The sequence below is a fragment of the Marmota flaviventris genome, chromosome 11 (genome assembly GCF_047511675.1).
Source record: "Marmota flaviventris isolate mMarFla1 chromosome 11, mMarFla1.hap1, whole genome shotgun sequence".
Taxonomy (NCBI): Eukaryota; Metazoa; Chordata; class Mammalia; order Rodentia; family Sciuridae; genus Marmota; species Marmota flaviventris.
In genome coordinates this window covers 93,758,432-93,830,520 of record NC_092508.1, presented here as the reverse complement: position 1 = coordinate 93,830,520, position 72,089 = coordinate 93,758,432, and the positions used below count along the sequence as shown (strand labels likewise).

Sequence of the window (72,089 nt, the reverse complement as noted above, 5' to 3'; positions counted from 1 at the left end):
TCAGTTTTTAAAAATGAACTCTGATAAAAGGAGTGAAAACAAAAAGGCTTCCTGAAGATTATATTCTTAGAGATTTTATTCAAATTATAATATAAAACTCAGATGTCATATACACTGAATTTTTTTAATACTTGGTTTATTTCTTTTTTATGTATATATTTCTTTTTTATGTATATATGACAGCGGAATGCATTATTACACATATAGAGCACAATTTTTCACATCTCTGGTTGTATACAAAGTATATTCACAGCAATTCATGTCTTCATTACCTGTACTTTGGATAATAATGATCATCACATTCCACCATCATTAATAACTCCATGCCCCTTTCCTTCCCCCTCCAACTCCTCTGCCCTATCTAGAGTTCGTCTATTCCTCCCATGTTCCCGCTCCCTATCCCACTATGAATCAGCCTCCTTATATCAAAGAAAACATTCAGCATTTGGATTTTTGGCATTGGCTAACTTCACTTAGCATTATCTTCTCTAACTCCATCCATTTACCTTTTTTTTTTACACACACACACATACACATGAAACCATGTAAGAAAAAATAACATTGATATTACAATTGTGGCTGCTTTTCATTTTCTACAGATATCTCCTAAATTAAAGTTATAGGTCTTTAATATACTTAATATACTTTACTATCTCACATATAAAAACCTGTGGATAATTCTATATTTCCTCATGAATAGATAGATATCTTTAAATTCTTTTATAGTTTTGTTTGCATTTAATAGTATTAATACTTCTAAATTTTTTAATAGCATTGGATAAGTATGAAATCACAGTGAAATGTTTTGCTTTTTCATTGTCCTTCCCACAGAATCAGGTGGTTATTTTTGTGGAAAGATACCTGATTGCTAAAGTTGGCTAGTCATGGAAATTTGGTGTATTGTAGAAAAATATAAAAAATTTTTGAGAACATAGAACCAAGTGACCAGTACAATAAGAACATTCCCATTTTTAAATAGCAAAGCCCCTGAAAAGTCAGATAGTATTTATATGAATTATAAAAAATCAACAAAATGGGAAATATGGTCTCATGTAATTATATCCCCTCCTTCCCCTGGCCCCAGTTCTTATTTCCAGATGCTGCTTCTGAAAAAACATTAGATGGAACTACTTCAATAGACAACAGTAATCTTCCATCAGAGAGTGAAGACTATGTAAGTTGGAGTTCAATATTAAAACATTTTAACTGCATTGAATTAACTGGGGTTGGATATATTTCTAGTTTGATAGCCTAAGTATCTTTTTATTTTAAAAATCATCTTTGGGAAATTGAATGGAGAGCAGAGTTTCCTGTAGAACATTGGCATAGATACATATTTGGAGTAGCAAGAATTTCAGGAAATATTGTGAAAAAAAGCATAAACATACTGTGCCTAACTGTAGGATTTCCCTCATTTTAGAGTTTTTGTGAAATTGTTAAATTTGTTTTACAACAGATTCTTGTATATATTTCAAAACTGGACAGTGAGATGGAAACTAATGAAGTAAAATTTTCATATTCTCCTTATCTGAGAAATTGAGAAATGAGAACATTTAAATGACAGTTTGATCTATCTCTACATCTATTTAAATAGTTATTGTTGAAAAGTAGATTTCATAGAGTGGAAAAACAGAGCCTTTTATATTTTCAGTTTATACAGTTCTACTTTGTGTTTTTGTTTTGACAGGTATGTACTCATTTTATAATTAAAAGATTTTTTGAACAGCACATGAAATTTGAAATGCATCTTAAAGATTCCAAAGCAGAAAATGAAAGCTGTAATTTTAACTTCACTTAAACTATAGCTTTACTTTTGGATCTTAGTAGAAATCTTGTAAATATCTATCTGCTTAAGAACAGTGTAGGCAGTAATGTATGAGACATATTGATAAAACTAGTTTTTGTAAAGTTAATTTTAATATTAAAATCTCTTAACTTTTTGATTATGCACATAAGTATGTTGTTAATAAGTTTTGCTTTGTTTCCATTTTGTTAAATTTAGAATCTCTACAATCAGTTCAAATCTGCACCATCTGACAGTTTAACCTATAAACTGGCTTTGTGTCTTTGTATGATCAATTTCTACCATGGAGGGTTAAAAGGAGTGGCACACCTCTGGCAGGAATTTGTTCTTGAAATGCGCTTCAGATGGGAAAACAACTTTTTGATTCCAGGGTAATAATTTCAGTTTCTAGTTGTTTGGTACATTTTTTGCTTGTTAGCCAACACTTGACTTTTGACTGTTAAGTTTTCTCCTTTTAGGAAATCTGCCCAGAAAAAATGGTAAGAGACTTGGACATGACTTATGTTCATAGGTGTTTACTGCAGCACATTTATAATAGGTAAAAAGCAAAACAACATAAATGTCCACATATAAAAGAATAAATAATCCTCTATCTCTACAACAGAAAAATAGAAAGTTATTGATCCATTACAAATTTTGCTTTAAGAATCTTTGCCGGGCTCACACTTGTAATCCCAGCAACTTGAGGCTGAGACAGGAGGATCACAAGTTCAAAGCAGTGGCAAGGCACTAAGTGACTCAGTGAGACCATGTCTCTAAATAAAATAAAAAATAGGTCTGGGAATGTGACTCAGTGGTTAAGTTCCTTTGAGTTCAATCCCCAGTACCTGCCCCCCCCAAAAAAAAACCCCAAAGAATCTTTAATAAAGTATTATAATATTTGTAATCAGGTATAGTATTAAATATACAGAATGCATTTGATTATGCCGATATGTGTTTATAAAAAAAGGATTGGAAAGAAATACTTCCAAATGTTATTAGTAGTTTTCCCAGGTATGAAATTGTTTTTAATTTATTTTTCATACTTCTTTTGTATTTCCTAAGTTTTCTATAATGAACATATTTATTACTGAATAGAAAACATCTTTAAAGTTCATTATAAGTTCAGACATCAAACATTACCTATAATTTAAATTGACATTTAATCAAATTAATTTTAGTTAGTATGTGTGTGAGTTAGTGCTCAGATATCCATGCTAGGGAAGAGGAATAGTGATGTGATATGTAATGGTGATTGATCCAAAAATGTTAATTATTAAGTCATCTGTCATTCTCTATTTAGCTGGATTCTCTCTTGCTTCTGTTTCACTCTGGAACTCATTACAGATCCAGAGGCATACTGAATATAAGGGAGTATCTCTGGCTGATTGCCAAGAACCTAGTGGTTTAGAGCTAGAGGGAATCTAGAATCGCATTGGCAAAATGGAGATCTTTTATAGTGAGAATTCACCATAGTATTTGAGAACTGACTACACAGATTGATTTACTTTATGTGGTGCAAAACCCTGTATGCTAATTACTTCAAGGGGTGGATTTAGAGACTTTCTCATTTTAAGTTTCTAATTAACCTGAAAGCTATTAGTAGTTTGCTGTTGGTGATTTGTGAATTAAGAGTATAAAATAAATTTGATCTTTTACTCATATGTGCTCGCCTTCTGGAACTTAGTTTCCTTACCTGTAGAAATTTAGTTTTGACTTCTTATCAATATAGCTAAAAATTATGGTAATATAAAAATAGGCAGATCTGAAGCAATTTTACTGAAATTAAACTTTCTTTTCTCACTGTTTGGTAGGTTAACAGGTGGACCCCCAGATCTAAGATGTTGTTTACTGCATCAGAAACTACAGGTAAAGATTTCCCAATAGCAGTATATAAATGTGGTCTTGGTATAGTTGGAGTTTATTCTAATACTTGATAAAATAGTGGGTCATAGGCTGTTTTCATCATGTTGCTATAGGTTGCTTATAGTCAGTGCAGTTCACAAAAAGGTCCTGAGAAGTAGAGAATGAAAAAGGAAATATACAAGCAGTGGTTAGATTTTAATTTTTCTGTAACTGATTCAACTATAAATGTTATTTCTGTTTTCTTAAGATGTTAAATTGTTGTATTGAAAGAAAGAAGGCACGTGATGAGGGGAAAAAGACCTCTGATAATATAACTAATACATATCCAGGGGATGTTGGAAAAGCTGCAGACCTGTTGGGGCCAGACCATCGTAAAGATACAGATAAGGAAAAGGGAGAGGTGGGGAAATCTTGGGATTCCTGGAGTGATAGTGATGAAGAATTTTTTGAGTGCCTAAGTGATACTGAAGAACTTAAGGGAAATGGACAAGAGAGTGGCAAGAAAGGAGGACCTAAGGAAATGGTAAATTTAAAGCCAGAAGGACGTCTCCATCAGCATGGCAGGCTTACACTGCTACATAATGGAGAACCTCTCTACATTCCAGTCACTCAGGTAGGATGTGCTGGCTCTGCCAGTTTCTCTTTGTTGTTATTTTTTAACTTCATTCTAGAAGGGAATGATTGCTTTGGGTAGGAGAATTTTTTTTAAAAGTCTGTTAAAAGATTAAGGTTTGAAATCTAAATTATCTTCTGGAGGCTTTTAGGTCTACCATTTCTAAAAATGAAAAATGTTTTGAAGTTTAAATAGATAGTAGCTTATCATGCATAAGGCAGTATGTTAAATTGAATATTGGGTATTCACGTGTTTAAAGACAAAACCCCAAAACATGAAAAAATAAAAGTAACAGTTCTTCAATTATACAACTAGTTTTTATTGTTCAAACATGCAATTTGAAGCCATTTTATACCATTAGGATGTAGAATAGCAACATCTAAGAAAGAAGAATAGTTTCTCTTGGTTTGTTTTTGTATAAGTAATATGTGAAATAAATTTTGTGAAACATTCAGTCTAGAAAAAGTGGAAGCCACCACCAATTCAACTTCCAACCATAAAAGTAACTGCTATTATTGATTTTTATATATATTCATGTACATATATGTTTACATATTGATGTGTAGTTTTATGGATTGTTTTTAAACATGTTCATTAGTGTGCACATTTTTATTTAACATGTCTTGAAGATTTTTCCATATAGATCTATTTCATTACTTTATAATTGCCACATAATATTCCATGACATAGAAGAGTGATAGTTTATTTAATGATTTCATTCTTGATCACGGTGTGTTATTTGAAAATGTTACTGTGTAGTTTTTGTATGTTGTGTATATTTTTGTATATTTTCACATATAAATTCCACTGAGAAATAGAATAGCTAGTTAAATAGATATGCAAATTACCAAGTTCTTTAAAAAGATATACCCATTGTGTACTTGAGTAATGTAGCACCTGTTCCCTTCCCAACTTTCCTTCCTCACTTTTTTCCCTTCATAAATATGTATACCAACCATGATTCTAGACCTTGAGAATTTAGTAGCAAATTAGGTAATGAGATTCTTAGACTCATATTTTTTAAAAAAAATAAGTTTGGGCCAATATTGATGATCAAAAGTAGTATACTAAGGTTTTAAATTTTATTTCTCTGATTTTTAATAAAACTAAATATCTTTCACTGTATTTTTTGGCCATCCTTTCTTCTGAATTACCTATTATGTTTTAGCTTTAGTAAATATTTCTAAACGGCCTCTTAAAGCGACTGAATTAATTTATATCCCCACCAACAATGTGTAGTAGTGTGGTTATTCTATATCCTTCCTGCTTGATGTGTCAGGGTGTAAGAACAATCCCAAGTTGCTAGTTAAATAGATACATATGTTACCAAATTCTTTAAAAAGGCGTACCCATGGTGCAATTTGCTGGGGGGACTCATAGGGCTCAGCATGTAGTCATGGCTATCATTGACTACAACAAAAGGATGCAAAGCACAATTAGCAAAGGGAAAAGGCACATGAGATGAAAATTGGAGGAAATCCAAGCACAAGCTTCCAAGAATCTTTTGGCCATGTAGTCACATAGATGTGCTTATTTCCTCCAGCAATGAGCTGTGACTATGTATATGAGATGTTGTCTACCAGAGAAGCTTTTAGAGATACAGTGGACAGGAGCTGGTCACTTAAGGACCTTTTGGTTAGTACATACCAAAATTCAAGACTCTAGGAAGAAAGACATGAACCATCTTGTTTGCACAAATCATGTAGGTATAGTAAGCCACTTTTATAAGTTCTGAGAATGGTGGGGACCCTCCCAAAATCCAAGTTCCCAGATGGTAGTGAAGGGCCAACTTTGCAAAAAGCCCTTTCCGAGGATAGCGGTCTCAGGCTTGCTGTTAACTCTTTTCTGCACACTTGATATTTAAAATCTTTTTAATCTTGTATTTCTGGTGGGAATGAGATAGTATTTCATGTTTTTACATTTCACTGATGAATATTACTATGGAACACATTTTTTCATGTTCTTATTTCCTATTTAGATGTCTTCTTGATATAGTACCCACTCAAGGCTTTTGTGTAGTCGTTTATTGATTTTTTTTCCCCCTTATTCCTTTGTAGGAATTCTTCATATGTTCTGGGTCCTTAGATATTTATATTACAAATATTTCTTCATAGTCTGTTACTTTTCACTTTTTTGATGCTTTTTGTTGGAATAGGTGTTCTTAATTTTAATGAAGTCTGGTCTGCCAGTGTTTTTCATGTGTGTAGAGTACTTTTGGGGTTCCATTTAAATCTTTACCTACCCCAAGACCCTAAAAATATTCTCTCATGTTTTCTTCTGGAAACTTTATAGTTTTCCCTATTTCATTTATGTTTGATTCACTTCAAGTTACTTCTCTCTATTGGTATGAGGAAGAGGTTAAGATTGTTTTAAATTATTCCATCACCATTATTGAAAAGATCTGTCTTTTCCCAATGAGTGGCTACTGGTGTTTTTGTTTAAGTCAAGTGACTGTATGTGTTCATCTGTTTCTTGACTATTATATTTCGTTAGTATATTATCAGCACAAGCACAGAAAAACTATCATTATCATTGCAGCTTGATAATAGGCCTTTCTATCTGATAGTATCAGTCTCCTTTGTTCTTCAAGACTATATTGGCTATTAAAGATTTTGTATTTTTATGTCAGTTTCCCTGTACAGGTACATTTCAAAATCCCAGCATAAATTTTCTTATTGCATTGAGTTTATGGATCCATTTATAGAGAGTTGACATCTTAGCAATATTAAGGCCTTGAAATACTCTTTGATCTTACTAAAGTATGTTTTATTTCCACTGTAAAGGTCTTAAATTCTTTTCATTAGATGTACTGCAAGCATTTAATTTCTTAAATGTTATAAGTAGTAAAAAATTTTCATTTTCTAATTTTGTTCCTTGATATACATATAGATATACATGGACACAGAGAGTGACACACAGAGACAGTGAGAGAGACAGCGAAGACGCACAGAGACAAACGTAGGCAGAGAGAGAGACAGATATCTATCTACCAAGTTTTCTACATTTCCTTATTATTTCTAGTAGTTTCAGCAGCATATGGGATTTTCTGCATATAAAATCGTGTTTGAAGACAGTTCAATTCTGATTTGCTAGTCTTTGTACTTTTTACACTGGCTAGCACTTCCAGTATTAGGGTTGAATACTAGATATCTTTTTCTTACTTCCAACCTTAGAAGGAAAGTGTATGATAATTCATATTATAGAAGTTATATTCCTAGTTTGCTTAGAGTTCATGAATAAGTATTTCATTTTATCTAATACTTTTTCTGTATATTGAGGTACTCATATTCTGTTCTCCTTTATGCTGTTAATGCAAATTGCAGTAATTGGTTTTTGATGATTAAAACATCCTTACATCCCTGGAAGAAGTCCCACTTGGGCATTGCCCATTTTTATATAGCTGGACTTTTTTTTTTTTTTTTTTTTAAGTTGCTTGGGGCCTCTCTGAGTTGCTGAGGCTGACCTTGAGATCTTCCTGACTCACTGGGATTACAGGTGTGTCCCACCATGCCAAGCTCAATTTTATTTTTTTAAAAGGATTTTTATACCCATATATGAGAGATACTAGCCTTTAAATTTTCTTTCTTATAATGTCCTTGTCATTTTGTATTTCCTCTTTTTCTGTTTTCTAGACAAACATGACTATTAGTTGCCCACTGCCCAAGATAATACTAGACTTCATATAGGTCCTTGCTTTATTTAAAAAAAAAAAATATTTTACTGTGTTCCATTTATGTAGACTTAGATCAACCTAAAATGTATGGCTGGGAAAGTAAAGATTTTACCTAATATTCTAGAGACAGAGCTAAAAGAGGAGTCTTTAGTAGTTCTTAAAGTCATTGTCACATGAATGAGTCTCTCTTCAATTTGCAACTTGAGCAAGGCCTTTTTCACTACACTCAGTCTGATCCCCTCATTGATCACATTCAATCATGTATATGAGAAAACTTTGAACATATTCACAAGTAGTATATGAAAATGTGTAGTCCCCATGCTGCGTGCTGCTAATTCTCTTTATCCCTTCTGGTTGTAGATAGGGCTATTAAAAGTAGCCCCTTCTTAATAGAAGGAATGACTGTTTCTGTTCTTAAGTTCACAAATTACATGGATTTCTGATTAAGCACTACACTTAACTAAGTATTTTTCCTTTAAAAAAGATTAGGTATTTTAATAAGCATACTTCTCCTTTGTCAAAGAGAAAGTATTTTAATTGGTAGTGTTTGAGCATGTGCCAGGATTTTATTATTCACAGCCCAGTCTCCAAAAAGTTGAGGATTACCCAAGGTCACAGAGCTAGAATTTGGGGATGGGCATGTTATCTCTGAAGCCCAGGCTTCTAACACTGTGCCACATGTCCTTACTGATTATCCATTACCCTGAGTATCAGTGTGATATTCTTGCTTGGTACTTGATATTTTCTTTGCTGTATAGTGAATATAAGAATTCACATTCCATAACCAGAGATGAATCACTGTAGAGCAATTTATTCCCATTTTTCTATTACTTAAAAACATTGTTGCAACTAGTTGATGACATATATAATATCAATAGAACTTCATTTCTGTATCATAGTCATGAAAATATGCAATAGACCCAGATTTCTCTTTTAGCTCTCAATACTTGTCTTGGGAAACCTGGTGATCTTGGGTGGGGGCATGAAAGTCATATTTATCCTTTTTACCTTTTTTATGTAGGTTCTGAAAAATGTTGTGCGTTTCTCTGAATTCTTTCAAATACATGTCTTGTGACTACTAGGGCAGAAGTAATTGTCTTTATTCTATTTTTATAGTTCTTCTTTGTCTAAATAGGGCTGTTCATGAGCTTTGTCCTTTTATACTTCACAGGAAACAGCACCTATGACAGAAGATCTGCTAGAAGAGCAATCTGAGGTCTTAGCTAAATTAGGTACATCGGCAGAAGGGGCTCACCTCAGAGCACGCATGCAGAGTGCCTGTCTGCTCTCGGATATGGAGTCTTTTAAGGTGAGGCAGACTTTCAAAGCTCTAGGGTCTATTTTGAGCTATTCTGGGCTGAAACTGTGAAAGTCACTCTACAAAGTGGTGTGAAGGCCTAATGTTTTTTTTTTTTAATGTTTGGATTTCATTAATAGTTATAACACCCTACCTCCATTCCCCCAAGGACATAGTCAAACTTGTCTCTTAAGTTTAAAAAAAAGAACCAACCTGTTATTAATAGTTGAAAGTTGAGAATTGAATCATTTCTGTGTATATTGAGATGCTTTCTTCCTCTGTGTATATTCAGCCAATTTAATTCAAGGCTTTTAAGAAGCCCTTAGGATTCAGTGTAGGTCACTGCACTCAACACATCTTTGAGTGCTTACTGTGTGCCTCAAACTATGATTAGATAAGAAAATAGTGTTTACCCTCAGTTATAGTCTGAGGTTGTGGGAGAAGATGTGTAAATGATTATATGATGAGTTTTCAAAGGAGGCAAGGGCAAAAAGGTGACTGCTGAGTGGGTAAGGAAAGGTTTCTCAGAGAAATCCACATTTTAGATGAGTATGTATTTGCTACCTGGAAAAGAATATTTTAAGCTGAGGTCTGTATATAGAACACATAGGATTCAGGTCATAGTGACATTTAGCTTACTAATATAAAAATCCAGGAATAAAGGACTTTTTGAGTTGTTATTTGAAAGCAAGTCCACCACAAGTGAAAAATTTTACACAATGGAATGCAGTTATTTAAAATACATAGAGGCTGGAATTGTGTGGTAAAGTACTTGCTTTCCATGCATGGGGTACTGGGTTCAATCCTCAGCACCACATAAAGGAATAAAATAAAGGTATTGTCCATCTTAAAAAAAAAAAAAAACCAAAACACTTCTGGTGTTTCAGATAAGAGATACTGAATCTATATTTTATAAAAAGGCCACAAATGGGTAGCCCACTGGGCTATTACTTGTATTCTAAACTGTACCCCAGGTCCGGACTTTGCTTCTTAACGTGTAATGGCCTGTGTCTCACCTTGTTCAGTCCTATATCTGTGCAGACCAGCTCAAATTTGATTTTTGTCTGAAATACTTTTTCTTTTAAAACAGACACACCATGAATAGCTGTGCCACTTTTATTCTTCTCTGGTAGCAGATTTAAGTAAAAATAAAAGGGAGCCTTTTACTTCTGCATCTTTACTAAAAGGAAAAAAAAATACTTCAATAAACATCTCTTAAGAGCTGTATGTGTTCCTTGGAGACTAAAATGATTCAGAAAATCTTTTATTCTGCCAAGAGGGGAAAAAAAAAAAAGGTTGATACAATGGATAAAGAGAAGCCAGCTGGCTATCAGGGCAGATAGAAAACCAGAAAGGTAAAAGAAGGTAATTGACCAGGCATGATGGCACACACCTGCAATCCTAGCTACTTGGGAGACTGAAGCAGGAGGATCTCAAGGCCAGCCTGGGCAACTTAGCATGATCCTATGTCAAAAAGGTCTAGGGTTAGCTCAGTGGTAGAATGCTTGGCTTGTCTAGCATGTTGGAGGCCCTGGGTTCAATCCTCAGTACAGGATTTCAAAAGGGGGTGGGTGGAACTGGCTGAGGGTTTGTGCACAGAGCAGGAAATACTAACCTACACAGCAGTTGTTTTCCGTCTGTCCTTGCAGAGGCAAGTATAGGAAGGGATTCTACATTGGAACCATAAGAGTTTTTGCCCCCTCGAAACACACTAGTTCTTCATGGTAAGATTCTGTACAGATCCTTTAGCACCATTTATGACCAAAACTGTGGTTCATTAAACTATTTTGGACTAACTGGGCACCAGCAAATCTGTTATAACATTGAAATATAATCTATTTTCTGATAAAAACAAATAGCCAACCTATCAATGTGCCCCATGTGGAAAGCACATAATATATTTAAGGAAAAATTTTCATATAGGAATGACTTAGTATTAGGGTTCTTGGGAGAGTCTTCAGAGTGTTAGATGAATACTGACATGTGCCTAAGGCACCTCATAGTTCCAGAAGGCCAGGGCCTATTTTGGAGCCTGGCCCTTTTAGAACATATCTAAGTCATAGCTAAAGTGAGCCTTCACCCTCTTTTAGTAGCTATGTAGTAAGTCAGCTTGACATAATAAGGACATGCAGAAAGAAGCATTCTGGGGTAAAATATCTTAATCTTTAATGGAGGAATTGAATATCATTTTCTTATTAATCTTGTTCTCTCCATTCAATCAAATGGGTACAGTGTTGCCTGGTTAAGATCCAAGTCTTTGTACAGGAATCCTAAGTCACTATTATGAAATAATCTTGACTCACTACAGCTCCCGGCAATTCTTTGCTGCTGTGGACCGTGATATAGCCCTTAGGAGTTTTTGTTGAGTTAGGTGACCTTCCTCTGATTTTCAGGGGCATCCCCTGAGGTAGTAGGAATTGTCAGACTGGTAGCCATTGAGCCCAATGAGAAAAATCAACAGTTTTGTTCTACATATTTAGCTCAGACCATTCTCATGTTGGTTTTCATGCACATCCTTAGTGTTCTACTAGTACATGACAGTAATTTGTTATATAAGTCACAGGAATTTGATGTCTGAATAGAATGTGTTTGAGGTTAGGTGATATTTATTGCAGCACTAGTATTAATTTATTGAGGAAAAGAGCAGAATTTTTATATTTTTATTTTGATCACATTGTGTATTACAAAATTTACTTAGGTAACAGAATATGATTAATAAAATTTTCACTTCACATGAAGATTTTTCAATAAAATCAAGATAGTAAAAAATGCCTTTGGCACTTTAACATCTAATCTCTTAAAAGTGACAGTTTAAAGCTTAGCAGTGTGTATGTACATGAAAGTATGATTTTGCACACTAGCTTATCAGTAAATGTTGATTTTGCTGAATTTGTTGCCTCATTTTAGGCAGCCAATCCAGGATGTATTCTGGAAGATTTTGTGAGATGGTATTCACCCCGGGACTATGTTGAAGAGGAGGTGATTGATGAAAAAGGTGATGTGATTCTAAAAGGAGAGCTGAGTGCCCGAATGAAAATTCCAAGCAATATGTGGGTAGAAGCCTGGGAAACAGCTAAACCAATTCCTGCTAGAAGGCAAAGAAGGCTCTTTGATGATACACGTGAAGCAGAAAAGGTAATTTAGTATTGGGTCTCCAATACTAGCATGCTCATTATTATTCTTAAACCTTAGAAACTATCATAGAAGAGCTTTGGGCACATGTGACAAGCAAAGCATTGAAATTTAATGAGCCTTTTTATATACCTAGTATTCACATTTAAGTTTAAAACTAGTTGCAAGTAGGACAGTGAAAAGACATTCATAGTATATATGAAATGCTTACCATTATACTGCATTAAAATATATATATCAGATATTAAAAATGGGCATGTCATTTATTAATGAGAAATAAACTTTGTCAAACAGCATTTATAGACAGATCTTTTAATGAAACAACTGAAGTTTCTAAAAATAGGGGTTTCAATAAATTATGTTATATATAATCTTATGGTTCCATAAGATTATAATGGGGCCAAAAAACATCTATTACTTAGTGTTATAACCATCAGAACATTTTAGTGCAGGGCATCTATTACTCACATGTGTGGTGTTAATACCAAACCAATTGTGCTGCCCATGTATACAATGTATAGCACCTAAATTATAAGCAGTATGTAATACTTTATAAATAGATCACTGTGTTGGAGATGTATGTACTTTACAACTATACTATTTTTTTAAAAAAAAAGTTACTGCAAACAGCCATATTACACAGGTAGCAACCTCATGTATATCATGTTTACTGTGTCTCTTGATTGCAATAACATTGAGGTTTGTGGAATGTTCGTACACAATGAGAGACTAATGATGCATTTCTCCTAACATCCCTGTCATTAAGGGACGCATGACTGTATACAGAGAAGGAATGATGTCCATTGAAAATAAGAGGGGAAAATTAAGGATAGTGCAGAAATTAAAGAAAAAGAGGACTAGCTTCTCCTACCTAATCCCTTTCCATTAAAGAAGCCATGCCAAAGAGGGCACTTTCAAAATGTGACATTACCAGGAATATAAAAAGACCCTATTCATACAAAATATGCAAAGCAGATCATTTTAGCAGCCACAAAGCAAAAGAAAATTGTAACATACTCCAAACAAATATGGAGGATGTTTAATACTAAATCCAAGAGTAGAAATGGACCCAGTGAAACAAACTAATTTAACTCATGGTTGTCTTTTTTCTTCTACCCTATCAAAAATGACTAAATTACAGGAGATTCTAGAGAATAGATTCATATTTAATCAAAGGCATTGAGGAAAAGCTAGAAAATAGCCCAAGTGAATCGGAGTGAAAGAAGTGGAATGAAAGGCAAGAAAATAACAATTTTTATTAGTTTCCTTGAAGGAAAAAATCACAACCCTAAGAACTAATATTTATAACTGCTTTCCCAGAAAATCTGTATTTACATATTAAAAGGGTTCACTAGGAACAGGGAGAAATAAACCAGAAGCAATAAACTCAAAGATAAAATCTTCAGGACCTCCAGGCAAAAAAATTTTAAAAGGGCATTAGATTTCTCAAAAAGAGCATACAAAGAAAGGTAATATGGAGCAACATTTCCAAGAAATATAAGGAAAAATGTGAAATAAGGATTTTATATCCAGCCAAAATATCTAGCTATTACCAAAATTATAAAAAACATACTACATACATGTGCCCTTCCTAAGGAATCCCCTAGTGTTGTACAGTCATAGAATTTCTATATTAGAAATGTTCTATATATCTATGCTGTCCAAAATGGTAGCCACTAGCCATATGGCTTCCATGAGTACTCAAAATCTGTCTAGCAAAATACAACAACTTTTAAATGGCTGTATGTGTCCACTGACAACCTTATTGAGTAATATAGTATAGAAGGATGAACCTTGTTCAATTAAGAGATGTCTGGGAATTAAAAGAGAATAAAATCATGGCATTGCAGGTAAATGGATGGAGTTAGAGAAGATAATGCTAAGTGAAGTAAGCCAGTCTCAAAAAACCAAAGGCCAAATGTCTTCTCTGATATGGAGATGGGGGATGGGGCAGAACATGGAGGAATAGATGGACTTTATTATCTTAAGTACATGTATAAAAACAGGAATGGTCTGACCATTCCTGTTTGTGTTCAACCAGAGACATGAAAAATTATGCTCTATTTGTGTAATATGAATTGAATTACATTCTGCTGTCATATATAACTAATTAGAATAAATTTTTAAAAGATGGCTGGGAAAACTTTGGCAAAGGACTGATGGTGAACATGTCATTTATTTAATTTAGAGCTAAGACTTAAGGTGAGGATGTAGAGTATAACTTAAAAAATTGGTAGTAAGAGCTGGGGCTGTAGCTCAGTGGGAGAGTGCTTGCCTTCCATGTGGGAGGCACTGGGTTCAATCTTCTGCACCACATAAAAAAATACACAAATAAAATAAAGGCATGCTGTCCATCTACAAAAAAAAAAAAAATTAAATTGGTACTAAAGGAGGGGGTAAATAGAAAAATCATTGAGTCTTACACAGAAAGTAGATTACAGGATACCATTTAAAATTGTTAGACACGGGCTGGGGTCATGGCTCAGCGGTAGAGTGCTCGCCTAGCACATGCAAGGCCCTGGGTTCAATCCTCAGCACCACATAAAAACAAATAAACAAAATAAAGATTGTGTACAAGTAAAAAATAAAATTGTTAGACTATATTACAAAGGGGTTAAAGATACAAAGGAATTAATAGCACCACAAAAGGTATTAAGGCAAGGATATTCTTTAGAATAAAAATGTAAACCTTTCTAAATATCCAAATTTTTTTTCAGAAAGCAAAGAGAAATAAGTCTTTACCAATAAAAATAAAAGAAAGAGGGCTGGTATATAGCTCAGAGGTGCAACACTTGCTTAACATGTGCAAGGCCAAGTTTTATTCCCCCTGCACCATGTAGCAAATAACTAAAAAGAATGAAAATAAATGAATTCCTAACTCAAAAGTCTAGGAAAAGAACAAAGTAAAACCTAAAGAAAACAAAACAGAAAAGCAGATTTAACAAACCTAGTTCTTTAAGAGAAAAAAAAAAGAACCATTAGCTTTTGAAACAAGAAAAGCACATGCACAAAATGAATGACAAAAAGGACAAATAACTGAAAGAACATTTTTTAAAGCTACTTTGTAATATCTGTGTATATAAATTTGAAAACCAAGTCAAACTGGGTGATTTCCTAGGAAAATATAGTATACCGGAACTAACCCCAGCAAAGACGGCATGTAAAGAGACCAGTTTCCGTAGAAGAAATAGAGAACAGTTATCAACTACCACATAAAATAGAAGCAACATGGGGCTAGTGCTAAGAGAAACTGAACTAAATATTGAAAATCCACATGTAGTCCCAACGCTCCATAAATTGTTTAAACATAGCAAGTGGAAGAAAAATTCCCAATTTTTTTTTTTTTTAAATCAACTTCTAACACTGGTAGCTAACCAACCTGATTCAGGATAGCATATTAAAAGAATAGACTAGTAATACTTAAGAAATTTAATTCAAAAATCTCAAGTGGACAGATTCTCAATAGAACTTTTAGAAGATAATACATGTTGGCTGAATGTAAGGATGATCATTTGGAAGTCTATTTACATAATTTATTTCACTAATAGGTCTTTATATCATTATCTTCATATGTGCCAAAAAAGCCTTTGATAAAATACATATGAATTTTAGTCCTTAATCCAGATCTGATATAGGGGAGGCCCCAGAGATCACTAAGGAATGAAACAAAGATGCCTATTATCTCCACTGCCATTAAACATTATTCTAAAGGTAATGGCCAATGTAATTAGATAGGAGAAGGCAAAGATAGAATTACAAAGAAGAATGCTATAGATGATGTTGACAGTGTGTGTACCTAAAAAAATATATAACATCAATAATTCAAACAAAAGAATTTGGCAAGATATAAAATTAATATACAGCACTCACTAGATTGACAGGCATAAATAATCATTTGGAAAATTTCATTATAAGAGGGGATAAAGGGTTTGAAATCTGAAGGAAAATAAAACAGTACTCAAATACATCTGAACAAATAGATACCTGTTGATTTTAGGAAGCCTCAACATCATTAAGGTCAGTTCTCCCTAAGTTATAAATTTAGTGCACTCTTAATTAAAAAAATGCCAAGAGACTTTATTATGGAGCCAGGCAAGTTTATAATAATGTTCATTTGGAAAAATAGATAATAGTGACTGCTAATGAGTTTCTTTTTGGAGTAATGAAAATATCCTAAAGTTAATTATGGTTGTGGTTGTATAACTCTAAATATACCTTAAACCATTTAATTATATGCTTTAGATGAATTATTAGTTTTAGAAAACATGCAAGAATATCTGAGAATAGATTGCAAAGGAAGAACTATGTGGGGGTGGGGGAGATACTAGTCCTACCAGATATTAAAGCATACTTTATGTTTAAATTATGTGATAGTGGTATATAAATAGCCCACTAAAACAGACTAGAAGGTCTAAAAATACATATGGAAATCTAGTACATGATAAAGATGGCATCTCAAGTCACTGGGGCAAAAGTCACCTTCATAATAAATGGTGTTGATAAAGGTAAAATTCAATCTCTTATACCACACACAAGAATGGACTGAAGATAAAACCATGTGAGTACTAGAAGAAAACATGGATGGAATCTAATCTGAGTCCAGGGAAAGGTTTTCTAATTAGAACTTAAAATCCATACTGCAGTTTAAAATTTGGGTAAAAATAAACTCTTGATGACAAAGAAAAACAAGTCAAATAGCAAATGATAAACAGATTTGTGAACTGGGAGAAATTTGCATATCACATAGAGCCAAAATAAATTAAAACTAGGAGGTTTTAATGCAGACTTATAGGTTTCTAAAATATGGATATGTGGGTATGCAAATATATAAGTAGGTATATGTAGAAGTAGAAGTATTGGCACCACATTAATAGTGGACACATATGTTGTTGTCTAAAACACTCTTTATAAAGTAGCCATGCTTTTCCTCAAATAACTGGCCAAGCCAGGTACAGTGGCATAAACCTGTAATTCCAGCTACTCAGGCTGAAGCAGGAAGATTACAAGTCTGAGACCAGCCTGGACAATTTAGCAAGACCCTGTCTCAAGATAAATATAAAAACCAGGGGTATTGTTCAATGGTGGAGTGCTTGCCTAGCCTGCAAGAGGCCATGGGTTCAATCCCCAGTAATGAAGAGGTCAGGGGGTTTTGTGGAGAAAGACCGCTGGTTTTATGGCTGGAGCAAGGAAGGTATAAGATGAGCCTGGAACATAATATTGCTAGAAAGTAAGGAAGTACTTTAAAAATGAGAGAGGAAGGTATTTCATGAGGACCTAGATTGAAGGGACTCTGGCTCATCTGGGGCAGTTTGCCAAATAAAAAAATGAATTGGATATATTAAAAAATGAGGAAGAAGGGAGGGCATTTCTTATAGAACAAAGATAACTGGTAAAGGTGGAGGATATGTTGGAGTTGGAAACTCTTCATTTTACAACTATATACATAATGAAGATTGGTTTAGGCAAGAGTCATGGCAAGAGTCATTGCCGCAGTCTGGCTGGGCACAAAATCACGAGCCACTCAAGCAGGAACAAACTTTATTTTTGAAACTGCCGCCAATGCCGCTTACTCTCCCGGGAGGATTGCCGACCGACCCACGCAGCGTTCTCCCAGACCCCAACAGGAAGTCCCTCCTCTGGAATTCCCTCCTACTGCACTTCCAACAAATGGGAACTCTCCAGGAGTCCTGTAGCAGGCCAAGGTGGACAGCAGGAGTCCAATATCCATATGAATGCAGATCCTAACATAATCATATCATCTCAATGGCTTGCTGGCGTCACCTTTCAACCAAAAATGCCATGCATCATATTACTTGGCTGTGGCTCTTAGCAGGTCATCATTAGCTTTTAATCTAAGTGAAAGTTTGGGTGAAGAGCACCATACTTGCATGGTTTTAAAGTGTTTTCCTAAAGATTGTTTCTTCATTGCAAGGCAATAGTGACTATATCATGGCAAAATGGAATGATATTTTCAAAGGATGGATCACACTTAACATCAACAGTAAAGACCAGATGGAGATTACTTACATGAGAGGTGTGATACTCTGAAAGACACAATACTACTTAGTGTACTGTTTGATCCATGAATGTGTATCATAAATCTAGTTATGAGGAAACATTAGATAAACCCAAAATGAGAAACATTCTATTTTTAAAAGAGCTTTTTAAAAAAAAAAAAAAAGACTCCATGTAATTTTGAGGGTATGTTAAAGGGACACAGGAGCCAACTGACAGAGCTCCCAGTGGCCATCACAGAAGCAATGTGAGCAACAAATACAGTGGTAATTACATTATAACTTGAAGTAAAAAAATAAATATTCTTGAGTTCATACTGATATAAATAATTGAATAAGCCTGGCACAGTGGTGTACTCCTATAATCCCAGAGGCTGAGGCAGGAGAATTGGATTCAAAGCCAGCCTCAGCAAGAGTGAGACACTAAGCAACTCAGTGAGACCCTGTCTCTAAAACACAAAATAGGTCTGAGGATGTGGCCCAGTGGTTTGAGTGTCCGTGAGTTCAATCCCCAGTACTTCCCCCGCCAAAAAAAAAATAATGAATAAATAAATGGGTCAGAAGATACAGACCTCTGTGCAGAGTTAACTACTTCAAGTATGAGCTTTACAAAGTAACTTCTAAGGAATTCAGGTATAAAGAAGAAAATTTCAGTGCAGAAACCTGTCAGAACATTATCTTAGCCAGGTAATGAAGGCTGTTAACAACAAGGATAAATCACATTGACTTGCATTCTTGATGCGATGTGAAGAGAATGGTACTTTCTGGTCTTCCTCCCCAGAATACATAACTCATCATGAGAGAAGCAGATAAAACCCAACTGAGGGACTTTTTACAAAGTAGCCAACTTGAACTCCTCAAAATGGTCAGGGTCAATAACAATAAGGAAAGTCTAAGAAACTGTCACAGCCAAGAGGAGCCCAGGAAAATGACTATTAAATGTAACATGATACCCTAGATGGGATCCTAGAATAGGAAAAGTACAGATAAAGTTGAATATATGAATGTTGGCAATATTATTTATAATGGCTAAAAGATGAAACAAATGCAAGTGTCTATCAGCTGATAAATGGAGAAGGAAAATGTAGTCTCTCTAAACAATGGAATCTTCAACCTCAAACATGAAGTATTGATATATGTTGCAACAATGGAAGAACCTCAAACATTATGCTAAGTGAAGGAAGCCAAGAAAAAAGTCAGATACCACATGATTCCATTTGTATGCTATCAGAGAGGCAGAAAGTTAGATTTAAGTAGTTGCCAGGGAATGGGGATAGGGATTGAGCATAGGATGGGCAGAAGGGAATGGCTACTGCTTCCAGAATGAACTTAGATAATGAAATTATCTAATGGAACTATCTGGATTTAGATAATAGTGATAATTAATCAATCATAAATATGCTGAAAACCTACATACATGCTATATGCATAGCATATAAACCTATAAGTATGCTAAATCCCATGTGCATCTATATTTCTGTATTTAAATTGGCATAGAAACATACCTGAAGAAAAACACAAAAGATGTGTTGGTCTTTGGGAAGGAGAATGTCTGCATTATACTTCCCTATATTTGTTTATTTTTGAAATCTTTGCTTTTACTGTTGAATAAGGTAGAGTACATGTGTTGAACATACTTCTCTGTATTTTTATAATAAAAAGAATTAAAGCGGGCTGGGGATGTGGCTCTGTGGTAGAGCCCTTGCCTAGCATGTCTGAGGCACTGGGTTTGATTCTCAGCACCACATAAGAATTAAAGAAAAAAATAAAGGTATTATGTCCATCTACTACTTTTTTTTTTTTTTAATATAGCAGTTTGCATCTTGGGAAAAAACTCAGTACCAAAACAATTAAAACACTTTGTAGAAGGTCACTACTAATGTTTAGAGATATTGAGAAAAGCAGTTTACAAAACAGTATTGTACATATTTAATGCTAGTGTCCTTTATATATTCTATGTCTTTAAAAAAATCCTAAAATGAAAATGCTGTGTCATTTTCTTTGTATTTTCCTAATTTACATGTATGACATGGAAACAGGAAAAATGAAAATATTTTGGTTTTATTAAAGTTGAAGTTCTTTACTGTTTTCAGTGATAACATGCTTACCTTTGGGAGTGGTAGCTACTTACCTGGGTGAGTAGGGATAGGTAGCAAGAGAAGAGATCCATTCTCTCCTGCCAGGATGTGGTTGAGGTAGAAGATTCTGTACTTTGATAGGTGGCTGCTTCATGCTTTGGCACCTCTAGTGATCATTATGTAATGTTGGGTCTCCTGCAGGTGCTACACTATCTAGCATTCCAGAAACCTGCAGACCTTGCTCGGCACCTGTTACCTTGTGTGATTCATGCAGCTGTACTCAAGGTAAAGGAAGAAGGTAAATGTCTTATTTGATTAGTTATTAATTCATTTCTAAAATGGAAGTGTATAAGGCTTAATTTATTTAACAATGGATTTGATCTTTTTAAAAACCAGAAAGTCTGGAAAATATTTCTTCTGTTAAGAAGATTATAAAGCAGATCATATCTCATTCCAGTAAAGTTTTGCACTTCCCCAATCCAGAAGACAAGAAATTGGAAGTAAGTTTGGTATAGTTTCAGAATCTTGCCAAATGTTCATCCCACTTGGCAATAATTTTTTTAAAGAAATGTTTTTAAATGGCTTTGCTTTTTGCCATTTTTCAGTGTACTTCTCCCTTTTCCTGTTTTAGGAGATCATCCATCAAATTACTAATGTTGAAGCTATAATTGCTAGAGCCCGGTCCCTGAAAGCCAAGTTTGGAACTGAGAAATGTGAACAAGAGGAGGAAAAGGAAGATCTTGAAAGGTAATCACAATTTAATTATCTCAGGTTTGTCCTTTTAACCACCATTCTCTTTAGAAAATTTAGAATACTGAAATTATTTTGTGGTATTCATACATTATTTGAAACAAGCATTCACTAGAGAATTAATTATCCTAGGATTTGACCTCTGCTCTTAACTTTTACTGGGTGTTTCCTTTTCTTCCATTTTCAGAAACTGTCTAGCAGAGCCTCTTTCTAGGGTCCTTTGCTCCTGGAGATGTGGTGCCTGAGGTTTCCTGTAGCAGAACTGTTTGCTAACTCCATTATTTGTAGTGTCCCATATGTGGCTCTCAGCAGTCCCTGTTCCTTGACCATAGCACAGTGTTCTGGAACTATACATCTACTCACTATTCCTAGTTATTTTATACAATGTTTGTCATAGCAAAGGCACGTATCTTACAAATATGTTTTGGAAGAGTGACCATATGGCTTGTCCCAAATAAGGCAAATGATTGGGGCAGTCTCTCCCTCTTTGAGACAACATTTTTACCAGTAGAGTCTGTCACTGTGAGCTTCTGTCCATTTTTACCCGTGTTACTTGAAAGTACAGTGTTTTGATGTGACACAGGTTTCCCAGTTTTTCATAAGAAATCATTGATGTTAAATAAAAGCTATTGCAAATGCTTTGTCATATATTATCAAGTTCTTGTTTGAACTTGTATCTTTTGTTGAGTGAAAATTTCTCTCAGCCTACTTTACTCTTGAAAATGTCTTCCTTTTAAATGAGCAGAACAAGCTCTAATCAAGGGAATCATTCCTGAAATAGCAGTATGAATTAGTGAGCAGGTGGTGTTGCTTGGTGGCTGTGTGCCTTCGACTGTTAGTTCCACTGTACACTGTGACACGCTTTGAAATTCAGTGTTTCTAGCACATCATGGCACAGCTTACAACTGCAGCTATGCCCAGTAAAAACATAGATTTTTAAGCACACACACACACACTTTAAAAAAAAAAAAGAAAAAAGAAATATGGATCATTGCTTTGCTAGATAAATAAAATTTGGTTTCTATGGTCTAAAAATCCTTATTCTGATCTTCAATATAGCATTTCCCAAATTTCTAGTATGAAACAAATAGACTGAATATTTCTTACATTGACAGAGATAGGCTTTTTAGAACTTGTAGGAAAACAGAAAAGCAGTAAGATTGTCAATTAATTTTAATTCTAAATGTCCTGTCTAGCCTATGAAATTTCCACTCCGGCATTAGTAAGTTTAACCAATATTAAATTTTATTGATAAGTCCTCAAATTATCTGAGACAATGCAAACAGTGTCCTGAGCAGCTGCTCCCCATCCATTCATCACTTTTCTCTCCTAGGTTTGTGAGTTGCCTGTTGGAGCAGCCCGAAGTGTTAGTCACCGGGGCAGGAAGAGGACATGCTGGAAGGATCATTCACAAGTTGTTTGTGAATGCTCAGAGGGTATGTGAGACTCCTTACTGACTATGGTGATCTCACCAGACCTCTGTTTGGGAAGATGTCATTTTGAGCTGCTAAGCGACGGGCATTGGGTTTGGATGAAGAGACAATGACTCTGACTTCTGAGTCTGAACTCAGAAGTTTCCTACATATTTAAGTAAGATAAGTACATCTTAGGAACTAAATTTCAGAAAATAGAAGTATGAAATCCATTGTTATAAAAACTGAACATAACTATGCTGTGGAAAACAAAAGCCTCCTACTTTCAAATTACAGTTCAGTTTTAGACTGATGGAACTTTAGAGTTCCATCTTTAAACCCTACATACTTCAAAACAAATTCATAATTCAGTCTGAATTGTAACTCTAGTCTAATAACAGTGAAGAGATCTAAATTTAGAGATTTCCTAGAAGATTTCCTTTCTGGAAAGAGATTTCCTTTCTGGAAGACAATGATTTCAAGTTTTTTTAGTACTATGGAAATTTAAGCTTCAGCACGGAAAGAAAGCCCAATTGAAAAATTGTCATCATTACCTACTAGTGAAAGAAAGTTTTTATTCTTACGTAGTACCTTGGTTACTGTTAACCAGGTACTGGCTTCCCACAAATAATAATAGGGCGCATTACTATTAAAGTATTATGATGTGCACTAAATACAGGTTCCCCTGACCTGGGAATGTGATGACACTGGAAACCAAACCGGTTCAGTGTTGAGAGTGTAATTCTTGTAAGCAAAGATTTTCATTGGTCTACACATGGAACAATCCCTGCTGAGTCGGTCTGGAGTACTTCTAGTTAGAATATTCAAAATTATGGTCAAATATTTTGATCCAAATTGTTTGTAAGTGCTAACAACAGATTATTAAATTTAGGGAGCTACTCCATAAATAATTTCAAGTTAAAAACCAAATATTTTGTTTCCTTTTAAAAGTCTCGAAAACAATAGATGCTTGCTTTGTTTTGTTTTCTGGCATGAAAATGAGTGGATTTGGTTTTCACATCCTTCACCAGCTTCCTATGCAGAATTTTACAGGCCTGTGTCCTTATTAATCATTACTATGAATTTTCCTCAACAAAACTCTTCTTTGATATTTTTTTTAATTTTGTGTTAAGAATTACTTGTTTTGTATACTAAAGCAAAATTATTTTCATGTTAATCTCCAACTATGCATAGGCTGCATTTTTATTAAATTTTTGACAATGCAGAAAATTAAAAAGAAAAAAATGACAAACATCATTGGGTAGGAAAACTTATCAACATTTAACAGTCTTGTTTTCAACTTGATATGGCTTTCAAAATTAGTAAACAAAGCAATGTGTTTTCAGTGTCTGATTATATAGCTAATGCCCTTTAATAGACACTGAAATTATAAATTCAGCCCACATTGTGTAATTTTTTTAAAAAGATTTCAATTTTTCAGACCCTGCAGTGAATATGTTTAAAGAATTTGTAGACTTGTATAATTCGTATAACAAGCATCTGGTTGGTACATTTTTAAACTTGGCTCTTAAATATCTGGCTAAACTGTTGAAGTTTATTCATGTGAATTCTTCATAATTGACGCTTCATATCAATTTTACAAATAAATCAAGATTTTAACATTTTTAAAAAGTTGTGATGACATCTGAGAATTCTACAGCCTATAAGATGTATTTAAAACTTTTCTTTAAAATTACAATTTTTATAAACTTAATTATAGGTATGTACATCTTTAAATGGAATTCAGCACAAAATGATTTTTGCTTCAGTTTTGCCAAGTCCTAGACATTTATTCACATTCACTGGAACATCTATTTTTCAAGCAGTACAAACCTTAGGCAATAAATTCAGAAAGAGCTAGGCTTTTGTTAAGATCATTTACTCATTAAATGACACCCTATCTGTCACCTGTTGAGCCATCAGATGCATGAGTAGTGGGATGTGTCTGTTCTTATTTGACAGCTAGGTGTGTTGTATGTGGTGTGACTTTATTCATCTTAAAATATTCTTTTGATAGGATCATGTTTCTTAATGTAGTGCATGCCGTCTTGGAAATAATCTTGAAAGCTCTTGTCTAGCTCTTTTTAAACCATCTTGCTTGTTCCCTTTCATCACTGTTTCTTTTCTCACTCTTTCTCAAGCTGACTGAATCTTCTGATGAGGTAACAAAATAGTTTTTGTCCCTCATAGTTCCTTGTTCCTTCCCATCCCTCTAACTTCATAAGGTCATTTAAACTAACCACCTAACAGTCTGGATTTGGCATAACTTTCTTGCTGGTGTTTAGCTTAACATGATTCATGTTTCCATTGACAAACCAATTACTCTTTTTTCCAAAGCAATGGTACCATGAAAGTATAGTGACCAGAGTTTTTAAAAAGGCTCTTATTTTGTGCAATGATAATGAAAAAATTGATGCCTTTGAGATCATCTACTCTTTTGTGGCCATTGCTATATGGACCTCTGTCACTTCTGTAGTGCATTAACTGCCCAGCAAACAAGACCAATGTCCCCGGTTTTCATTTGGTAAGTTAACCTTACAAAGAATTGATTGAAAGGGTAGAGATAAAAATCTTTCCAGACTCTGGAGAGAAGATAGCTCCTTACCAACTTGGAACTCTGACTTGGACTTGGGTCATTGCTTGAAGAAACAGAAACCGGCACAGCTCCATGATTCCTTTTCATAAGATGTCTGAGCATAGCCCTCACTTTTCAAAGCAGATTGCCTGGCGGTCGTTTCCTTTCTGCCTATTACCAGTCTACTGGCTCATGCAGTGTTTCAAGCTTCTGGCATTTTCTGTGTTATTTATTTTGAGCAATCATAACATAGCTAACTGCATTACTGAGTAATGTAGGACATTTTTATGTATATATCACATTCATCTGTCCTCAAAAGTACCTGAGTCTAGCATTCGACTTGTTCTTGAGTTTAGCCTTTGATTCTATTCAAGGCTGCAGCCATGGCTCCACCAGAGGAGGAACTGAAGAGAGTGGGCTGCCCAGAGGAAAGAAGGCACAACCCAGTATCTGACTTCCCTGCTCCTGCTGGCCGGGAACTCATCTTACGCACCACCGTGCCGCGCCCTGCACCCTACTCCAAAGCACTGCCTCAGCGGATGTACAGCGTTCTCACCAAAGAGGACTTTAGACTTGCAGGTGCCTTCTCGTCGGATACCACCTTCTTCTGAGTCTCCTAAGCATTACCTCAGTGGGGCTTCAGAGGCACTGCCACCTGCTTCCACAGGAACAAGTGCCAGAAAAACCTGAGAGGCCCCACACAGGTGGCCCTGCACAGCTGAGCGATCAAGAGTCACACCAGCATCCGAAGGACTTTGCAGCACCAAGCTTAGGCTCTCTTGTACCTTGATGGGGGCAGAGGGAATGGGCTTGAGTTGTTGAAAAGATTTCTGACTCAAAGAAATGGACTTTGAGTATGGGGGAAAACCAAAAATCGGGAGAAGCTCTTTGTCCTCACTCATCTGGGATACTTTTTATCTCATTCTTCTCTGTGACTGTCCTCTGGGCCACTACCTTGCACTCATAGTCTGTAAACAGTTAATGGTTGTATTTATTAGGATCAAGAATGCAAAATAGAATATCTGTTAACTCAAATTTCTGGATATTTTGGTGGTAGCTTCTAGTCCCAGAATCTGTAATTCACTACATACATGACCATATTCTGTTTATTCAATCATCTGGTGGTCATCTGTATTATACTAATTAACTTTTGATGAACATTTAGAATATTCTAGGAGAAAGCCTAGAACTTCACTTCATTTTTCCATGTAACTGTAACCTAAATGTACTCCTTCTGGTAAAACAGTACATTAAATGTCACTGTACATTAGTTATGCATATATTGTGTAAGATTTGTTTTGTCATTGGTTCTCCTTTGGGTTGCCCAAGTTACCAGCCTGTAAAGTTCTCCCTTCTCTTGCCATGCAGCATGCTGTCTTCTTTGGTGGTTGCTGCTGGGTACTGTATTTAATGATGTAGAGATGAGCACATGCTAAAAATAGAGCCTTGTTACATAGAGACGATCATGCAGTTAGTATAATTTGGTATATGTGCTAATGTAATGAGTAGAGGATTACTTTAATGCACTATTTTGCTTTTGCATTTTAGTTAAAATGAAAATAATCTCTGGGGATGTATAGCACCCAGGTTAAGGATAACACCACTGTATTTCTAGTTTTGTGAGGACTAGGATGTATTAAGTCTATGATGCTATATGGCCTCTTGTTTAGCAATCTTATTTTTAGGCCTAAAATTTCCACTTTAATCCAAAGTAAAAATAATTATACTGAAGCCTAATTGTTCCTGTGTACCTTTAAAGGATTGCTAGAGTTGTGCAAACTGTTATTTTTGTTTAAAAAAAGTCTATACACACAAAAATATATAGTATATGTTGCACACATGTGTCTGTATGTGAACAGGACAGAAGAATGGCCTGGTTGGTGACCTCCCAACCTTTACAGTGCTTTTCTGAGATGCTAGATTTTGTTGCTACCGCCAAACAACAGATGCAGGACTGAGGACTGGACCAAGTACAAGACATTTCTCTTAAAGACAATTTGTCTACTTTCAAAGAATGTTAAAAACTCTTATGGAGAGATGGATTTTAAAACAGTATTATGAAACTAATAAAAGGAGAATGTTTCTGTGGCTAATTTTCGTTTCTCCCTTCTGAGGAACATTTCAGTCTTATTTTATTTAGCTTTGTGCCATGTCAAGCCTTTCATTAAGATTTGCATCCTAGGGTTGTGGCTCAGTGGTAGAGCACTTGCCCTGCACGTGAGAGGCACTGGGTTTGATCCTCAGCACTACATAAAAATAAACAAAATAAAGGTATTGTGTCCATCTACAACTGAAAAAAAAAGGAAAAAAAAAGATTTGCATCCTCTTGCTATCTGCAATGGGACATACCTGTAATCCCAGCAGCTCAGGAGGATCGCAAGTTTGAGGCCAGCCTTAGCAACTTGGTGAGATCCTGTGTTAAAATAAAAAGGGCTGGGGATGTGGCTCAGAAGGAAAGCACCTGAGTTCAATCCCCAGTATCCCACCCCCAAAATAAAACGCAGCCTGTTGAGTGTTACCCAGCAATGGTCTCAGAACATTATGCCTTTTTAAAAGGTGATTACCTTATTTTCATTATGTGCCTCTTTATTTCAGGCATTTTAAAGGATCAGGCACCATACTCGGAATTAAGGCAAAAACTACAATACCCTCCTTTCTATGACCTTCCTGTCATATAGGGAAGACATTGACATAGAATGGAGAACATAGGGTGTGAGTGAGAGTTCCGATGTGTATCAAATCCATTTGTATGTTAATTAGAGACAAGATAGAATACCTTATACTAATCATGGCATGTCTCTGAGAAATAGTTTTCACTCAGGCTCTGAGAATCAGGAAAATCCTCCCAGAGAATGTGATTTCTGGATTAAAATCAGAAGTAGGAGTTGCAAAGGAGTGGGAAGCACAGAAAGCTTTGCTAAGAACCACAGTAATTCTCCCATCTGGTGTGCTTGCCCCACTTCGCTGTGATTATGCTGCTGCTCCCATCAGAAGTAAAGATTATGTCTCCACCCTTTCCATCTCTACTTAGCCATGTCTCTCTTTGGTCAGTGGGACATCAGCAAGTATGATCATGCGGACATTTAAGTAGTACTTGTACATGTGGCTTGCCTTCCCATTAAGAACCTGAGACCACCAGCTGAAAGAGCCCCCCCCCCCAAGGATGAGAGCCAGGAGGTGTGTTAAGCAGCACAGTGAACTGACAGGAGGGCTGGGGGTGGCAGAGACAGAGGAAGCAGCCTGGGCAGAAACCCTAAAACAAGAGAAAGTACATGTTTAGGAAGCAGCCAGCATTTCAATGGAGAGTACTGTCCAGAGCAGGAAGGGGCAAGAAATGAAAATGGTAAACTGAGGCAACATCAAGAAGTTCCAGGTAACCCCTAGCACGAAATTTAGGCTTTATCTTCAGGGCAGTGTTGAGTTTCAACACTGAAGGGTTTCAAGCAGGGGAGTAGTGGTGGATTTTAACACTTTAGCAAGCAAATGGAGTGGAAAGGTTAAATATATACATACTCCAGATCTTTTGCTAAATTGTAAACTTGGAAAGAGGACAGCAATTATATATTGTTTTGTTAACTTCCTATATGCTTTGTACTATGCCCCAAAGAGATGCACAAATGCTTGTGGCACCAACATGGATTGGTCTCACTTTGGGGCTCTCCTCCACCTAAGGATCCCTATACCACCAAAATAATTCAGCTTGGAATTACTAAACCCTAAGCCTTTATGTTTATATTTCGTTCATTAGTCCAGCAAATACTGAGTGCCTCCTATGTGCCAGATACTGCTATAGGTACTGGGGAGACTGGCATGAGCAGAACACATGAAAGGCCTTGCCCTCATGTGGGTGACTATGAGAGATGCCAAGAATAAACCCTGTGAAAGAGAGGAGAGGGCACTCTTCAGATTGAGGGGTTGGCTTGTGAGGTGGAAATGTTTGAGCAGAGACCTGAATAAAGTGAGGCAGCAGGCCTTATGAAAGGGTATCAGAGAGCTGCTTTCAGAGAAAATGGCAGTGTAAAACCTTGAACAGGGAGGATAGGTGGTGTCGCACAGGCACAGCAGAGAGGCCAATGCAGCAGGCACAAACTCTGAAGGGAACCAATGGAGGAAAGAAGGCTGGACAGATGCACAAGATCCAGATTACATCATACCTTAGGAGTTTGGGTCTGTTTTCTTAGCTGAAAGGGGCAGCCAACACAAAGATCTGAATGGGGCTAGAGAATTTTTAAAACCTGCTCTTTGGCTACTGTGTGGAGAATATGCTGCTTAGGTGGGATGGAAGCAGTAAGCAAATTAGGAGAGGTGACGGCTTGGGCTGGAGTGGTAGCAGTGGGAGGGGTCGGAGTGCTCAGATGTGGGATGTGTCTTGATGGCAAAATTTACAGAATTTGTTTATGGGTTCCACAAGGGCAAGAGTCAAAGATGACTTGGAGGTTTGGGTCCTAAACCACAGAGTTACTGTCATTTACTGAGATAAAGATGGGGAAGAGCAAGTTTGGGGCTGATCTGAGATTGTGAATTAGGACATGTTAATTATGAGATATCAACTAGACCCCTGTGGTACCCATTCTCTGCAGTGACTCAGTGGTCCCTGCCTCCTGCCTCTGCAATACCCCTGCACCCTCCATTGTCCCAGGATTGTTCTGTGACCAACAGAATATGTAATAAATGTGGGCATATCAGATTATAAAAGACACTGCCACTTCTGTTTTGGTCTCTCCCTCACCTGGCAGGAGTCAACTTCCTTGTCACAAGCAACCCTAGGGAGGGGCCCATAATGTGGGAAATCAAGGACTCCTGCGAGAGCCCTGTGCATAAGCTTGGAAGTGGATCTTCTCTGGATGATTGCCGCCTGCTGACCAGAGCCATGCAACTAGACTGTTCCCAGATTGCCAACTCTCAGAAATTGTGGAATATTAATTCCAAGCTGCTAGACTTGGGAGTAATTTGTTGCATAGCACTAAATAACTATTACCCAAGCGGTTAGTTATGTAAGTTTGGAGTTTAAGGAAAAGGTTATGGCTGGTTATAAATTATGCAAGAGACTGTCTAAGACCACCTAAAAAGTGATCTCATGGGGAAGAGTGCAGGGGTTTGAGTCAGAGACAAGAAAGAGGACCAGCAGAGGGAGTGGCTACTGGGGTAGGAAACCGTAAGTGTGCTGTTCTGGAAGCCAAGAGAAAAATATTTCAAGAAGGTGGGAGCCAATCAACTGTGTCAAACGCACCGGGGACATCAAGATGAAGACTTGACAGTTGCATATCTGTAACACAGTAAGAAATCCAGAGCGGTAAACTGAAGTTCTTACTGGGAAAGGATAGAGAAGTGGCCGCCAAGGGGCAAGTTGGCATGCCCTAGGCCCTCTCCTGGCTCTGGCAGGTGCACTTGAAGCTTACACCTTGCTTTTGTTTGTTGTGCACTGTTCCCTGTCAGGAATGGTGGGGAGGATATGCAAGAGGGGAAGCCACTGTCCACTCTATTTCAAACTCATACATAATCCTACCTACTGCCCCTGTTCTGGCTGCCAGCTCCTTTTTTTCTGGGCACTCTGTAATGGATGCCTCTGTGGAAAAAGAAGCCCACTGCTGTGTTTGAATCTCCTAGCCTCTTTAATTTGGGGCCACTGGGCACCAAGGAACTAAAACACTTCAGAATATCAGCTCCTTAAATACAAAGGGCTGTTGTGGCCCTTCTGCAGCTTTGGGGAGTGGGACTTGGCCACTTGGAACATACACTAAATCTGGGTCATGTGAGCACAAACCTCTTTGCAGCACTCTTCCCCTAGCAGCTTGGGAGGTCTGACAGGTGCTGCAGGGAGTGTTCCCAGGCTAGCTCATCAGCCAAGGCAGGCAGCCCATAGGCAGACCCATACTTGGGCTCTGTTCCTCAAGGTCAGAGCCCAGCAGCACAGGGCCCTCAGGCCCCACTTGGCCAAGACCTCACTAACTCAGGGGCTCCCTGCTGCTGCCAGCTGAAGGAGCCTATAAGGGAGGCTTATTTTAAAACAAACAAAAAACATTTCTTCCTGTCAGGCTAGGTCCAGATGGGTTTTATCTTATACAAAACCAGATGGAATCTTTGGGTTTTGTTTCAGTTTACAGGCTTGTCCTCATCTTGACCCAGAACAAGGTGGGGATGGGAGTGGGTGAGGTGTACAGAGATAGGACTGGGCTAGATCACACCAGAGGAGCTGCCAGCTGGGCTGGAGCAGGTGAGCTGGTTCTCGTCTGTGGTGCTTAGACTGTGAGAAGAGGTATTTCCTAAGAGAACAAATTTTAGCTGTGGTATTAGGTTCCTAGGGTTGCCCTGATGAAGTGTTACAAACTGGCCCACTCAACTCATGGTTCTGAGGCTTCCAGTCTGGGATGAAGGCGTCCACTGGGCTCCCGGCTAGCTGGAGGGAGAGCCCTCTGCCTCCTCTTAGCTTCCGCTGGTCACCTACATGGAGCTGCAGGCTCCGCTCTGTCATTAAGGATCTCTCCTCCTGTGACTCCAGTCATGTTGGCTTCAGGACCCAACCTGCCCCACTAGGACCTCACCTTAACCACTGATGTCTGCAGTGACCCTATTTCCAAACAAGGTCACATCCCGAAGTACTAAAGGTTAGGATTTTTTTTTGTTTAAATGGATGCAGGGCAGCCACTGGCCAGACAGATGCCCATCTTTGGCTGGTGTAAGCCATGAGCCTGCTGTATAAAAGCATGGGCCCTGGTTCTGGAAAGTTCAGGTTCAGATCCCAGCCCTCCTTACCAGCCAGCCACAGGTGCCAGGCTTTTATGTACTTCTCTAAGCCCCTGTTTTCTCCTCTGCCAAATGGGGACAACAATATATACCCAACAAGCTGTTATAAAAATTAAAGTCAAACACAATGGCATATGCCTATAGCCCCTGTTCCCCAGGAGACCGAGGCAGGAGGATGGATCACTTAGACCCTAGGAGCTCAGGGTCAGCCTGGGTAACACAGCAAGAGCCCATCTCAAAAAAAAAAAAAAAATTATGATTAGATGATATGTTTAAAAAGTATTCAACAGGGTACTTAATTGCTTAATAAACATAAATTGTTTAAATTGTACAAAGTAGCAGTTATAGATGAATGATCAGTTGTCAGATGTATGTTCCGTTTAATGTGAGGACACATGGATGAATCCAGCATTCAGAGATTCTGGTCCCAAACCTCCTGCCACCTCAAATGGGCTGCCTTCTATCCCCCACCCCCCTTTCTCCTTCTTGGGTCACAGAGGCTTCAGGAAAGAAGTGACACCCAAGGCAAGGGGCTTTGGAGAGGCGGAGGGAGGGTGGGGCTTTCGGGAAGAGCATCTGCACTCCAGACTGGAGTTACCTGCAGGGCTGGGGCAGCGCAGCTGGAGGGGAGGAGGTGGGCACCAGGGTGCTGGGCGGCCCAGCTCTGTGGGAGCCTTGCCCGCCTGGTGAGAGAGTCCAGACCTTGTTCCCAGAAAGCAGAGGCACTTTGGAAGGTTTTCAGCAGGGGAAAGGTCGGGACTGCACTGACCATTAGCCACCAGCCATCCCAGTGAGAGGCAGTGGCCTCCCCCCTTAGCAATTCTAGGGAGAGACGGAGTGAGCAAGTGACAGGGGAAGGACTCACTGAAGGACTGGAGGTGGGCGATGAGAAATGACGCCCTGGGTGCCCGGCGGCTCCATCTGCATTCCGAAGGACTCACACCCTGTTCAGTGTATGACGCACAACAAGATGGTGGTGGCACCCATCCAGTGTAGCCAGGGTGCCATAGCCGGACAACGGGAGGAGCCCTCTGCGCCTGCCTGCCCTTGGGCCGTGGCCCCTACACCTCTGCTCAAAAATCAACCTTTGTCAGGAGAGGGACATGGGCCTGTCAGTGGCCAGTCAGACCTGAGAAATAACTGATAGGACTCTGAACAAAGAAGTTCTCCAGGCCTTTGGCACTGTGAGTAAATAATGACTTGTTGGAGCTATTTATTCACATTCCTTTCTCGGCCCTATTTTGGGATGAGAAGGCTTTCTCCCCCGTTACATAAGGCGGAACACGTTCTTAGCAAACCACTGTCACTCCCGTGTTATCTTGCCTATGTGAAGAAAGGAAATATTTTTAGAGTATGAATTTCCCAAACGTTCCCAACTATTCTGGGCCTGAAGCCCTAACTTCACAGAGCAGCCCGGTGGTGGGGAGGCCCAGCCCTCTGGCTGTGCTGAGGCCTGACCCGTCCCTGCAGGCCCTGTCCACAGGAATAGGCTCCTCTCTGCTAGGCCTTTCACATTACCAGTGGCTGATTCCAGAGCCTAGGGATATTTCTGCCTTTCAAAAGACAGTCTTGAAAGGTACATGAAAAACAAACAAGGAGCTGGAGTCCAGCTATATTGCCCCAGCTCCTGGCCTCAAGCAATCCTCCTGCCTCAGCCTCCTAAGAAGCTGAAGCTACAGGTATGAGCCTCTGAACCAGGCTTCACCGCCTCTTTACTCCTATGGTTTCTTTGGGGGTTGGGGGGTGGTGACGACAAGTAATGACCTCTCAGATGCTCTCAACTAAGAGGCCAAATCCCCTGTAGGAAGCTCAAACCCAGAAGAGCAGGGCAGATGCAGGGACCGTCACGCTTCTGTTCAAATGCTCGCCCAGGATGTAGCACATGGTAGCTGTGACATGGAGTCATTTGCCATCTGGCTGACTTGAGTTTAGATCATGCCTGGAGGTGGGAGTGAATCTAGCCGACCACCCAACATCTGCCTGTGGTGGGCGCTTCAGGTTCTTCATGAAAACTTGGTCTTGTAAAGAAAGCTAGAGAAGAGAAGAGATTTAATAAAGGGATGGTTTAAAATGAAAACGGTTTTTCCAATCTTTGGTTGGTTAGCAACAGTTACATACAGTAAATATCCCTAGTACTTAGTGGCAGAACTTTATGAATGACTTTAGGTATATATTTACAAAATCATTAAAGATCACATATAGCTTCAAGTTTTATAAGGAAATTATTGGTTTTAGGAAGAAATCTAGTTTTTTGTTTTTTAAACACACACACACACACAGGACTGAACCTAGGGCTTTGTGCACGCTAGGCAAACACTCTGCCACTGAGCTACACATCCCCATTCCTTTCTATTTCATTTTGAGAGAGTCTTGCCTCTTACATTGCCTTAAACTTCCAATCCTCCTGCCTTATTCTCCCAAGAAGCTGGAACTGTAGGTATGAACAACCAGGCCTGGCTTAGTTGGTCACTTTTGATGGTGTGGAATGAAGACCCACTAGCTTGGTGAGGGTTCATGGGGAGCATTGAGGGCCATGAAAGAAAACTGTTACGGAGCCTGACCTCAAGACGTGTAGAGGCTGGAGGTGATTTGGGACTTGATCAGCTCAAGGGAACCCAAGCTCCAGGAATCCACGGGTCTCACCCAGCATATGAATGCTAATGTGGCTTGGCTCTAGGCTCCTAGGTTCTGTGCCAGTAGGCTTCCTCTGCTTGCTCTTGGTTTATGCCTCTGCACCTGCGCTGTGCTCAGGGCCCACGTGGCCGCTCCTCCCGCCTCCCAGATCACCACCTCCCAATACCAGCCTCTGCCGTTTGTCCAGCCCTGTTGGTCATGAGTGGTGGGCTGCTGGCGGCCAACGCGTTCACTTTCTCAGGTCACCCCACCAACTGTGGCTGGGAAATAGTCATGGATGTGACACGTTCCTGAGCAGGAAGGAATCCTTTAGAAGGTGAGGCAGCCATCTGCATGTGGTGTCCATGACTTGAGTCATTCCTGAAGATTTAGCTTTTTATTTGGAAGTTATTTCAGATTTAGAGTGAAGGAATTACAAGAAGTTCTGAAAAGTTCTGTCCATTCCTTTCCCAGATTCAACCATTATTGATATTTGGTTTTCTAGGCCTACATTTTTAATAAATCTACATCAAATAAAAACTGAATGACTCTACTTTTGCTTCCTCCCTTTTGTTTTGACAAGGAAGGGGAAGCTATATTGGGCCAATTCTCAGGAAAAAAAATTTTTGTCAAAATGATCATAGAACTGATTTAGGAAATTTATTTTCAAATTTGAACTGACATGGTAGAGACCTACTATTACTTCATTGTCTCAATGTTTGTCATGCAAAGTTTTGCAGTAAAAAAATGGCCTCCTAGATATCAAATAAAATAAAATAAAACAAAACCCATTGTAACTAAAATAGTGTGTAAAATATTTAAAAGCTTTATAAATGTATACTGCAGGGGCTGGGGTTGTGGCTCAGCAGTAGAGTGCTCGCCTAGCATGTGTGAGGCCCTAGGTTCGATCCTCAGCACCACATAAAAATAAAATACAGGTATTGTGTCCAACTACAACTAAATAAAAAAATTTTAAAAATATATACATGGCATATACTTTAATTAAAAATAATTTGTAACAGCAAAACAAGTAAATTTGGCACAAGATATGCAAGAGTCTTTAAAGGAAAAAAAATCACAAAACTATTGAAAATTAAGACAAACTGAAATATGTGCCAATTTACTATTGTCCTTACATAGTCGCGGGATCATGAGAATGCCCATTCTCCCCACAACAATCTGCATAATCCAAACAAATCCAAAGGCTGTGATATGTTAGTTTTTCATGGGACTAGAGTAGTTGAATCTGAAATGTGTATGGAGAAGTGAAAGTTCATGAACAGTCAAGCTCTTCCTAAAGAGGAGTAAGGCAGAGGTGCTACTCTGTAAGCTATTAAGGCAGCTCAATGCTATGCTAATTGGTAGAATGTTCTATTAGATCACTTTAAGTAGAACCAAACTCATACCAGTAAGAAAAGTTTTGATAGAGACAGCAAGTAGAATATTCAATAGTGCTTGATAAGAGTTTATCCTTGTATCATAAGATGGAAAATAAGTGAAATTGGATCTTGATATCACTCCTACTCAAAAACCAATTTCTTAAAAGGCAAGTACGTTAACATTTAGAATACTGTGTGGGAAAGTCACTTTAAAATTTCAGAGTGGGAAAGTCTTAAATAAGACACAAAGCATGAATCATAAAGGAAATGCTGATAAGCCTGGTTGCGTCAGTGTTGAGGACTTCTGTTCACAAGCATCCTACAGAATGAAAAAAAAAAAAAAAAAAAAACAAGCTGCAGACCGGAAAGCACATGCCCAGCCAACACAGATCAGTGCTCAGAACAGATTTTAAAAAGATTCCTCCTTCGACTCAGTAAGACTAGACACCTAATAGCAAAAGGGCCGTGAATAGGTCTATCACAGAAGAGGATATCAAAATGAACACTTAGATGTTCAACCTCATTCATAATTTGATAAATGCAAATCAAAGTCACAGCAAGATACCGTTTCACACATACAAGGTGGGTGCCAATGTTAAACAATATCCGGGTATTAGCAAGGATTTCAAGCAAAAGGAACACTTCACTGCTGGCAGGAGTATAAATTGGTACAACTTTGGAAAATAATTGTGCATTACCTGATAAGAGTTTGAACAAGCACATACACTACATCCCAGTAAATGTTCCCAGTGTGTGCTTAGGTAGTGGCATTCAAAGGGCAGTCCCTAGACCAGCAGCATTCGTTACTTGGATACTTGTTAGAAACAAATTCTCCAGCCATCCAGACCCACTGAGCCACTGAGCCAGAATCTGGGGCAGGGTCCAACAATCTGTTCAGCAAGCCCTCCAGGTGGTGCACATTCAAGTTTGAGAACCACTGCCTCAGAGAAGCATTCATACCTGTGGCCCCGGGAGACACAAACATCCCTGATCACACAACACTGTACAAAACCCCACAGACTGGAAACCTTGATGCCATTCAACAGTAGAAGAGATCATTTGGCAAATCCAGGGCACAATGAAAATAGGTGAAACAAAAATGAGCGGAAGAACTTGTCATAGGGACGCATATGCCGTGTCAGTTCATTCACCTCACTGGGGACAGGCCACTCTCAACAATAGATTGTTTAGAGAGATTAAAAGTGAAAATGCCTTCAACCAATTAGGTTATTTGAGCAAAACAAAACCAAATAGCGAATCTGGCAACTTCCAGAACCAGAACAGATTCTGGAAATCCCAACACGATGAGAAAGAATTAATAGAAGACAGGTGAGAGAATGATGTCACCGGCTACAGCCTAGTCACCCAGGCTGTCCACTGGTGACAGCTTAACTAGCTGCAGGGCCTTCTGCAACCAAGCAAAGTTCAGTAACTGAGACTAAACTCTACACTGGTTTGGTGTGTTGGGCCCAGTGTAGGTAGGTACCTGGTCCAAATCCATGGCCTTCTAAAAATACTATCTAACAATCCCCATCCCACCCCCTTCAGTCATGTTCTCATCTAGTGGGAGTTTGACCAAAAACCCAGGGCATCAGCACCATGCATTATCCACTGGTTACTGTGTCCTCATGACTCATTTGAGTTCTTGTCATTCTAGCTGAAGAGATACCACTTAGCATTTAGCAGATGTCTGTGCCCTGGCTTTGAAGCCTCAGAGAATACAGCACACTTGGAAGATTGCTGTTAGGACTACTACCAAGGGTCTGGAGCATGTGCCTTAGCCAGGGTCCCCATGCACCAAGCCAACCAAAACCCAGTTGTCATAAAATGAGCCAGATGAGGAGTCCATCTGCTTTAACTAAATAACCAGTTTTTAAAACCAACTCTCCATAGTACTTAATGTATTTACCCATGTGTAACAAAAATTATTGGCAACTGTACAGAGCCCTTCCTATTTAGCAAGTAAGTAATCTAGCATCCTATAACTGGGTTAAACTAAAGCATGCGGTGAGAATGTGTCTTGTTGAGAGAGTCTAGTCCTGTCAAGGAAAAAAAATAAAAAAACAGGTCTACAAGTCTCATTATGAGAAGCTTAATTTCAATGTCTGAGGAAAGCTGTCCACATCTTAAGATATTGTCTGCTTCTGAGGAAGTTTTTCCTGGGTGAACTTTACCTTAAATTCTCCAACAGGTGTACAGTTCTAGGAATCCAGAGAAGTTCCTTTATATTCTAAGATACTGACCCAACGTTCAAGATCACAAAGCTTCTGCAGTGTGAATAGGGAGAACTTGTTCCAGTCCCTGCCAATAGGGTAGAAGAGCCCATTCTGAGTACTGTCCATTAAACAGGCCACCATGGGCACTCTGATTTGAGTCAAGCTTAAGGAATCTGATTGGCACATCTCCCCTATTTTAGCCTTGGCTAACCCAGCACAAAACTCTGAGAATGCATTTTCCTGGTATTCAATCAATTCCTGTTCTGCCTGATGTTGGATTAGCAGTCTTATGAACAATCAATCTCTCCTTTAGAGTTCTAAGAATTCTTACCTACTCCAATGATATGATCTCCAAGTTATTAAAAAAAAAAAAAAAAAAAAAACCTCATACTTGTCAGAGTCCTTCCCATTAACCATCTCCAAGATGATAAAAAAATCTCTTGGACTGTAGCTCACTCCAAGTGCTTTTAGAAAAGAAGCTAAACTGACAAATCTTCCTTTTCTTCATAAGGAACTATTTCTAATTACTATATAATTATTTTAATTATTAGTAACCTTATTTTCTAGGAAAAAACAGTTCAAAATTGCTTGCTTTCTGACAGGACATTGTAGACAAACATCTTATAACCTTTAGAAACATGTTTCCCCTTACAACAACTCCTTCATTTTTAGCAGAACCTGATACAACTAGCTTTCATACTGCACAAGCACAGACTTCTCTACTTGCAGAATTTATTCATTATTGAACATCAAACGGAGACCAGCACTATGTTTGGTACTAAATAAACAGTAACAAAAAAATGTCTGTCATGAGTTCAAGCCAACCATCCATCTGTGTGGAGATGGGACCCAGTGTGTGGGTGAGCCTCTTGGTAGTACTCAGAGTTAATTCCTTTACTTTCTTATATTGTTGCTAATTGTCTGTTTGTCCTATGACACTCCATGAGGGAGGGAACCACATCTGATCGTCATATCAGATCGTCATATCCTGGCTCTTTTAGAACATTCTATACAAAGATGGCCAAATATCTGCTAAGTGCTCGGCACTATCATCAGCTTCAGTCAACCTTGTGTCATTACTCAAGGTTTTGTAACTAGTCAGGATACATTCCATATTTTCCTAAATAAAAATAATGGATAGTTTTCTTCAGAAGTTTCTAGATTTCAGTAATTTCCTGATTACCCCAATTGACAAAGGTAATCAGGAAATCTACTATTAGTCAGAATCACGTGGATTCTACAAGTTTTAGTATTTTAATTCTCTTAAAAATGATTCAGATGTTTTATAAATATCTACCACTTAATTCAACATAACTTTAAAACCTCAAGTTACTGAAAAAGATGTCTGATCTACAAATATCCATCATTTACATTCACCTGACTTACTTGTTCTTAATTGTATTCTAATTACACATTTTAAAAGTTAACCACAGGGCTGGGGGTGTAGCTGAGGGGTAGAAGACACGCTCAGCACAAGCAAGGCCCTGGGTTTGATTATCAACACATGTGCGCATACACGCACACTAAAGGACAAAGGGAAATATCACTTCAAAATATATTGGGTTAGTGTATGATTACTTGAGATTAAAGGCGCTTGAAAAAACACCAAAATACAAGGCTTCGAGTTCCCCTCCATTCTCTTGCAGAGGGTCTCAGGTACTGTCAATCCTCTGAAGATAAACTCCTCTCACAGAGATGGAGAGTCCACCACCAGATGGATCTTGTTACAAACCATCTGTTTTTCCTTAGGGCCTGTTTATCTTTCTCAAAAACCATTTGCTCTGAGAATATTTTCTTTACCATTGACCATTTACTCATTTCAAGAAAGGGGTTTGAGTCAAAAGTCCGTGCCTTTTCTTGACCTGCCTAATTGTTACTCTAAATGAGATTTCAGGCCTGAACACCATTACCTGCCCAGACAAGAAAAGCCCAGGTAGGAAGCCTGGCCGGGACAGAAGGGTCAAAGGAGCGTCCCCTCGCACACCTGAGCCCCCGCCTCTTCACTCTCCTCCAGGTGCAGAGGGAGATGACCTTACAAAGGGAGACTTTCTCCACAGGTAAAGTTTACTTCACTAAAGACACATCTCACAATAACTAAAATGGGCAGCTCCCAGCCCAGCCAATATTACCCAACTTAACTAGTTCAGGGTAGGGCTGCCAACGACAGGGCACTCGAAGCACTTCCAATGCCAGACAAAGATGCCTCTCCTTATCATTCCAAGCTTAAGATCTGAACAGTAGAACCAGAGGAATGAGAAGTTGTGCTTCATTTGTGCACAGTATGTCAAGGGGCATTCTATTGTCCTGTATACACAATTAGAACAAATTTTAAAATAAAAAAAAAATAAAAATATTTTAATTAAATTTTAATAAAAGATCTTAACCAGGGCATAAAGGTGGTTAAAGAAGCAAACCCAATGGCCTAAGAGCTCACCTTCTAATAGTGATTCCTCCCCCATAACGCTGCCCATTTTGGCTTCTAAAAGCCTGTGTGATCATTTGAAAATGCATCCCAGCTGTGCCCCATGCACACACCTGTAATCGGAGCTACTTGGAAGGCTGGGGAAGGAGGATGGCAAATTCAGGACTAGCCTGAGCAATGTAGTGAGACTAGGGGTATAGTTTAGTGGTAGAACCCCCCTGGATTTCACCAGTACCACAAGAAAAAAAAATGCATCCCATTGTTTCTGTGAATAGCATAAAACTTGTAGGCTCAAGTGAACCTCTTGCCTCAGCCTCTCCAGTACCTGGGACTATAGGCAGAAGCCATTATGCCCAGCTTCTGTAGAATTTTTGGTCCTTCCTTTTCTAATGTACTCTTAAAAAAAAAAAATGCACTCATTGTGGCCACTGTAATTCCAAAATATTTCTAGATAGCATGCCCAAGACCCTGAGTTTGATCCCCAGCACTAAGAAAAAGAAAAAAAGAAAATGCTCCAAATTATTTCTGGTAAGGTTTACCCATTTTTCTAAAATAGCACAGCTTCTGGCAAAATTTTTTTTTTCCTGGGGATTGAACCCAGGGGTGCTTAATCACAGTCACATTCCAGTTCTTTTTATGTTTTTATTTCGAGACAGGGCCTTGCTAAATTGCTAAGGCTGGCTTTGAAATTGTGATCTTCCTGCCTCCGACTCCAGAGCTACTGGGATTACAGGCGTGTGCCATTGTGCCTAGCTCTGGGAATTCTTATGCATGTAACTGGGCAGAGTTTCAAATGGAAGCATTCGCAGGCCTGAACGAGTGCAGTTCCTGACTCTGCAACCATCATGAACCCTCAAAAGGTCACATGCCCTCTCCTCCACAAACCAATCCTTGGTGCTACCCAAGGATAGGCACTCTCACACCATAAGCTAACCCTGGGTGGAGCTCCAGAATTCGGAGTTCTAAACTCCCTGGATCCAGAAGAGCCACGACTCCTGTTTTTAGCAAACTTTCCTTCCTACTGAGCCCAGTCAGACACACAAAGCCTCTTCATAAGAGCCAGCAATGTTCCTAATGAACACAGTTCCTTTGCTATCTGACACAGACACCTGAGACTTCCCTACAGGACCCAGCCCTGTCTCTGTCACAAATTTCCAACCCCGTCTGGACCAAGAAGTTTGCTCAAACAAATCCAGACAGCTCAGAAAATGAATCCAGGAGAAAACTTACCCACCAATCCCAGATTCAGCAAGAAGACAGTGCTCTAGGCCCAGAGGGATTGACTCCTGGTTCCTTGGTGCTACTGGGAGTCACTGCCACTCTGCTTTGGATCCTGCTGATTACATACCTGTTGAGGGACGATTCCTTAAACCAATTACATTTACAATTTATCCAAGCAAAACAAAAAATGACCCACGAACCAAACCACTCCCTGAGCAGTCCTGAGAACTCCAACCCACACGGTGATCAGATAGCATTTATAGAGAAAGAGAGGAGAGACTTTGATAACAACTTAATTGGCTGCAGGCTTGTCAATCAACCAGCAACATGGTTATGGCTTAACTAGTCAGTGCTTTACAACTTAATGAGTTAATTAGCTACAGAACCTTCTACAACCAACTAAAATGCAGTTACTATGATTAAACTATATTGGTTTTGTCTGTTGTGCCTAGTACAGGTGCTCAGTCCAAGTTCATGGCCTTCTACAAAACATAATTTATAGGAATATGTACAAATGCAGTACTGCTCTGTGGAGAAGCAAGGGGAAATTTTGCATATAATTCAGGAGAATGGCTGTGTTCATGCAGAAGGAAAGAAGATGTAATTAGAATCCAGAGGACTTAAAGATAGGGGGTATTCTATTTTTTAAAACTAGGTAGTAGATATATTTCTGTTGATTTTGATTTTTTTTTTTAAGTACATTTTCACACAACTGAGCCCAGCAGAAGTTTCTATCCTGGCTGAGGTAGGACGGCATCATCGAGTCATGGCCTTAACTGCAGCAAAGCTGTTCAGCAGGTCCAGCCCAGCCGAGGGCTCTGGCCATGAGGTCCAACTGAGAAATGGATTGGGACAATTCTGGATCTTATGACAGACTGGGGAAAGCAGAGGCCTACCTTCTGCCTCTCACCCCGAGAGACCACTGTCTACCATTTTGCCACTTGCCCTCCCTCTGCCCTCCCTGTTTCCTCTTCTCCCACCCAGGATAAGAGCTTCCACCAGGCGTTGATGGAGCCTAAAGTTATTGGAACTCCTATCACAGTGCAATGCATTATCGTGAAGTCTTACTGCATATGTCTTATATACACATACACATATGTATCCCAACAAAGAAAGGATGTTTATTATTGTGAACAGTAGTTTTTAAAGACTTAGTTCATTAACATGAGGCATTTAGGAAAGTCATCTCTCTATATATGTTAAAAAAAAAAAAAAAACTTTAAACATTTCCCTAAAATGATGAGAGAAGATGAACAGGTCATTCAGTCATAGGACAGAGGAGATTTAGCCTCTCGGCAATCAGACCCACTTAAAGGAACATCTCCCAGAAGCAAAAGGTAATACCACACCCCCTCATTGTGAACGTGGGGTTTCTCTCAGGAGTTGATTTGAAATAGATCATCCAGCATGGAGAAAACCTGCTTTCTGAAACCACGTACTGGTTCAGTTTGGATCTTCCACACATCACGGCTTCAGGCAGAGAAGGAACACTGCCTGAATCTGTGTTTCCAGCCCCATGCACTGAAACTGAGAGCACCTGAGGGTGCTTCCCCAGAGCCAATGGATCAGGTGGTATTTCCCAAAAGTTACAAAGACTTTCATACTAAAACAAATATGGATATAACCAGGAGCAGTATGCAAAGTCTGAGCTGTTGAATACTTTTTAAGAAAGGGTGGCCTTGATGAACCCCCTTTGGGATAGTCCTGCAGACATTCTGGGGGTAAACTGCCTTTATATTTCTCTGCCATGAGAGGTGCTGAACTTGGGTAGAAAATTTTGCAAAACACTTCCACTGCCCCCTGGCTACAAGGCGTTATAGACCGATGGACTGCAAGTGAAAGTGACAAAGTGGTCAAAGGCCGTTGTTTCCCTCCATGACAGACCTGGAGGAACACATTCCTTCCATGTGATATAAGTAGTAGATGGAGAAGGGTTTTCCATGAATGAGAAATAAACTTATATTTTAAGGTGTGGAGAACTGGCATTTCCCCAATGTGGCAGCTAGTCCTGAGTATCCTAATGATATTAATAATGGAAGAACAGGGCCATGCTCACCTGATGTTTTATAATGACCGTTCAGGTGGCTGTGTGGAAGGCAGGTTAGACGAAGGCAAGGCGGATTTGTGGCCCCTGAGAGCACATTACCTGGGGCTGCTACTGTTCCTGAGAGTCACTGGTAGATAAGTGCTGGGGGAAAACTCTGGCATTCATAGCTTGTTTATCATTTGGCTGTTGAATTGCTTGTGCCTAGGTTACAACTGCACAGAGCAGGTAAGAGGGTTTCAAGGTTTCTGGAGCTGAGGAAGGTTTGCTCTGCTTTGGAGCTGTGTCTCTCCCTCAGGTACAACATTCAAGGGAGGTATTTATGCAAGGATTGGGGCGGACCACCCTGAGAAGTGGTTAAGATCCAAACTTAACCAGTACGTGGTTTCAGAAAGCAGGTTTTCTCCATGCTTGATGATCTATTTCAAATCAACTCCTGAGAGAAACCCCAAGTTCCCAGCAAAAGACCTTTCTTAGCAGACCTTTCTTTTCAATGTCAGGAGGTTGGTCAGAGACCCTGCCATCTGGGCTGTTGGCAGATCTCTGTGTCTGTGACACGAGCCAGGCCTGGTGGCTGGGCAGCAGGTTTCTCAGGGCAATGCCACGCAGGCATTATTTCACAGAAGGCTCACATTTGACAGAATAGAATAGTAAGTTAGGTCCATGAACACAGATCTGAGTTCGGGGTCAGGATGAGAAGCCGGGGACCCAGAGGGTCAAAGGGACTGAATGCTGCCACCCAGGGTCCTTACAGCCCTCAGAACATGGTCATGAAATCGATACTTGTGCCAATTTATTTATTATGATAAATGAATCAATTGGCACAGGTGTCGATTTCATGATCATGGAGTTGTTTCCAAGCCCAGCTACTTCAGAGACTAAGGCATGAAGATGCCAAGTTCAGGGCCGCATGGGCATAACAGTAAGACCCTATCTAAAAATAAATCTGTAATCCCAGAGACTCAGGAGACTGAGGTAGGAAGATCACAAGTTCGAAGCCAGCCACAGCAACATAGCAAGGCCCTAAGCAACCTAGTGAGATTCTGATTCAAAATTAAAAAATGAGAAGGGCTGGAGATGTTGCTCAGTGGTCAAGCACCCCTGAGTTCAATCCCCAGAACCCAAAACAATAAGTAAGTCCTTTTTACTTATTATTTTTATTTATTTATTTTGGGTTCTGGGGCTTGATCCCAGGGGTAATTTACTTTCTACTTCTTTGATTAAACTTGCTCATCTTCCTTTACCCACCTCCAAATATGGGCATTTCTTAATGGTGAACATTCCCTGTTCTCTCTCTCTCTTTTTAATTGTAGTAAAACATACCTTAACAAAACCTGCCATCTTAACCCCTCTTTTGCATACTGTTCAGTAAGTACTTTCATGTTGCTGTGCCATTTTCAGAACACTTTTCCTCATGCAAAACTGAAATTCTGTACCCATTACCTATCTCTCTACTTCCCCCTGCCCACTTGGCAACCACCCTTCCATTTTCTGTCCCCACAAATTTGACTACTGTATGGACCTCACATAAGTGGACTCATACAGTATCTCTCTGTGACTGGCTCATTTTACTCAACATAATGTGATTGTTAATTCTATGTCCATGTGCCTGGGTCACAGATATTTGGCCAACCATTATTCCAGATGTTTCTGTGAAGGTGTTTTTTTATGAGATTAACTGAGAATCCTGGCTAATACATATAAGGTACTCATCCTCAAGGTTCATTCACATTGTAGCATGTGTCAGTCCTTCCTTTTTAAGACTAAATAAATCTTCAATCTTCAATTGTATGTATATGCTTCATTTTGTTTATCCTTTCAGCCATTGATGGATATCTTCTTCTTCTTTTTTTTTTTTTTTTTTTTTTTGTTCCTAGAGATTGAACCCAGTGGTGCTCTGCCACTGAGCCACATCCCCAGTCCTTTTTGTTTTTCATTTTGAGTCACAGTCTAAAATAGGGGCTGGCTCAAGTCTGCTGCAAAACTCAGCAGCTGAACAGGTCACAGAGCAGTTGAGGTACCCTGTGTTCCTTGATCAAGACAAAGTGGGAGAAACCAGAGACCCTAAACCATTAACTGATAGAGTGTACAGGATTTGCCCCAAAGTTTCAGAATTATTTTATTTTAATATTTTTAGTTGTAGATGGACATAATACCTTTATTTTACTTCTTTCATGCAGTGCTCAGGATTGAACCCAGTGCCTCACATGTGCTAGGCAAGTGCTCTATCACTGAGCTACAACCCCAGCCCCTCAGAATGATTTTAAAAAATATATTAGAATGCGCAGACACACTTGCATAGGGGATTTCTGCCACCTTCTGTGCTGTGGGGCAAAGCTTGTTCCTCTTCTGCTCAGCTGCACAAGTTGAATTGACCAAAGCAATGGTTATAGGAAGCAGAGTCCCTTGTTGGTCAGATGGGAATCTGTGAGAAAGTATTACACATGGCTGAATCCAGGCCCTAGACATGCTACATAGGTTTTATGGAAAGAACTCTTCCCATGTCCATGGGGGATTGGATTCAAATGGAAAGCCAGAAGATGCAGTCTCTGGACAGAAAGAAAGTCACAGGAAAGTGAAGACACAAAACTCTACCAAGGCCACACCAAAATTTGCCATGTTGATACCCATGCTACTCTAAATGATCGTGTGGTGGTCCAGGTGATGGGGAGGCTATCAAACAACCAGGAGGCTTTGTGGAGATTCATGCAGACGTTTGTCCTTGCTCCTAAGTGCTCTGTTGCAAATAAATTCTGGGCTCATAATACCTTAGACACCACCATGAGTTCCTTGGTGGTATTGTCACCAAGACTCAGGAGGAATCAAGGAGAAGTAAAGGAACCTGCAGAAAGGCAGCAGACACCTGAGGTGGTATCTGATGGTTCTGGAACGTTCTACCATCAGACTGTCAGCAATGACTTGGAAGAACATTTAGAGAAGACTGTTTCTGAACCAGAGAGTCATCCTGAACCTGAACCAGAGTAATATCTGAAATCTGAAATCCAAGAGGAAAAGTCAGACGGTATTAGAAGAAGCCGCTCCTGAGGATCTCAGAGGAGTCCTTCTCCAGGACCTACAGACCAACTCAGACAGTACAGGAAGACTTGAGGACATGTTCTTGGTCATCTGTGACCAGTAAGAACCTTCTTCCAAATGGATCTATTCCTGTTCCTGGGATACCACCTTCTGTTGTTAAAGGACCAGCTTCACAGCCCATCCAGAGCCTGAGCCTGAACCTCAGATTCTACCACAGAGGCCTCAGAGAGGTCAAAGAGGATAAGAACAATGAATAGATGTTCCTCCTCAGAGGGAACCCAAACCAATCTGTGAGGCTGGCGAGCAAGGTGATATTGAGCACCGAAGAACTACGAGACACCCTGACGGTCACCATCTCTTCAAATGGCAACCTGCCTCATGAGGTGAACAAATCAGAACGTAAGGATTTCTTTCTAAATTATGGGAATGTCATGGAGCTACACATAAATTGTGGTGGAAAATTACCCAATTTTGGTTTTCTTGTGTTTGATGATCCTGAGCTTGTTCAGAGGTCCTTAGTGACAGGCCCACCACGTTCCGAGGTGAAGTCCTGCTGAATGTGGAAAAGAAGACTCGAGCTGCCAGGGAAGGGGACTGTCGAGATAATCTCCTGCAAGGTCCTGGAGGCCCTGGAGGTGGGCGGGGTGGTGGAATGAGAAGCCCTGCCCATGGAGACTTGATGAAGAAACCAGGATTTGGAGAGGGAAGGGGTTTGCTCCAAGGCAGTGAATTAATCTTCACTGATCTTCATAAAATCCCTGCCTTCTGCAGAATGGTAAATTTCTCAACCAGTCTTGTTATCTCGGAGTAAGATGACCCTAGTCTTATAAACTGCTTATGTTTGTACAATTTTACTTCTTTTTGTGTTAATGGTGTGTGCTCCCTCCCTTCTCCTTTCCTCTCCTGGCCTTCTAGTCCTTCACTTCCAGTTTTGTGCTATTTTAGGAGTAACAAATTTTTAAAGAAGAAAAAAAATGAACTGTGTGTTTTTTTTTTTAAACAGCCATTTCCCCAAAGGAATATGTCTTGCTTATTACTGACGTTTGGTATGTTTCGTTCATTGGAATATTTCTTAAGTATTTTCTAAGTGTTTCAAAGCCTGTGAGAAATACAGTATTTGATAAACATTTTGGAGGCAGAAAAAAAATCCAACTTGTTTATTCTTTGAGTGTTATGACAACCTTCTGATGTGGAAAAATTGCCATTTAGAAAATTGGACATTTGATTCTCCTTGATGTGGTTAAAAACTGAATAAAAGGTGTCAATAGAAAATAAAATACATTAGAATGGACTGAAGTTATCTCAACAATAATGTCACTTAGTGGCAATCGAGTGACAGGGGGCTGGGTTATTGGCATTCCACTGTACATGCCCACAGCTGTCCTTTTTATGCTCCAACCTGTAATCTGAACATGCCTGTGGAATGGCGTCAGGCATGGGAATTTCATCCAGCATGTGTGAAGTTACAAAAAAGATACCCCCCCCCCCATGTTCCATGCTGTTCTGTCACCCTGTTCCTTCATTCTGTTGGGGGAACCTTTCTTGAACATTTAAGGACATGCTTCTAGAGCTGCCCGGATCACTCAGGCTTACTCCAATCTCTGAGAACTATGATGGAAGCCAGCTTGTTTTAGAATGAGAGTATACATTTTATTGACAGATGCTGATATCCAACATTCCTCTAGGGAGATAAAGGACAAGAAGCATAATGTGTCTTCCAAGACCAAAACTGGCTCCGTAAAGTTAATCCAAAGTACCCATCCTGCTGTAGGAAAGGTGGGAGGGACCCCTTTAGAGAAACGCTCAGAACTGCTGGACAAACATCTGGAAATAGCTTTGGTTTCATCTTTAAATATTCCCAGGGACTCCTAAGGCTGTATTTTAGACAGACTCAACTTCTCTAGTTGGACTTTTAGATTTGGTGTTTGTGTCTCCTCTGACCTTTTGTATAAGTTGGAGATTATAATCAGTGTTTCCCACACATTCATTGTGCCATCTGCATAAGAAACTTGGAAAACCTTGGAACCAAGTCCAGATTTTTCTTTTTATGATTGTCACCATTATTGCCTTGCTGTTTGACAGTCTTAAAAATGCATTTCTTCCTCTCTGGGCTGTGATGCCAGAAGCTTTGAGGAGGTTGCTGCTCAGCCTGGAAGTACAGAAAAACCAGGGCTTCACACCTTCATCCGATTTTTCCAGTGTTATGTCTTCAGATCTATCAGTCTACAGTATTTAGACTTGGGGTGTGGGGGAGCTGGGCTTAAGCTGTAACAGAAAAGATGGCAAAAATTTCTTTTTTTTTAATATTTATTTTTTTAGGTGTGGATGGACACAACACAATGCCTTTGTTTTTATGTGGTGCTGTGGATCGAACCCGGGTCCCGCCCGTGCTAGGTGAGCGCTCTACCGCTGAGCCATAATCCCAGACCCCCCAAATTTCTTGATCATAAGAAGTTCTGGGCACTAGATATGGATGTAAGCATAACTAGGACCACGTCCTTGGGAACAGTGTCCAGCTGCCTAGGTGACATGGACAGTCATTGTAAATAGTCATAGTAAAGAGCAAATCACTGAAAATTCATTTCCAAGCTGGAGGCTTGGTGCAATAAGAAAGGCAAGGAGAAACTGAGGGATAGAGGATTTCAATCCTGAATATACTTTCCTGAGACTACTGACGGGTTGGGAAAAGGAGGTTACTACACAGTGGAGACCTCATTTGAAAAAAACCAAAAAGGAGCACCAGTTGTGTGACCTGTTGGGGTCAGAACTGCAGCCAGGGTTAGAGCCAAAGGCGACAGATACTGCTTTTTAGTTATTAGAGTCCTTGACATAGCACGGCTGCTCTCTGAGAGCAAACCATAAAAGAAACAAGAACTTGGCCATCCCTGGTTGTCTGCCAGGCGTTTCTTCTGAGCTATTATATCCTAAAAGAGCACATCCAAAATGTCATTTCCCAGCAGGCCCCGGGGCGCTCTAGCCCCATTCAAACTAGAAAGCCAACACCCTGGGGATCAGTACTCGAAACACTTAGAACAGCAAGGACAGCAAGCCTGTGACATCCACATCAGGATACTCAAAATAGACACACACATTCTTAAATACAAAAGGATTTAGAAGCATTACTCATAAATGCAAACATTCTTTTAATTTTGTCTCTGAATCAAAGGAAGGAATCTGCGACATGGAACATAGTAAAGAGCAAATCACTAAAAATTCATTTCCATTTGGTACTAGAATGGCTGGAACGGTTCCACCAACTGTCCCAAACACCCCAATGCCCACTCCTACCTCTTATGGGGCAAAGAACTGTACTCTGTTGAGCTCCCACATTCAGAGTAAAATCTGAAATCTTTACCATGGCTGGAAGACCCAGCATGATTCTGGCCCCACTGCTGTTCTCTACTCCTTGTGTCACTACATACCAAGGGTTCAAGTCAAAGGGGACAGATGCCATGGGAACAAACTATCAAATTGCAACAAAACAAGGAAACACTAGTAATGATATCTCCAATGCACTGAGAGAAAGCCATTGTGGGTGCAGAACTGTGTCACCAGTAAAGCTATCTTTCAAGAATAGCAATCAATACTTGAAAACAAACAAAGCACAATACTTAACAATACTTAAGCACAAACAAAGCACACTATCTGTGGCGCACACCTGTAATCACAGCAACTGCTGAGGCAAGAGGATCCCAAGTTCAAGGCCAGCCTCAGCAATTTAGTGAGACCGTGTCTAAATATATATATATATATATTTTTGTACTGGAAAAAAAAAGAAATTTTTGCCATCTTTTCTGTTGCAGCTTAAGCCCAGCTCCCCCACACCCCAAGTCTAAATACTGTAGACTGATAGATCTGAAGACCTAACACTGGAAAAATCGGATGAAGGTGTGAAGCCCTGGTTTTTCTGTACTTCCAGGCTGAGCAGCAACCTCTCTCTCTCTCTCTCTCTCTCTCTCTCTCTCTCTATATATATATATATATATATATATATATATATATATATATATATATATTAAAACCCAGAGTGGATAGGATTTTAAACTATCCTGTACCAGCTGCACGTCATCCTCAGGTATGTGATTCATGTTTATGTTCTTAGTTGTTAATCCTAAAAATCAGACAGTTTAAAATCCTTCCAGAATTCTTGAGCCTTGGGGCCATCCCTTTTCCCAGGCTCAGTAGTGAACAAGAACATTTGTAAGGCAAAGTTAGCAAGGAATATATCTAAGAGATGCCTTGCAACCTAGATGTCAGTGTCTTAATGAAAGAACAACCCTCAGAGTGTCTGTGACCCAAAAAACATTGTCAGCAGGTGACAAGCCAAGCATGAACCCAGTGTATTAAACTTCATGGGGTTCCCATACCAAAAGAAAGATGGACAAGGGAAACATGACAATTAAGTTTGCAAAAATGAAATATTCATTCCCAATCAACATAGAAAAAAATTTAACCAGGCTGGTGATTTTAAAAATATTATTAATCAAAATTATAAGAGAGAATTTTTCACATATCAAATTGGTAATGATTTTTAAAATGTTACCCAAGGTTGGCAAATGTGGAATTTTCCAGTAAATGAATGACTGGAGATTTTCATGCTAAGTGTAATAAACCAGTCCCCGGGCTGGGGATGTGGCTCAAGCGGTAGCGCGCTCGCCTGGCATACGTGCGGCCCGGGTTCGATCCTCAGCACCACATACAAACAAAGATGTTGTGTCCACCGAAAACTAGAAAATAAATATTAAAAAATTAAAAAAAAAAAAATAAACCAGTCCCCAAAGTCAAAGGTTGGATGTTTTCTCTGATATGCAGAAGCTAATCCAAAATGGGTGTGGAGAGAGACTGAAAGGAAAAAAAAAAGAGAGGAAATTTTATCAAAATAAGATCCTCAGAGTGGAGGAAGGGGATTGGGGGTGAGGGTGAAATAGGAAAAGGGAAGAACAGTGGAATGAATCTGACCAAACTTTCATATGTACATACATGAGTATGCACAGTGAATCCCAATATCAAGCATATCCACAAAACACTAATTAAAAAAAAAACTATAAATAAATTGCAGAAAGAATAGTAGAGTCAAGGATCGGGAATGGGGGAGAGAATGGGGGTAAGTGCTGGAATTGAATTAGAGCAAATTGTATTCCATGCTTTTGTGGTTACGTCATAATATATCCTAATGTTATATGTATAACTAAAAAGAATCAATAAAAATGACAGAGCCACAATATTGAAAAGTACGGAGTGATTAAAATAAATTATTTTGCCGGGTATGGTGGCACATGCCTGTAATCCTAGCAGCTCAAGAGGTGAGGCAGGAAGAGCACAAGTTCAAAGCCAGCCTCAGCAACTGAGTGAGGTCCTAAGCAACTTAGTGAGATCCAATTTGCTGAGACCCTGTCTCAAAATAAAAAAGGGGCTGAGGAGGTGGCTCAGTGGTTAAGTGTCCCTGGGTTCAATCCCTGGTATGAATCAATGAATACATGAATAAATAATAAATGATCTCACAAATCCATCTATACAATGGAATTAATATTACACAGTCAATAAAAATAATATTGAGCTGGGTGTACTGGCACATGTCTGTAATCCAACAGTCCGGGAAGCTGAGGCAGGAGGATCGAAAGTTCAAATCCAGCCTCAGCAACTTAGAGAGGCCCTAAGCAACTTAGCAAGACCCTGTATCAAAACAAAAAATAAAAAGAGCTGGGGATGTAGCTTGGTGGGAAAGCACCCTGGGTTGAATCCCCAGTACCAAAATAAAAATAATAATAATGAAGAATATATAATCATATGTATTTATACCACAACAAGGGAAAAACTATACAAAACTACAATTTTAGAAAGTGCTTATGTAATCGTGTGTGTGTGTGCACGCGTGTGTAAATGCATACATGCCTGTTTGGGTATGTAGTATATTCTTAAGACAAAAACTCCAAATTGATGCCTGTATTTTAAAGCATGAACCTGTAATCCAAGCTGTTTGGGAGACTGAGGTGGGATCACAAATTTGAGGCCAACCAGAGCAATTTAGCAAGACTAAAATTTAAAAGGCTCAGTGGTATAGGGCCCTTGGATTCAATTCCCAGTCCCACAAAAGGGGAGAAAAACAACTCTAGAATCTTAGTAGTAGTTAAATCCAAATGGTGGAATTTGTTTTCCACTATAATGGCATTATTTGTTTTCTTCTTTGTGCTGATCTGAATAGTTTAGGTTTTCTAATATTAACGAATACCACTATTGTGGTCTGAAACAAAAGTAATTTGGAAAATCCATAGTTAGGTTCTAGCAGCAATGATGTTTTCTTCTCCCTTCAAATGTCTATAGTTCTTCTCCCCAGAAAGCAGAGCTCAGACAGCCAGGGGGACCCACTAGAGCTGGGGTACAGGAACAGAGCCTCCTCTGCCTCCTCTGAGCCTTGCTCAAGCAACCAACTTCTTTAATCAGATGAAGGCCAGGAAAGGAGTCACACCTTGGCTGTGGCTTTGCCCTTGAGCAGGTCAAGAGGGCTCCGCTGCTGAAGAGGGGAGAGGGGAATCTGCAGGGCAACTACTTTACTTATGAAATTGACTGACTGCTCTGAGGCAGGGCTGGGGCATCTTGGGAAGCCAAAGCTCTGGAACAGTAACTTTCCCACCAGCAGATGTCTGCCTATGCATACCTGCAGAGCCAAAGATGGGCGATGCTGACCATGAGAGGGTGGCCCTGGGACTCCTCTAGAGACCTCACAGCCATGCCTGCTCACACCGTCCACAGCAGAAGCAGCTTCAAGGGCTTGAACATGCAGAGTCAGATGCCCCTACACTTCCCATCCCAGCAACATCACAGAGTCAATGGAGACCTCATGTACAACAACAAGATAAGGGAGACCCAGGTTGGGACGTTGGCCGTAACACTTGCTGGCTTCATTGTTTTTATCTGTAGGGCTGAAATACAAACCACAATCTGGGGGTGAAGCTCAGTGGTAAGCCCGTGATTAGCACAAGCAAAGCCCTGGGCTCCATTCCCAGCATCCAGAAACAAAACAGAAAGAAAATAAATGAAACCTCCCCACTCTCCCTCACAAAATTGAAGGCTTCAATGGCATAATGGATGTCAGAGTGCTTTGTAAAGTGCTGTTTGTAGATAAGGGAGTATCAATTTTAGGATTACTTGTGGTAGCTCCTAACCAATTTGTGAAGCCCTCAATCGCTTACTTTTCAACAGGGATTCCTGATCTCTGGCCTGTGTTTGATTTTACAAGAGCCACAAGCCCTTAACATCATGACAACTGACCTAAAGTTCTGATACCTCCTGCCCACATCTCTTCCTCCCACTCTAACCTGAAGACCTCAGTCCTATGACCATCTAGTAACCTGGCAGGAGCTCCCAGCCTTTGAGGCAAAGACTGCAAAGTTGGGAGAATCAACGGTGGAGAACCAGAAACTGGCATTCCAGCCATGGCTTTTCAGAATATGCTAATGATTAACAATGAGAACCAAGGGACTGAAGGAAGCTGTCTTCTGCCAGTCCTCTCTTCTTTGCCCACCGAGCCTGTTGTTGAGTCCCTGATGTGAATGTCGTGACCAAGCTTCCTCAGGGACTCATTCACCAGGAAGTCTCTTCTACTTCCTGGATGTGATCACTGAGTGTGGTATGTGGGAACACCGTGTGACTGATGACCAGCCAATCATGACAGTCAGGGCCCCTCCATCGGCCTATGGAATGGAGAGAAGGGAATCCCAACCTCCAATCCTGTGACTCTCCAGGTTGGAAAACCATGAAGAGGGCTCCAAGTGCCTGGGCCAGCCCAGAGGGTAATGCCAAAGCGGTGGCTGCAGAATGGACAGACAAGGGTGGACTCATGAAGAGGGAGCCAAAGGGAAGGGGGCTGTGCTCTGGCAGAAAAGGGATAAATTAGGCCTGGAGGTGGCAGGACAGAGATGACCAGGACCTTCACCACCCTGATATTATCCTGAAAGCTAAGCAGCAGTGGGACTAGAAAAGTGGAAATCTCTTTTCAGATGGAGGCTCTAGCCTTGAATTTGAAAACTCAACATAGCATGTGGCCCAGGGCAGGGGTGGCTGAGATCCTCACCTGCTTACTCTCCTGCTGTGAGGCACAAAATGGAGATGAGATGGCAGTGGTTTCCTGGCCCTGCCTGGCCTACTTCCTCCCACACCTCGTTCTTTATGTCCAAAGCAAGCTGATTGCATTGTGTTTATATCCTGTAAAGACAAGATGAGCTGTGTGTCGGAATAATTCTCTTTAGACTCCCAGAGCTAGGAGGCCAGTTGATAAGACACAGTGCTAGGGTGACCAAAGTCATCCTTTCAGTTCTACTGTTGTGGTGTGAACTGATAAATAAAATCAAGAATGTAAGTTATAGGTTATAGATTAGTAAAAAATATAGATTATAGATATAAGATTTTGATAAGTGAGATAAGACAATTATAAAGCAAGAACTGTCATAGACAGGCCTAAGACTCCATTTTGCTGCCTTCTATTAAAAAAAAAAAAAACCTGTTACATGAGCTGTTTTCTTATAATATATTGTTTTCTGTACTTTGTGCCCCGCAAAATGTACTCAACCAGGATATGGTGGTCTTGGTGACCCAAGACTTTGAAGTAGATTCTTGCCCCCACTAACCACCTGTTCAAACTCAAGATACAGTTTTCTAACACCTGCTCAAATCCAAGATGCAACTGTGAGTTGCTGTGCAATTGCTGCCTTAGCTTCTATGATTGGCTTGCTTGCATGACACTAAGGAAAGCCCCTGAGTTGTGTTTTTCGACTTTAGGTCCCCAGGATACAGGTCAGGAAATTTCTGTTCTCCAACAGAGCTTCAGTCTCTGTGGGTGGGTGACAGTCCCTGGCCAGGTAAATAAAGCTCTCATTGATTTGAATTCGGACTTAGAGTGTTTTCTGAAGTGGCTCCCCATAACACTACTATGTAAGATCAACAGCTTCTAACTTTTTCTCCTTCTAAAGGTATAGCTGAAGAAGTCCACATTTTTCAAAATACAGTTTTCCTACTTATCCTGGGAATAAAATTGTTTAGACGTCCATTAGTTTGTATTAATTAACAATGATCACAAACAGCTAACCTTTGTGTGCTTTTTGGAGGATATTGCATATTAGCTGAACAAATATTTTTTGAACATCCACTAAGTGTTGACCACAGAGCTAAGTAATAATGATGTGGTAGAACTGAACACAAGAGCAGACAGTTCAAAAAGTTGAATGTAGACATTATAGCTTAATAACTAAACAGAAAGATGATTCCATGTTAGTACTTTAACTTAAAAAACAGAAAAAAAATTATACGCAGAGGAACTCAAGATGGATGATTCAGCATTACTTCAGTTATCTTTTCTTGCCTGAAACAATTAGAAGAAATAGTAGAGATCTACTTCTAAATTCATAATGGATTTGAAATATTAGATGGGGCTGCCCCTGAGGACTAGCATATCTTTGAAAGACAAATAGCCAGTAGAATGGGAATCAAAGTAGAAACCACAGCCCACAGTATGGGGCAGAAAGGACTACTCCAAGAGATGGCAATGGATCTGGGAACGCTCTGAGCTTGGGGCTGTGAATATAGGGAGCAGAGGGAACCCTCAGCAGCCAACAGGATGTTTTTTTTTTTAAACTCACAGGATTGAGCTTCTCCTTCCACCATGCTTTCCTAATAGTCCCCTTTACCAAGTAGTACATGTCACCTCAACAGAACAGGAAGTTTATAGACCAGACACCTTGGTGTCTGATCATATCCAGGAAGAGTAGAGGGCCCCCTGTTCAAAAGATAGAATATTGACACATTGGACTGTTCACATATTACTGTATGTTCTCCCGCAATTACTGAAGTCCGGTTGCAGTAATAGATATCATTTTCAGAGAAATCTCTAGTATAAAAAATGCCAGAAAGCATCACCAAGAATCAACACATATCTAGGAAAGCTACCGCTAAAAATAAAGGAGCCACATTCCAGAAACAAAAAAAAAACCAACTTAGCATTCATGGACACAGTTAATAATACAACCTGAACAAAACTTTAGAGAGAGTATAATTGAATCTCCAGAAAAGTTTATTAAAAAAGATATTGAGTTCATTTTTAAAGTGCTCAGAAATTCAAACTTTGATATAAAAGTAAATATAGACAAAGAAAAGGCAGGATCCCCATAAGATAAAGAAATAGCTATTGGGATCATACCATCAACCAGAAGAGGAAAATAGAGAGCACCTGTTTCATAACAAAAATAAATGAATAAGTAAAAATTCATTTGATGGATTGAATAGTAGAATAACCACAGCCAAAAAGGTACATTTGTAAGAGGAGAGTCAGCCCAGGAATTCTCCCAAAGTGGACAAAGAGATGGGAAATATAAAAGTTAAGAAACATGGAGAATAAGTTCAAAAACATTGCACGTACTGTAACAGAGAAAAGAGGACATACAAATTTAAAAATAGAAGAAAATTTTATGGATGATAAAATTAGAGAGCTTTGCTTCAGTGAGTGGCCTCAGTTCAAATGACTTGGCAAATGGTCAAGCAATGCTGGGTGCCCAGATTTCAGAAGCTCTGCACTGTACTCTTCACATCACCAGGCTGCCACTGTGCAGATCATGACCCTTTCATATTTTTTAAAAACTTTTATTTTACTTATTTATTTTTATGTGGTGCAGAGGATTGAACCCAGGGCCTTGCACGTGCTAGGCGAGTGCTCTACCGCTGAGCCACAACCCCAGCGCCTCATATTTCTTAATAAGTCTTAGAATCCTGACTTCCAAGTCTAGCAATATAGAAAATAACAACCTTCCTACTATAGACGTCTTTATTTTATTTTATTTTTAAGGAACAAAGTTTTTTAATTAAATGCAGATTTTAGAAATACATTCATTATGTATTTCTACCATAATAAAAATGGATTTTCCCAGAATCACTTAAGTATCCAGTGAAATTAAGAGGTGAACTTTAATTTTTTCAATCATATTCAGAAAATCTAATGTGTTTACTTGCTTGTTGAGTCTTTGCCAGTCTGATCTTTTCAGCTTTGGTGATTAACTTCTCAGTGCCTCTTTTCTTTTCCCGAGGCTGGTTAAGTTTGGCCTGTCTATCTACCAAAATCTTCTGCCAATACCTCTATTCGTGATCACCAGAAAGGACCTCGAGTTTCCAGCAGTGCTTTTTTTAAAATTTCAGTATATGCATTCAATACTGCTTGAGCATCCTCAGGAGTTTTAAATCTGACATGGCATTCTGTATCTCCTTCTAACAAATCAACATAAATAACTTCTGAGATTGCAGCCAAAGTATCCTGAACTTGTTTCCTGCCAGGTAGAGGTTCTGTGCTAATGATCTTCACAATCACTCCACTCACAAACTGTGGTCCTGGAGCATTAGCCTTCTCCTGAGGGTGATTCTCTTGACTGTGAGCTTTTTCATTTCTCATTTCAGAGTTATTAGGAACTCCTCTGTCTCCATTCCTGATTCTGATTTTATTTGGGATATAGTTTATTTTAAAGAAGCCATGCTGGCTTTTTGTAATGCCAAATACTCTTTTTTTTAAATCCATCCATTCGCTCCTATAAGGCAAAAAAGTGAAGTAGGAAAAGGGACAACAGTTGACTTTTTTACTTAAACATATAAATTAACGTAAACAAGTACATTCACAATGAGTCCTGAATACACTCCTCCCAGCTTTTCTCTTTGTCTACATGCCTTAGCGGCAAATTATTTCTTAGTTCCTAAATCTATCTAGCAAATCAAAGTGAGTTCTTCTTGCCCCAGCATTCAGAACAGGTGTTTTAAGTTTCCAAATTAGATTACTGTTTTTAACATTTTACGAATGTCAAATTTTATAGTTAATTTGTTAATTAGTAACATTTACTAGATCAGTTATTTTTGGGGAAAAGTGAGAGATTAAAATTTAAAGGTTGTTAAACTTCTTCCAATTTGGGAGATAACATTCTTCTAGTACTTACTATAGACGTCTTTAAATACCACATATAGCATATCAAAAATATTTTTTTGAAATTTGTAGTTGATCTTTCAGGAAATTAAGAAGGAAAAAAAATACCCAGAGGCCAGAAAGGAAGTGTTTGCCTCTCAGGGTGGATAGAATTACTGGTCTCAATAACCCAGAGACCTATGTGTAAGAGTCAGCAATGGTGGGCCATGGACAGAGATGCAAGAAAAGCCCTACATTTAATGCTCAAGGGGCCAAGAAGGGAATTCAAAATGTTTGAAAAAAGTGGAGAAATCCCAAATTGCTCTTTCTTTTCTCCAGTCTCTAATGCAGCAGGTCTAAGCGGGCTCCCAATAGGATTGGAGGAGCCACAACTCAGAGGAAGAGGAAAATGACTGTCCATTCAGAGCAACTGTGGCACCCAAAGGACAGAGAGATTCCTTATTTCTCAGTTTTAGGTGGACACAATATTTTTATTTTACATGTATGTTGTTCTGAGAATTGAACCCAGTGCCTCATGCATGCTAGTCGAGCACTCTACCATTGAGCCACAACCCCAGCCCTAGGATGTCTACTCTTAGCATTCCTATTCAACATTATACCAGAAGTCCTAACCAATGCAGTAAGGCTTAAAGTGAAATAAAAGGTTTAAAATTAGAGAGGAAGGGCTGGGGTTATGGCTCAGTGGTAGAATGCTTGCCTAGCATGTGTGAGGCACTGAGTTTGATTCTCAGCACACATGAAAAATGAATAAATAAAATAATTGATATTTTGTCTTTCAACAACTGTGGTGGTGGGGATCGAACCCAGGGCTTTGTGCATGCAAGGCAAGCACTCTACCAACTGAGCTATATCCTCAGCCCACTAAATTTTTTTTAAAAAATATTAGAATTAATAACAATTTAAAAAAATTATTCCTATGTGAAATCCCAATGAATATACACATATGTAAAAAATTCTAAAGTAATATAAGTTCAACTCACAAAATTCAATTGAATTTCTACAGGTTAGCAATAACATCGTCCAGTAGATATCTACTACTAACTGGGAACCAGTATACCGGAGCAAAGCAGAACCTGAGAGGTGGGAAGGAACTAGTGAAGTGGCACCCGCTTTCTCCACAGAAAAGTCTTAATTGGGCTTCTCCAGAAATATTCACCATGGCTTATTTTAGGATTATCAGCAAAAGAGTCTCTGCAAAAGAGTTCAATGTAGATAAACTTCCTATTTTTGTGTCGCCCTATTTTACTTGGCCACTGGCCGGGAAGATACCAGCACTCCAGGTGCTGCACACTCCCTTACTAGTTTTTCATAAACATGTATCCAGTATAGTAGTTTGTAGAAATGTGCAAGCAAGGTCTCTGGCCTTAAATGGGCTTCACAAAGATGTCTACATTTTTAAGATAAGTTACCAATTGGACTCCATGGTAACAGCTGGCAGGGGGAGGAAAGAAAGGGGAGAAGAAGCTTTCCCCTACTCAGGTGTTGTCCTTGAAGGGTTAACTTGCCCCAAACAGTGAAAGAAAAAGCTGCTTTTATGTGAATTTCTGTAGACTGTGAACATCTGAGTCCCTGCCCTTACATGCTGGGTATAAAACTCTGAAACTACCTGAACTCAGGGTTCAGAGGATTGATTGATTACAGCAAAAGCTGTGCCCTCTGAACCTGGCTGCAACCAAATAAAACTGTTTCCTGCTATCTTCGGTGCCTTGCCTTGTCTGTCCCTGAAACACTAGGAGATAAAGAAGTGAAAGCAAGACAACATAAGGTCAAGGATCAAGAAAGGTAGAGGGGATGGCACACTGTTACCTGAAGTCAGTTGAGAATGTTCCTGATTTTTGGCCTTGTAGAGCTAGAGAGACAGTTCATTGGCTTCTCTCTTATTAGATCCAATGACAATCTCCCATGTCCCCATGCACAGAGATCAAGAGAATGATAGCGCATCTTCTTCCCTTTCTCCCCCTCTTCCTTCACCCCAGTGGGACATAAAACCTTTAGGGACTTCCAGTGATTGGGCTCTGATTGACAGCATCTCTTTCTCACTCCCTACCATACTGGCCCCACAGTACTTACCCCCACTTGGAGGAAACGAAAGAGAGACTAAGGTAGGAAAAAGAAACTGAAGACATGGATTTCTTTCCTTGGGGCCTAGCCTAGGAGCCCATGAATGGTTTCCTAGGGAACCTTTCCTCTCCTCCTTCCCTGCTCCCTCCTGAGTGCTACTTGAAACAATGAAGCCTACAGTTTTTAGCTCTGGAGGGTGTTGTATTGCAAGGTGATAGGCTGGTTGCTCAGGATGGGTGTCATCAGAGTCAGGGCATTCAGGTAATCCACCTTCAGATTGCTATTCTATATCAAGCAGTATGCTCAGAGACCCCAAAGGGTAGAAATGACCTTGGGGCCAGGGATTTCCACCTGCAACCTGGGGGAAGAGGAGCTAAGCCTCCAAGTCCTGCATTGTTCCTCTGAGGGAAGCTAAGGAGGGGCGAAGCCTGTGACCCCCCTGAAGGTCCCTTGCAATACCCTGGCAGGTCAGCCCCTCTCAGTCCCTTAATAGGAGCTCCCCCTTCATAAAACTCTTAAATTAGAATATGTCTGGCATCATTGTCTCTCAAGAGATTACCTTTCCACTGAATATTATCTTTTAACTTTAGGATGTCCAGTTGGGTAGTAGATGGATGGCAAAAGGGACGAGCTTGTCCTCCCCAAAATAGGGATGTGCTCTGAACAAACAGTAAAGGTAGAAAGTTCATTTGGGACCCCTCTGTCTCCCCGGAGTCCTTCCCTCTATAATGTGCTAGGGAATTTTGGCATTACTCCTCCCTTCAAATGAGAGGGCACTGAAGAGCCCTCCAGCAGGCAAGGAGACACTCCACCAGAGCTAAAAGGCTACTTTCCTCAGGCTAGTCAGTTTCAGAATAGCAGGTGAGGTAAAAAAGGAAGATTTGCAAGAGGTGAGAAAAGGTAACTGTGAGAGCCCCGCCCCCTAATGTGCATTTGAGGCCATCCATCTGTTCCTTGGAAGGGAAGAGAAAGATAAGGATGGGATGTGGGTAACGTAGAGGAAGCAGGAAGGACCTTTTCTACAAAGATGGTAACACTATAGGACAAAGGTCAGGATGGCATCCAAATGCCAGAAGCTAGCTCCCTTTCTCTGAGATAATCTTGCTTAAATAGATGTTGCTACAGACCAATCCCCCTTCCCATTGCTGATGTTCCTTTGGGGGGAAGCAGGAAACTTGCCTTCTCCTCACTTCATCCTCTTTGCCTGATAGGGAAACAGAAGCCCAGGAAGGAAAAGATTGCACAGAAGGCCCTGAAGGGGAAACAGGCCTGAGGAATGGTGAATTTTTTTGTGGGAATGGTGGTTGCAATAGCAGGGCCTGAAGCATGGACTTGAGGGAGTGAGGACAAGGACAACTTCCCCAAAGTTGATCAGACAGAGAAGAGGCTTCATAGATGATCACCAGGCCTGAGAGAAATGGGGAGGCTGTAGCAATGGCAGATGCTGGCAGAGTTCCCGGGAATGCCATCACTGTCACCAGGTTGAGGGTGTACGACCTGTCCTGGTTGGTGAGTATGGTAACATCAACTTGCAGATGGTCTGGAGCTATCTTCAGATATTGCAGGGGCACAATGCCGAGTGCCACAGCAATGCCCTACAGCAGGTACAGTGCCAGCCCCATGCCATAGCTTAGGGTGTGCTAAGCACCTACTGTGCTTCCCCAGGACCAGGGGATTAGAGAGAGGGAGGGAGAGGAAAGGAAAAGAAAAGAAATAGAGGAAAAACATGGTCTTCTAGGCTTGAAGTTTAAAATCCAGTTGGGGAACCAAACATCCTGGCAAGACATAATGTTTTTTATTTTTATTTTTGGTAGTTGTAAATGGACAGAATGCCTTTATTTGTTTATTTTTATGTGATGCTGAGGATTGAACCCAGTGCCTCACACATGCCAGGCAAGAGCTCTGCCACTGCACTACAGCCCCATCCCTGGCAAGACATAATTTATTCTAGATTATAAGAATTCAAGTCACAAATCCGCAAAATCTTGAGATTGCAAATCCTACACTATAGATTAGAAAATACTCTTACAAGCTAGGAATTCAGAGAAGGGTTGTTCGGAGGTAGGAGCATAGGGTAAGAATAAATCCAAGTCACATTATCAACAGGATTGATGGCTAATTAGAGGAGAGGAGATGGAGGTAGAGGAGATGGAGGTGAGGAAACTTACAGATGATGCCAAGAGTTCTAGTCTAGGAGAGACTGATCAAAAGATGGGAAAGGGGGCCCGTCTGGGACAGGGGAGTACAGAGTGAGCTCTGGATGTGTGTGACTTAATGATGGGACAACTAAGAGAAAATGTTGGTGACTGAAGGGTCTGAGAGTTGGGACTGGGCGCATGGATCCAAGAATTGACTACTCAGTGGGAGCCAGAAGTACAAAGAGCAGCCGGGGGTTCCCCAGCCCCTGCCAGGACAGATCTTTAACTCAAGGTCCTCTGCCTCCTGCCAGGGTCTTTTGATTTAAGTGTTTGTCATCCAAGCCTTTCCCTAGAGGTTACTCAACATGGACCAATGAACACAGAGCTACCAGAAGGCCCAATACAAAGTTGCAGGTGCCAGCTATCCATCAGTAAGCTAGGTTTTCTATTCTCCCTGTGGGTACAACTGCCATTAAGATTTGGAAGTAAGAGGAGGCAGAATGGAGGAGACTGTGGGGGTTGCAGGGAACACTCACCTCAGAACTCAGATCCTCAAGAAGGGGTGAGGTGTTAGTGGGACTTGTAGACCACTGGCTTCTTTGTGGATACAGGGCAGTTCCTCTCTAGTTGGAAACCAGGAACTGGTAAGCACCTGAAGGGCTTCTCCTCAGTCTCTCTTCTTAGGCCCTCCTTTAGCCACTAGCTTCCACTCATCCTGGTCATCATTAGGACGCTCGCTCAGCCACACCAGCATTTGGTTTGTGCCTGCCATGTGCACATTCATTATATCATTGGTTCTTACACTAAGGCCTTGAGGTAGATATTACCATCCTTTCTTACATAGGAAAACATAAATGGCTCCCAAATCCAGATGTTCAGCCCAGATGAGAGTTCCAGGTCTCCCTGGCTACTAGACATCCCCACCTGGCTGTACCAGGGGCAACGAATCCCTTCTGTTAAAAGTTGGATGTCACTTCATCTTCTCCCTTTTCTCATGGATTCTATGTCTTGGTGGAAAATGCTACGATCTTTCCAGCTGGGCACACCAGAAACCATCAGGGCATCTTCCTCCCTCTTATCTGTATTCCCTAAATCTAGTCTGTCTCCAAGTGCTAGCAGAGGCTCCAGTTTGCTTCCCAAAGATCTCTGCATTCTAGTGCAACCAGACGACTGAAGGTTGTCCAGACCTGCCCCAAAGGTTTGTGCTCTTGAATCTCAGCTGGGACTATGACTGTCAAGCGGGAATGCTTGCTTCCCTCCTTCTACACTAGTCCCAATAGCCCAAGCACCTAGAGTCTCAGGGACCACCATGCAGCCTTTACTACATCTCCTCCGTGCAGTTGGCTGTTCTTCCTGTACAGGTCACATCTCCCCAATGATATTATCTGCAACTTGGCTCAGTAAATATCTGATAATAGCCCGGACTGTGGTGGAAGGTGTTCTGAGAACCTGGCAGGGAGGGCCACTGGAGAGGGGACCCCTGGGGGCATTAATGTTCATGCCACCAGTAGCCAACACCTAGAGTATGCCCAGTGGGCACTGTTCTCAGCTGTTGCACATCTTTAATCCTCAAAACCCTAGGACACACCTATCTTCAGTGCATTTCCACCCAAAATACAGAAGCTGAATCTAATTGTGAGGAAATAGGAGACAGAACAAAAAGGAAAGACATTCTACAAAATAAATGGTCTGTACTTTTTCAAAATGTTGGAACCATAAGAAATAAAGAACTGTTTATGAGGAACTGTTCTAGGTTAAAGAAGATTAAAGCGAAATGCCTACTAAATGCCATTTTTTATTCTGAATTAGATCCTGGACCAGAACAATGTTTTTTTTTTCTTTTGCTGTAAAGAATATTGGTGGGACAGTTGGCAATTTTTGAATCAGGTTTATAAGCTAGATGATGGTACTGAAGCAATGCTAATTTCCTGATTTTGATCATTATGCTATGGTTATTTAAGAGAAAACCTTTAGTTTTAGGTAATATATACTGAAGTATTCAGAGGTAAATGAGCATCCTGGCTGCAATTTCCTGAAATGATTCATAAAAGAAAATAGTATTGTGTTTGTATGACTGAAGAGAGGAGCTGGGGTAAAGATAATGCAAACATGGGAAAATGTTAAGATTTGAGGAATTTGTTCTTTCTTTTAAATTTTATTTTGTGGTACTCATGTAGTGGTATTCTAACACTGACCTATGTTTTTAGTTGTTGTTGTTGTTGTTGTTGTTTTGTCTTATTGTTGCTGTTGTTTAATTTTGAGTCAATGTCTCATTAAGTTGCCTAGCCTGCCCTCAAACTTGTCATCCTCCTGCCTCAGTCTCCCAATTATTGACATTACAGGGGTGAATCTGGGAATCTGGAAGAAGAGTATACAGAAATTCTTTGAACTGGTGTTTATTTTCCTGTAAGTGGAAAAACATTTCAAAACAAGCCTTTAAAAAATTATCCCTTGAGGCTGGGAATGGTGGCATATGCCTGTAATCTCAGTGACAGAGAAGGCTGAGGCAGGAGGAACACAAGCTCAAAGCCAGCCTCAGAAAATTAGTGAGAGAAAGACCCTCAGCAAGCAATGTAGCAAGATGCAGTCTCAAAAAAAAAAAAAAAAAAAAAAAGACTGGGAATGTAGCTAGGTGGTAAAGCATCATGGGCTCAATCCTTAGTACTACATATATCCATCTATCTATCTATCTATCTATCTATCTATCTATCTATCTATCTATCCTTTGAGGAAGGCACCATAGCCCCATTTTGCAGAAGGACAGAGAGATTCAGAAACTCACTGAAGGGCACAGAGATTGTACATGACAGAGCTGGGATTCCAACTCAGGTGGTCTGGCTTGCCAAATACGAGCTTTTAGCTACCTGGTCATGCTGCCTCTAAAATGAAAAGTGTCCCCCACTTTTGTTAGGGACCTCCATCTCACTACTATCTCCTGCAATTCCCCATGGACAGTGTTCAAGACAGACAAGAGCACAATCTTCACAGGTTTGGGATTCCTTGAGGTCTTCAGGCTGAAGCCAAAGGATCCATACGGGAAAGGCCTGGGCTACGTGGGAGGAAATCATCAGAGCTTGAAATGAGGTCAGGGTATCGGAGGGAATAGCCATGTATGGAGACTAGAACTAGAACTGCCAGCCACCACTCCCCCCCTCTGTCCTATCCTCCCCACCTGTCCTCTTGGTCCCAGGGTGAGGAGGGGGTCTGGGTAAGCAATCTGATAGGGTAGGGGCTTGAGCTAGAGAGAAGGAAAGCTGCACATCTTCTTGCTCACCCTCTTCATATAGAGATTATTCTACCCTGAGAAACTGTCCTTGGTCCACATATTTCCCACTTCTAGCTGCCAAACAAAAACAGTTCCTTAAATCTGTACACTGTTTAAATCAAAACTGCACAATGGAAAAGGCACATTTACATAATCTTTCCCTCTCCCTTCTCTGCATCTCATGATCTTTGTCCTTGCTTACTAGTGTGTGCTGGCCCCTTTCCACCTCAGGGTCTTTGCATCTCCTATTTTCTTCATCTGGACCACTTTTCCCTGTGGCTTCAAAATGCTGTCTCACTCTCCTCTTTCAGACGATGGCTCTTGAGCTTGCCCTGACCACCTGAGTTCCCCATCATGGTGCCCCATCATGCCCCTTTCTTTCAGAACTTCAGCATGGTCACTAGGGATCCTGTTTATGTTTTTGTTCAGTTTACTCCTGACCAGATAAAGTTCAGGGGCACTTTCTGTCTTGCGGGTGCCCACACAGGCCCTCAATAGCTGGTATACAGACCTGCTTGCTGCTCAGTGAATGTTCTACCTGGTTTTAACTCACTCTCTGAGATCAGGCAGCATCTTCCTGTGACTAGCTACAGGCTTATGTAAACAGTTTTCAGCTGCAGCCTTCTCCCAGCATTCCCAGGTCAATCCAGGCCTCCCTGCATCTCCTCCTCTCCATCCCTCATGCCAACTATGGAATCTGGAGCTAAGGATAGACAGGTGAGGTGGGGGCCAAGGCAGAAAAGTCTCCGCACTGATCTAGAAAAGACTCTGCAGTGCAATTTAAATCCAGGGATCCCTGTGGGGTCAGACTCTATCCTCACTTAGCTTCTGCCCTTCTCCATCCTGCTCCTTTGCTCTATTCTAACTTCCCCAAGAGCACTCCCTCTAGAAATCACTCATACTACAATCCCCACCTCACGTGCTACATCACTTGCCCAGGACTCTCCACCCAGGCCCTGCTACTACAGAGCCTGACCTCGGGCACCAGCTTCTTGGCTTAGCTGCCAATTACTGTCATCTTTCCAGAGTCACTCACTCCTCTGTAGGGCAGCCCATCTTCCAGGTTCACCCAAGACAGAGGCCCTATCTGGAACTCTAAACTTTCATTTAATACGGGGACAGTCTTGAGTGAAGCAAGATAGTAAATGGATATCCCCAGGAAAGCCTCTTTGTCCAGTCTAGCTCTGCTCAAGGTTGCCATTCCCTTGCCTCCTTGCTCAAGCAGATAACAGTTTCCTGGTGGGAGGGGGGTGCTGTGTCTTTCCCATGAGGACCCTGAAACCAGAATGGCTCCTGTTGTCATTTGGGTACTAAATACTGAATTTGAAAGGTAAGAATCCCTGATTGCATCACATTGTATCTTGAAGCCACTGTCCACATCACTCTGCCCATCACTGGGGCTTTGTAAATATTTGCTAATAATTAGACTCCTAGAACCAAATTCTCTTGCCTGGGGATTCCTAAGTGCAAATAAAGTGTTGCTCAGAGACAGAAAAACAAGATTAGATATAAAAATAATTAAAAAACCTTAATCCAAATGCCAGTTATATCAGTAATATGCTTAAGACTCCAAATCCCCTGTATTTTGTTTCTTTATAGGGAGAGTAACAGTTACTAGGTTGCTCAGCCTTTTGAGTTAACAAAAAGCACCTTTCCCAGCACCCTCTGATCCTCATCAATCCTCTTGTGAGGTAGAGGTTATTTTTGCCACTTCCCAAGTAAGGCAACCAAGATCTCACAGAGATTAAGACAGCTGGTGTGGTCACTTGGAACAGCCAGAACAGGGACGTCAGACTTTGCCACCAGGAAGGAAGGTTATCCCCCTTCCTACCCACCTCTGGTTCCCCAATGCCAAGCACGGTCCTCAAGACATGCAATGTCCTTGAATATTGTTTGAATTAACTTATTTAATTCTGACTTTCAGCTCCATAATCTTTCTACTATACCCAATTTCCAGCTTCACTCTGTTAAGGAGGAGCCAAGAGGTTCAATTAAGAACACAGATAGCAAAACACATGATAAAACCTAAAATACTAAGCAAATATAAGATGCTCTGACATTATTGCTGCTCTTAGGTAATTGTTTTGGTTTGAATCTTAAATGTCCCCCAAAGCTTTATATGTTGAAGGTTTAATTCCCAGCAATGATATGCTGGGAGGTGGTGGAACCTTTAGGAGGGGTCTAGTATCCTTATACTAGGAAGGAAGTTAGGTCATGGGAGGGTGTCCATCCTACGTCTCAGGACGCCCTCCCCTCTGGACTCTGCCCCACCATCCCAGCTCCAATCTTCCATTTTCCCAGCCAACCCCACACACTCTCCAGGATCTGGGGGGCTCTCCTTCCACAGCTGGCCTACACTTGAGTTGATAACAGGATTCAGGGCATGTAAGAGCTTTAGCAAGCTTACACCCAACTCCTGTATTCTTAGGGCTTCTGGGAGAGCAATTGAGAATCAAGAGAAGCAAACAGAGGCAGAGAAAAGGATCTAAGCAAAGAGAAGGAAGAAAATTAGAACAGACCCATGGAAGGGAAGAGCTGAAATTTAGACTTCCCCACTCTTTTTCTACTTGTTGAACATGTTCTCCAAAATGCGCCGGATCGTCACCTCCTCTGCTATTCCTTCCATAACTCCTGGGGGCCAAGTTAACCCACTGCTCTTCTAAGATCCTACTGTGCTTCATGTTGGTGCGTTCACCACACTGAACTATGGCAGTTGGGTCACTGCTATGTGTTAGTCAGCATTATGTGACCAAAAGACCTGATAAGAACAACTTAGAGGAGCAAAGTTTATTTTGGCTCAAGGTTTTAGAGATTCAGTCCATAATTAACTAGCTTCGTAGCTCTGAGCCTAAGGTGAGGTGGAACACCATGGCTAAAGGGCATAGAAAAGGAAAGCTGCTCAGTTCATGACTTCCAGGAAGGAGGGAGGGAGGGAGAGAGAGAGAGAGACAGAGAGAGAGAGAGAGAGAGAGAGAGAGAGAATGGGAGTGCACTAGTTTTGCTAGACAGGGACAAAATATAAACCCCAAAGGCATGCCCCAGTGACCTACTTCTTCCAACCACATCCTACCTGCCTATAATCACACCAATACAGTAGTCCTTTCAAATGAATAATCCATCAAATGGATCAATCCACTGATTAGGTTACTGTGTCATAATGAAATCTAATCATATTACCTCTGAACATTCCTACATTGTCTTAAACATGAACTTTTGGGGGACATCTCCTCCTACTCAAACCATGACATTCTGCCTCTGGCCCCCAAAAGCTCATGCAAAATGCATTTAGTCTGTTTCCAAGAGTCCCCATATTTTTAACAATTTCAGTATTATCCAAAAGTCCAAGTTCAAAATCTCATCTGAGACTTAAGGCAAACTCTTAGCTGTAAGCCCCTATAAGAAACCAAAAACAAAACATGTGTCCAATATACAGTGGCACGGAGTAAACATTTCCATTCCAAAGGGGAGAAATAGGGTATAGAAAGAAGGTATGGGACCAAAGAAAGACTAAAATCCATCTGGGCAAACAAGTCCTATAGCTCCACATTCAGCATCTGGCGTTCTCTCCAAAGGGCTCATATAGCTCTTCCCCACATCAGTAAAATGTAACCAAGGTCCTTATTAAAATTACACTAAGAAGAACTTGATTACAGAGAGAGGCTTCTTGAAATTTGGACCTGTGTGATTTGTAATCGCTTTCACTGGAAAACATTTCAGAGGTAGAAAAAAAATGCTAAAGGTCAGGAGACAGAGCAGGTTGTGCACAAGAGGGGCTGGCTACAGCTCAGGAAGGAGTGTGAACCACAGCTGTGCTCCCTCTGACTGCCTCTACTCAGCTGGGATCCATGTCAGCTCCTCTGAGCTTCCAGGAATCCTCAGAGGATGCTGTGGCATGCTGGGCAGATGAACTCCCCCTTTATTACAGGAGAAGGCACAGCCCAGAGAGCAATTTACTCAAGATTTTACAGCTACAAGCCAGCAGGACTGAGGCTCAGACTCCAGACTCACCACCCAGTGACCTTCTTTGTTCCACTGAGTTACTTCTTAGGGAGCCCCAGGCTTTAAGTAAGAACAGATCAAGATGGAGAGGGATGAGAAAGACAGAACCAGGAGCTAGACTGAAGAGGAGGGGAAGATTGAAGGGCAGTCTGGGGTCAGAATAGTGATCTGGGAGCCAGCAGAGGAGGAAACAGAGGCCCCTTCTGCTCCATCAGTCCCCAATGTTTGTACCATCTGTAGGATTCTGGAGCACATTAGTCAGATGCCCTCTTTATTCTAAAGTAAGAAAAAGGAAAAGTTAGAGCTAAAACCAATGCTAGCCGAGACTTCTGGCACAAGACCTCTCCTTGCCCGTTCACTGATCAGGGTGTTAGATGCCCAAGCCCCGCCCATGATGCCAGATACTCTCTTCTCTTCTTGTCCTGCTGCTCTTAACCCTGCTCTTTCTCTTTCTGCCTCCCCAGAGTTTGCTCCCTGCTCTGTGCCTTCCTTCATCCCTAGCTCCTGCTCACTGAAGGGTCAGACTGGCTGAGTGAGAGGAGATGGTCAATAATGAGGTTTCTCTGGGACAAGATCAAGTAATCATGCTGGCCCAATGTCTCAAGAACTTTAGGGGGGCCATCTGCACCTGTGGGGGCAATGACCATCATATGCAAGAATGGAATGATCTCAGGGAGCCATCAAGGCCCCTCGTGTTCCTGATGAGGACCCAGAGGACCACAGCATGTTAAGGGAACTCATGTCCCAACTCCAAGTCCATTGTGACTCTTCTGTGAACCCTGTGGCTATATCAGACCACCTGAACCTGACCACTTCTGTATTCTGACCTGAGATTCCAACCCACTTCAATTCCCATCCTCCTCCTAGGAATGCTGAGCATTTTGTGTCTCTAAAGATATTAAAATTGGCAGGAGTAGGGGCTGGGGTTGTGGCTCAGTGGTAGAGCACTTACCTAGCATGTGTGAGGCACTGGGTTCGGTTCTCAGCACCACATATAAACAAATAAATAAATAAAGATCCATAAATAATAATAAAAATATTTTTTAAAAAATTTAAAAATAAAATTGGCAGGAGTATCAAGGAAGGATGGAATCCAGGTTAAGGGAAGGTCCTATGGTCTGGCTTTCAAAGGTAAAGCCCCCAGGGTGAATCCTCCAAGTCCTGAGGGATCATTCCCATTATCTTTATGGGGATTTAGGCCATTTGTTTTTTTGGATGATGTCATTGTCCTCCATTTGCCACTCCAAACCACTACTCCCCTGCTCCAGTCACTGCTAGGAGTCTCTGCTGCCTCCAATCCTGGTAGCAGAGCTGGTTAAAAATACATCATGTCAGATCCCATCCCACCCATGATACTGGGATGGGATCTGACATGATGTATTTTTACTCTCTCCCTCAAATGTATGTTCTCAAGGGGCTGAATTAGTGTCATTCAGAGCTCCATGTCCTCTCTTGAGATACCACAGTGCTGCCCACAGAAAAGATTCAGAAAAAGTCAGGCTGGAAGCACCTGCCTACTCTCAATCCCCTCTCAGGTTTTGAAGACCCTCCACTATACCCCACTGGCAGGGGTCTGAAGCCAGAACCAGTTTGCCGGCGGTCTCAACCTCTCTTTCTCATTCCCTATCACCCTTCCCCTCTCACCTCAAGGTCTCAAGAAAGCAGCTGCCCTCCTAGCACCAGTATGCAGTCTTTCCACTTACTGGTTTGTAATTCTTCTGGATCAAAACAGTGATTGAATTCGTCACCTCATTCTTCAGTTTCATCTGTCGAGAGCCCTAGGGAAAACATACATATGCAGCTGGAGGTGA

At 40.2% G+C, this 72,089-nt stretch overlaps 1 protein-coding gene and 1 pseudogene across 1 annotated transcript in view; both read left to right on the top strand.

The window, feature by feature from the left end:
- Positions 1-27,286, top strand: part of Rab3gap1 (RAB3 GTPase activating protein catalytic subunit 1) — an 85,197-nt gene extending 57,911 nt beyond the window's left edge. Inside the window, exons 14-24 of the mRNA XM_027936784.3 lie at positions 1,085-1,174; positions 2,003-2,175; positions 3,598-3,652; positions 3,897-4,262; positions 9,107-9,244; positions 12,140-12,367; positions 20,658-20,754; positions 20,853-20,956; positions 21,088-21,203; positions 22,540-22,642; positions 25,568-27,286. Of these exons, the coding sequence (XP_027792585.2) occupies positions 1,085-1,174; positions 2,003-2,175; positions 3,598-3,652; positions 3,897-4,262; positions 9,107-9,244; positions 12,140-12,367; positions 20,658-20,754; positions 20,853-20,956; positions 21,088-21,203; positions 22,540-22,642; positions 25,568-25,804 (1,707 nt within the window). The 3' untranslated portion in view covers positions 25,805-27,286. The remainder of the gene's footprint in view (positions 1-1,084; positions 1,175-2,002; positions 2,176-3,597; positions 3,653-3,896; positions 4,263-9,106; positions 9,245-12,139; positions 12,368-20,657; positions 20,755-20,852; positions 20,957-21,087; positions 21,204-22,539; positions 22,643-25,567) is intronic.
- A 17,384-nt stretch (positions 27,287-44,670) lies between these two features.
- On the top strand, positions 44,671-47,679 carry LOC114093899 (ras GTPase-activating protein-binding protein 1 pseudogene; annotated as a pseudogene).
- Positions 47,680-72,089: the final 24,410 nt, after the last annotated feature.